Source organism: Carex rostrata, chromosome 18, assembly GCF_964058835.1.
Source record: "Carex rostrata chromosome 18, lpCarRost1.2, whole genome shotgun sequence".
NCBI classification, from domain to species: Eukaryota; Viridiplantae; Streptophyta; class Magnoliopsida; order Poales; family Cyperaceae; genus Carex; species Carex rostrata.
In genome coordinates this window covers 3940951-4012862 of record NC_135935.1, presented here as the reverse complement: position 1 = coordinate 4012862, position 71912 = coordinate 3940951, and the positions used below count along the sequence as shown (strand labels likewise).

The window sequence follows — 71912 nt, the reverse complement described above, 5'->3', positions numbered from 1 at the left end:
AGAGAAGAAAGCAGGCCAAAGCCGTCGAGTTAGTTCCATGACAAAACTCAGTTGCAAGACTTTTCTTTTGTAATTTTGTTATGAATGTAAATTCCATGTTTTAATGGATTGTTTTGTAAAACTGTAAGAACTATCAACTTACATAATATAGTGTCATTTTAATGCTCAAGAAGAATGTCATTTTCTTTCTTAGTTAAGAAAGTATTTGAACATTTATTTTGTAAAACTACAAGGATTGAGAATTTATAGTGTATCAGTACCATGTATTTTGTATGAGCATATATAATTTACATGTTTCTTTTGATGTCTCTTCAAAGTTTATACTGGTACTGTTAACAATTAATAATTTCTTACCAAATTTTCAATTTGAAGAAAAATTGATTGAATTTTTTTTTATTGAATTTTGCATGGAGGAAAGGTATTCTGTTATCAAGTTGCTTGATTTAATATACTGGTACTGTTTTAGTAAAGCATATTATACTGGTATGAAGATATTACTCTACCAGAAACAATCATTAATAGGGGAATATTAATTTATATAAAGTATCCAAAACTTACTGCAAAAAACAAAATATTATCACATTGTCATCTAACCATTACAGATAATCCATGAACAAAAAACAAACTCTGTATAAAACAGAAATACCAAGAGTTCTACCAGAGAACTAACAACAAAATTCAATATTTTAAAACCCGCTACAAAAAATTACTGCAAAAGAACAAAGAAAAGAAAAAAAAAAAGCAAAACAAATACAACATATTGTACACAATGCATAACACCAATTAACATATCACTTTTTCATACATCTTAAAAAAAAATTAAAAGGTTTTTCATATATCTAATATTCTTCTATGATATCTAATAAGCTATATCGAGAATTTTTCAATTTGGAGTTGAATCTCTTCTTCTAGATGCATATCAAAGAATCAAAGATCATTGATTAACCTAGCTAGGAAGCTTCTTCTGCATATACAAACATACAAAAATGAGCCAATTTATAAGTGTAGTTATAGAAAAATATAAAAAATGTAACATACACTCTAGTTAACACAATATGTTGTATGTATCAAAATTGAAGCACATACTAGTTAACTGGACAGTATAGCAGCTCCAGTACCAGGAATTTATTTTCTACTTTTGACTAGAATATAATGTCTTAGCAATAGGGGTGGCAAAAAAACTCGTAGCTCGTGGATCAATCGTGACTCACATCTGGCTGGCTCGCTAACAACCCGTTCGTTAGTGGACCGAGCTATTAACGAGCCACCTCATCACTAGCTCGACTCAAAATTAACAAGTTTGAGCTAAGGCCTAGCTCGCTTGCGAGCTGGCGAGCCAGCTCGGTCCAAGTATGAATTTGTACATTGGTATAAATTTGTGTGAATTTAGTATGCATGAATTTATTTTGTGAACCGTGTTTGTATGAATTTGAAGATTTAGTAATTTAATATGTATGAATTTAGTTACAAACTTAATTTATGACAGTTGACTTTATAATATATTATCTAAAACATTTGGGCTTTTGGCCCACGAGCTTTCACGAGCTAGCTCGATCGCTCGTTGTCAAAACAAGCGAGCCATGAGCCACTATTTCAGCTCGGATCCAAATGTTGGCTCGCTTATGACTCGCTCGTTCCTAAACCGAGCAAGCCATGAACTTGGTCTAGCTCGGACCGAGCCGGCTCGTTGCCAGCCCTACTTAGCAAGGCTCACAGCCTTTGATAACATTAAACTCATTGGTGTGGACTAAATCAAGTGCTTATTGAGATGAGATTGAGTAATTGTGCCATTTTTAGTTTCAATTTGTGCTTAATTGCACAGTAAAGGATCAAACTTTTAGTTAGGCTTAATTGCATATATATAAAACGAAATACAAGAGTTTTTACAGAAAACAAAATACAAGGTTTTCAATCCACTATGTTTTTACATAAATATAGCAAATCGCGAGATAAAGACCACTCACCACAAGAAGTCGAGGAATCACCGACATCAGGCGAGGAACCACCAAGGTCCACCGATAATTGTGTACAGAACCACTGAGATCAGGCGAGGCAGGAGGAGGATGGGGTCGGTGCGAAGTTCGAGGTTCATCCATGGAGGGTCCGAAGAGGAGAGAGCGGTGAGAAGGGAAGGAGAGCAGGACCAAAATTTTGATGGAGAGAACGAAAAGGAAAGGAAATTAGAAGGAAATTAGGGAGGGGAAACGACGGGAAAAAAGAGGGGAGGAGAATTTTGGGAGAAGTTAGATCTGTCCGTCGATCCGAATATTAGATGAGCGGTTCAGATTTGGAGAAGGCATGGAGGCATGAAAAGTGGAGGCATTTGAACCCTCCTCTTATTAATAAACCCCCTCACCCTTTTCCCCTCTCGTTCCCTTTGGGGCTCTCTTCTCTCTTGTGTCGTTGTGCGCCAACCTTACCTCTTTCTCTCTCGTTCTCCTGGAGAAGACAGAGAGAGGCTGCCCGCCTTTTTGTTTCTTTACTAGGATTTTGAAATTCGTGGTGCGACGACCTTGGTCGTATGGTTGTCATAGAGGCCTTGACCATGCGCCCTTCTTATGTTTTATCAGGTTAGATAAGCCTCTCTCTCATTTGGTTTTTCTAGTTCTTTTTGCTCATGAGTTGAGACTGTATCTCTCTTTTCATCTCTTTTTCTGTTGCTCCTCTGTGATTGTGAGTACTCAAAACCCTAGGTTTTGAGTGTGTCTTTTGCTTGTGGTTTTTCCATTAGTGCTTGGTGGTGCTCAATTTGAGAGCTTGCTGATATTTTGGATTTACCGAAGGCGAGGCGAAACCTCAGGACCAGCTCCCTCTCTTGCCATTTTTTATGTCTCCCTTCTAATCGGGTAACTTTTTGAGCACCTTACCTTTTTCTTGTGCGATTGTTGAGAAATTGCGAGTCGATGCGATGAATTGCATGTCTTGAGCGGGTTGTTGATTTTTCCAGCAATGACGACAATTAATAGAGCTTGCCTTGTGTTGTCTTGATTTGTGCCTTGTGGCCTTCTCTATTGTTGTGCTGGTCTGTTGTTGCCTTTTGATTTGTGTGTGGTTGTGCCTTTGTTTGTCTAGTTTTTCCCTTGGTATGTTGTTGCCTTGTTGCGGCTGTGCCTTGCCTTGTTTGCTGTTTTCCTTGTATCTTTCTTGTGTGCTTGCTCGACTTTTGTCTTATGATGCCTTGTTGAGGCTTGTGGGATGCTGGTACCAGTCGGTACTAGCCCAATAATGAATTTGAACTGATAGGGACCATTTTGTGAATAATTTAAAATTTGAGGTTAATTGTGTAGAAGTTAGGCTCTTGGGTGAAATTTTATAAAACAGGGGCTTAATGATAAATGTGCATTAAAAGAGGGCTTTGGACTTTACCTTTTTCTGCTGGGCTGAATTTGAATTAATTAACAAATTTGAGTGAGGTTTGGACCTTTTTTCTTGTTGGGCTTGACATAAATTAAAATAAAAAAATTTAGAATTGGGTCATGACATTGTCATTGAATTTATGAAATTTGCCCTTGGACCGAAATGCATAAATAATTGGAATTAAAATTGGGCTTTTGCAAAATTTAGATTTTAAATTAAGGAATCGAATTAAATTGAATGCTTAGGTAAACCTAAATAGCTCGGGAGATGATTAGAAAAGTCCATAGTATGATACTTTGATAATTAGCTCATAACATAATTTGAACATATATAAAATAACCCGATTGAATAATATATGATCCCGAAACAAATAAAAAATAAAGCACCCAACACATATTTAATATTAAAAGGTTACATTACAAATTTTTAAATTTAAAATATTTAAAACATAAACTATTTACGTTGTTAATTAATAAGGACAATTAATTATCAACGTAAATATTTATTTTGTACTTATTTACAAAACGATGAATTCGCAATAAAAATAGGTTGGCAATTAAATAACAAATTTCGTAACTTGAATATGAATAATCATAACACATAAACTTAGTGTAAAAGTTATATTTCTAAAATTTATAATCAAACTAATAATTAAATAACAAACACAACTGTATTTAATTAAGTACATGATAAAATACGATTTAATTAATAACTAGGAATCTATCATAATTTATCGTAAGTTAGAATTAGGAAAATAAATTATAAATTTAGATTTCAAAACTGAATCCAAACGATTAGATTAAATCATAGATTAATTAAATTAACTCGAATTAATAGGTCGTTAGAAATAAAGTTAATTAGAGAAAACATATTAAATTGTTGTAACTTATGAATAATTATAGTATGATTAATTTCGCCGTTAAAAATTTATAATAAACAATTTATCTTCAAATTAAAATATTAACACTGCAATTTATCTTCAAATTAAATTAGATTAATTTAAGTCAAGTTACTCACGACAAATCCGGACCAAGTCAAAATGACTAAACCGGACGAGTGAGACTGACTGAATCGGTTAATTATTATAAGTCAAAATAATCGAACCTTAGATTAAATATATTAATTTGGGACGAGGGTTAGGATAATTTAGTATAGATTTTAATTAGTTATAATTACATAAATTTTAGGTCATCAGACCTATTCTGATTTTGATCCGTGGGCTGATCCGGCTGATCCGTACACTGGAGTAGACGGGGATCCTGCAGATTTCGCAGGAGCTTAACCTTCGCGTCTACAGCCTTACAGGTGTGGGATATCTAAATTATTATTTTTTGTGGCATACTCTTACCAGTCGATCTATCTGACCTGACATTTGTACTTAATTTAAATAGATGCATTAAAACTGTAAAGCATGTTTATCTTTTCTGCACTATAGGTAGAAATTGCATAAATCCTTAAAAACTCAAATTTACTGTATTATAGGAGTAGAGTAATTAAATAATATAATATATATTATTATTATATTAGATTATTAGTTTGTTTTCTTCTCGTAGAAGACATACTAGTATATAGTTATACGTGTTGCATCGGTGAGAGTTGAAAAAAAACTGAGTAACTTCGTTCTGTCTCATAGTATGGGATACGAGCCGACCCGATAGCCACTGAGCTGGGAGGTCATTTGATCCCTCAGGAGGTCTTATAGCCACTGAGCTGGGAGGTCACTTGGAAACTATATATCTTTTCCGTTTCATTTTATATTTTTCTGTGCACCGGTTCGAGTCTGAATATACGAGCGATTTGGGAGCTTCCCCACCTACATTAGGAGCTACATGCCTAGAGCGGGTTATCCCATCGAAGTTTCGAGTCCCTGATGGCATTGTTTTAGGGCTGCATAGTTTGAGACTATGGCAGCTCTAATATATGCTACACGGTTCAAGTTTGTGGCACGTTTAGTGCACCATTTTGAGTCTGGTACTACTTATTGTTCCCGTGAGTCTGGACGGACGAATGGAGTTCTCTCCTGCTCATAAGGGATGAGATTGATTATTTCTTACGTCGTGTATTGTATGATTTCTCCTATTTTATATGTTTGGTTGAAGAATCGTTTAGGTGGGATGAAACATGGAAGTTAGATATAATCATCTGCTAGCGTGCTATTAACTTGTGCCTATGATCGCAGCCCTTGGATTATATTGTATTGGATCTATTGATCTTATTGGCACGGCATAGGGTGATTTCTTTATCTATACTATTATTATGTTCGTACACACAGTACCTTTGTATAGCTGAATCCCGTTTTGGATATAAATATCATACCTCCTTGTATTTTATTTGAAAAATATTTCACATGTTGGCATAATAGATTAACTGCATTATAGCATTAACTAAAAGTGTTTTCTTTTTATTAGCTATTAAAATAGGATATAATGATAAAACAGGTTCATGTAGAATTACCTTTATAAATTGTATGTAAGTTATAATTAAAAGTGTTTTGATCATATAGGATCTCTGAAAGGATAATTATGGATCACATACTGGATTATTAGTCGCTCACTCACAAGTTGTTTCGTAAGTTTTTAGGTACAGAGACTGGCAATCTGTAGCAGGAGACTCCAGGAGCTATCCCCAATGGCCCCGTCCTTTGACCTGCTTTTATTTAGAATTTTGGTTAGATTTATGAGTATCTTGTATTATATACGGAACTCAATAGCTTTCCTAGATTATGTTTATTTTGATGTGATATGGACTATATTGCTATTATGTGTATATTTATTTATTATTGTATGACTAATGCTTATATGATTTTATGCTTTGGCTTTATTTGTTATTGTTATGTTATCAGTTTTGTATATTTATTGATTAATAAACATGAGGCGAAAATAATTACTCCTTAATTTATAATTTCTCATTTAGAGTGTGGCACCCAGCGTCTTATGAAGCTACCGTTATGTTTACGAAATAAATTGATTATCAATATATTTCTTTTCATTATTAAATATGCTTCACCATGCCAGTTTAATTTGAAATGCGAGCTTAGCTGGGAATGAATGTTAAGATATTTTCGTAGATAACCGCCGGCCATTTTTATTAATATTCTTAAAAAAATAGAAAATTTTAAAAATGCCCCTCTCTCTAATTTTTTTTCATACATGCCCTGACCGCCTGGGCCTGGGGCGGCCCAAAACAGCTAGTGAGGCGCCCCAGGGCCCGGCGGCCCATACCTTAAGTGAGGCGCCACCCCCTGGGGCGCCCCACTAGTCCTGTGATTTAAACGCATTTTCTGCCTCTGTCACTTCCCGATCTCAGACCTTCTCTGGAGGCGATAACTGGGGAAAATATGTATGTTTTTTTAATTATAATAATTAGTAATTATAATTATAATAATTAGTAATTACTGTTCCAAATTTACTGTTGCACTTACTATAGCGTACTGTACATTACTGTTGACATTTACTGTAGCGTACTGTACATTTACTGTTGACCTGTACTGTATCGTACTGTACATTATTGTTGGTATTTACTGCAGCGTACTGTACAATTACTGTAGCAATTGCTGTACACCTACTGTAGAAAAATTGTAATTTTTTTTAATTTTGTTTATTTATTTTTCAATTAGTCATTTATTAATGTACCCATTATTATGTCATGTAATACTTGTAAATTTTTTTTTTAAAATGTAGTTTGTTAAAGAAGAGATGTTAGTTGCACTGTATGTCGGCGGCAAGCTAGAAAGGGATGAAGATGGCGTGCATTACACGAAAGAAGTCGCATTTGGCTTCGAGATTAATGAAAATACCACATTTGAGGAACTGAAGCAGCTAATATACGAAAAGACATCTGTAAACCCCAACAGGTATGAAATAGAGTTGGCTACACGGATTGACAACTCACGTGGGGGGGGGGGGGTAGACCTTACTTTGTTAAGTTTCCAATAACAGATGCCAATTTGTGGAGAGTTGTGTATACTCAATTTGTAGCTTGTGGGGTCCCGGTAATGGACATATATTCGAAGAGGGTTCCCCGCACGAGGGCTGGACCTTCAAGTTCGGCTGGGGCTGGACCTTCAGGTTATGACAACCAGGGGTACCATCAGCACTCCCCTTATGACCACCAGGAGTACCACCAGCAATCCCCTTATGACAACCAGGGGTACCACCAGGAGTATCACAGCCCCGGTAATGACAACCAGGGGTACCACAACTCCCCAGAAAATACTGAAGAGTTACCACTACCACCCAGACAGACACCCATAATCCCTAGATTTCCAACTATGCCAGAGTCAGGACCGGTACCCGTTAATCGAAATGATGTTGATGTTGATGTTGATGTTGATGCTATTGATGCCGTACCAGAAAGAGAAATGGAAACGGGGGATGAATACCAAGGGGTTTGGGAAGATGATGACTTATCAGATGGTGATGCAAATGTAGCAAGGTTGTCCAGGGCAGAAAAATTCCCGATTAGAGGTCGGGGGAATAAGCATCCGGTTGCCACATTCAACGACACCACAGCTTTCGAAGAGGCAGACATTAGTTTCTTTGGTCCTCGTGTTGTATACAACAAAGAACTTGCCGCAGGGCAAGTTTATACCAGCGTAGACGAGCTTGTAAAGAAAATATATGAGACTCATGTTCACGGCAACTGGGAATGTATAATACACAAAAGGGACCGAACAAGGTTAGTTGTGCTTTGTTCAACTCACCCGCACTGCGAGTTCCGCCTTTTTGCAACCCCTGCGGGTTCAGGGGAAGCATGGATGATTAAGAAGTGCGAACCACCTCATACATGCAAGTCTGCGTCCACAAGGACAGACCATTCAAATCTGACAGCATCACTAATTGCCGATGCAATTGAGGAGGACATTAAGTTGGATCCATCGATGAGCATCAAGGCGGTGGCTATGACCGTCAGACACAAATACAAATATGTAATCCCAAAATACAACAGGCTGTGGAGAGGTCGTGAACTTGCGATTTGCAGGATATTTGGTAGTTGGAAGGACTCATATGGCTATCTGGCACCATTGCTCCAGGCCATGGCAAGTACAAATGTCGGCACCGTATATGAGCGATGGCATGGCCCTTTTTTTGATAAAGACGGTGTACTAATAGAGGGAGCTAAACAATTCAAGGGCATAGCATGGGCTTTTGGTCCTTGTATCCAGGCTGTGCCATACATCAGACCTGTTATCAGCATTGATGCATGCTTCATGTCTGGCCGTTACGAGGGGAGACTACTCATAGCATGCGCATATGATGCTGAGAACCAGCTGTTGCCTTTGGCGTTTGCAATTGTTCGTAAAGAGGACGGCGAGAACTGGGGATTCTTTATGCAGTTTTTAAGAAGACGGGTGATTGGGGAAGGGAAGTTTTTCTGTGTGATATCAGACCAGCACAAAGGAATAAAATATGTTTTTGATCGTGAAGATTACGGTTGGTCAACACGTACTGGCCAGTGTGTGCACAGGTTGTGTATGCAACACGTTGCGGAGAACCTTTCCAAGGCAACCGGAGGCGACACGTGGGTTACTGATACATTTAGATGGAATTGCAGAAAGAAAAAGCCGAGAAGGGTGGTAGAGATGACTAGCAGTTTTGCAAGGGTACATGCATTTCAATTGTTTACATATATTATTGTACTTTAAGAAAACAATTTTTTTTTACTACAATTGTTTACTTACATTATTCTATTTCCTTATTTTCTATGTAGTACATGCCAAAGGCAAATCTCTACTTAATGAAGGTGGGGAAAAATAATCCCCGAGATGTCAACGAAGATCCAGCATACGAGAAAATATATCAATCCCGGGATGGAGGTTGGCGTTGGGGAATTATGACCACCAACGGATCCGAGTCGCTGAATGCAGTATTCAAACAGAGCCGGATGTTGCCTGTGGCTGCAGTTGTAGAGGACACATTCTACAAGTTAAATGCCTGGTTTCAGGAACGGCGTGCTAAGGCCGCAGAATTAATAAGGATGAACCAGTCATTTTCAACAAGGGTGGAGGAGAAACTAAGACGACACAGAGACAAAGGTGCAACCATGACCGTGATCCCGATGGGTAACGATGGAACAGAATTCGAAGTGCAAAATCCAAATGAGTACGTTCCTACCACCCGTAAACCAGACGGCACTATGGCGTTTGTCAAGAGGGCTTGCAAGTACGTGGTTAAATTCGGAGATGCCAGGGCGGTAACCTGTACATGCCAAGGACCCCAGCTAAGTCACATACCCTGCAGTCACGTGATGGCGGTATGCCGAGTGAGGAACTACTGTGAGGATCACTATGTTGCTGACATGTACCGTACCGATTACCTTGCTTCCACTTGGGGTGGATCTTTCCATTCTTATCCTGATCAGCATGAGTGGCCTACATATGTCGGAGATAGAATATTACCTTCAGAAGGATGGATAAGAAAGGGAAGGAGGAGACACAAGCGTATTGTAATGACCATGGACGAGATGGGTGGTAGGCGACCGTCGGGAAATCGGGCTCGCCGTTCTGTTTCCGACAGGCGCAGGGCAGGTACGTAGAATTGTACAAAATTTATTTATGCTTTAATTATATTACTAACTGAATTGCATTGTTACATTTAGATGCAATAAACGAACACAACGAAAGAGAAAATGCCAGAGTTGTCGCTGAAGCAACCGGTAGAACACAACCCCTTCCTCCTGTAAGCCAATCATCTAGTAGCCAAGCCTCTACAAGTAATGCCGCACCTGCCACTGGTACCAGAAGAACTAGTCGTTTGTTAGGTTTATTCAGACGTGGTGGCAGATAAACTTGCTATTTTGCTTATGCGAATTGATTTATTTGGTATATGTGTATGTGTATGTGTATGTGTATGTGTATGTGTATGTGTATGTGTGTATGTATATGTATATGTATGTGTATGTGTATGTGTATGTGTATGTGTATGTGTATGTGTATGTGTATGTGTATGTGTCTGTGTATGTGTGAGTTTTTTTGTATGTGTATGTGTATATATGTATGTGTATATGTGTATGTGTATGTGTATGTGCATGTGTGTATGTGTATGTGTGTATATTATACATATAGTTCACCAAAGAAATAAAAATAAAAATTAAAGTTATAAAAATTTACGACATCACTTCGTAAATATATCAAATATTATATTTTTTGGCATACACATACACATATACATAATATTTTATTTTTTGACATACACATATACATAAACCCAACACTTTTTTCAACAAAATTATTCAAATCAAAATACTAAGATTTCTCAAAAAAAAAAAAAAAAAAACCAAATTACTAATGGGGCGCCCCAGGGGGTGGCGCCTCACTTGGGGTATGGGCCGCCGGGCCCTGGGGCGTCTCACTTGGTATTTTGGGCCGCCCCTGGTCCAGGCGGTCAGGGCATATTTAAAAAAAAATGAGGAACAGGGTTATTTTTAAAATTTTCTTTTTTTTCAGGGATATTAATAAAAATGGCCGGATAACCGCCGTTGGCATATAAAAACCAATCTTAGTTTTGTCTGCTATCGGAATTTTCCATTATATTACATGGCAAGCCATCATGTCAGTCCAATTGGTGCCTCCGGGCTTTGAAATGTTCAAAAAAAAGAATATATATCAGTCCAATTGTCTTCTTAAATAATAAGTAATTGCAAATTGACAATTTCAACTTACATTTCCATGTGACAGAAATTCGGAAATAAATCTGCTGTTATTCCCATTCCAACTATTTTTTATGTGCGAATTTAAGAAATTTTTTTATGAACAAATCTTAATAAAAATCAACTATTGAGATCAGAATAACAGATTATTACTGTTATTCTTTTGGAATAACAGCAGATTTATTTCTCAGAAATTCATATCCACGTGTTTATCGTTATAGGTTCATTGCTACTAGCCTACTGTCACGAGTTAACGACTTTGATAATCCAAGTTGGATAGTCTAAATTCCATCAGAAAATTTTCTTTTGGACTATATAAATTTGAAAGCCATTTCGATACTTGAGTTGGAATGTCAATTCATCTAGTGATTAAAATTCCTCGTAAATTTTATACCTTAATCATGTTTCATATTGTTATTTTATTTTTAAAGTTTAATCGATCTCAACCATTTAATATAATTTCAGTATTAAAATATTCTTGGTGATCAAATTTTATATATTTTGAAAAAAATTACTATATTTTAGATAGATACAAAATTACTGTTTTTTTAGAAGATTATGGACCATAAAAAACAATTATTTTGTATATATTTTAATAAATAATAAATTCTTTTAAAAATTGTAAAATTTGGTCTTCAAGCACATATTAATATGAAGATCATGTTGAGCTATTTGAATCGACTATTTGTACTTTGAAAACGGAGATAAAAATATAAAATATGATTAGAGTACAAAATCAATAAGACATTTTAAACCTATCAAATCTCCTAAGTTTGAAAATCTCCTATAAATTCGTTTTTATTTAAAAATAATATCCTTAGCTATTAGATTAAAAAAATCAGTGATATTATAAATTTTCTCAGACAAATCCTCTGCTATATATATATATGTATGGGTCCGGCTAATTTGCTGCCGGCAACATTTTAGCTGGAGGTGTTGCCACCATTTTTTTTTTTTCTGATGTCCAAACAACAAATCCAAATCGTTAGATGTTTAATCTATATTATAATCTACTTGGAGACCAAATTTTACATTTTTTGAAATTTTTTTACTATTTATTAAGCTAGTTTGAAAACCGCTGTTTTCAGTAAATTTCTGCAGCATTGAAATCAGCAGTTTTCAAACTAGCTTAATAAATAGTAAAAAAATTCCAAAAAATGTAAAATTTGGTCTCCAAGTAGATTATAGTATAGATTAAACATCTAACAGTTTGGATTTGTTGTTTAGACATCAGAAAATAAAAAAAAGGCTGGCAGCACCGCCGGCAGCAAATTAGCCACAACATATATATATATAGGAGGGTTTTAATACCTCATGTCTTTTATCTATTATCATACCGAGTTTGGCTAGTACAACATCAGTGTCATTTCAACCTATATAACACCAACTCTAAAACCTATCAAATCAACTTCAAACGGTGAATTCAAACCGATCTACTTCATTAGTTGTGCGTTTACTTGTAAAATTTATAACTTTTTGAATTTATTTAGTATTAAGTCAAGAGGTCAAATGTGTGAGTTTTTAAGTTAATTTTAATACATTAATTTTTCAATATTTTTACCGCTTGATTTGATACTAAAATAACTCGAAAATATAAAAAAAAAAAATGTATGCAAATGCATCACTCATAATGTAAAAGGGTTTGAACGGTTTGGATTAGTTGTTCGAAGTCGATTTGATAGGTTTTAGAGTTGGTGTTATATAGGTTGAAATGACACACTGATGTTATGCTAGCCAAACTCTATCATACCTTATATATTACATCTTCGTTTTCAAAGTCCAAATTGTCGACCTAAACTGCTCAACTTGATATCAATACTAAAATATATTTGGGGATGAAATTTTATAATTTTTGAAAAAAAAACTACAATTTTTTTTAACGATACAGAAAGAGTGATTTTGTATCTATCTTAAAAAATAGTAAAAAAAGTTCCAAAAATTATAAAATTTCATCCCAAGCATATTTTAGTATAAATAATAAGTTGAGTAGTTCCAATTAACATTTTTTATTTTGAAAACGAAGATATAAAATATGAGTTATGAGGTATTGAAACCATCCTCATATATATATATATATATATATATATATATATATAGAGGTAGGCTAATATACAATCGATTGTTCCTGAGGTCCCGTACAACCAAGTCATTTTTCAATTTTTAAAGTTCAAATGATTGATCCAAACCGTTCATCTTGTTCTCCATATTAATATGTGCTTGGAGACCAAATTTCATATTTTTCTGAATTTTTTTACTATTTATTAAGCCACTTTGAAAACCGCTGATCCAACGGTGGCTTAACAAAACAGTAAAATCAGAAGCCACCGTTGGATCAGCAATTTTCAAAGTGGCTTAATAAATAGTAAAAAAATTCAGAAAAATATAAAATTTGGTCTCCAAGCACATATTAATATGGAGAACAAGATGAACGGTTTGGATCGATCATTTGAACTTTAAAAATTGAAAAATGACTTGGTTGTACGGGACCTCAGGAACAATCGATTGTATATTAGCCTACCTCTATATATATATATATATATATATAGGCTGTGGCTAATTTGCTGCCGGCAGCATTTCTGCCGGTGGTGCTGCCACTGTTTTTTCCATTTTTTGATGTTCAAACGACAAATCTAAACCGTTAGATGTTTAATCTATATTATAATCTACTTGGAGACCAAATTTTACATTTTTTGGAATTTTTTTACTATATATTAAGCTGGTTTGAAAACCGCTGATTTCAATGCTGCAGAAATTTACTGAAATCAGCGGTTTTCAAACCAGCTTAATATATAGTAAAAAAATTCCAAAAAATGTAAAATTTGGTCTCCAAGTAGATTATACTATAGATTAAACATCTAACGGTTTGGATTTGTTGTTTGGACATCACACGGCTAAATATAGCCCCGGCAGCACCTCTGCCGAAATGCTGCCAGCAGCAATTTAGACAGACCCTATATATATATAGGATGAGCTACGGTACTCCATGGAGTAAAACGCGTTTGTACTCCACGCCGTATTTTTATTTTGAAAATCCAAACGACCGATCCGAACCGTTAGATGTGATCTCCATATTGAAATGTGCTTGGAGACCAAATTTTACAATTTTTCAAATTTTTTTTACTATTTATTAAGCATTTTTCAAAATTTATGTTTTGCTATGAACAGTAAAATTTTCTGGACCATCAGATCAGCAATTTTAAAAAATACTTAATAAATAGTAAACAAATTCCAAAAAATGTAAAATTTGGTCTCCAAGCACATTTCAATATGGGGATCACATCTAACAGTTCGGATCGATCGTTTGGATTTTCAAAATAAAAATATGACAGCGTGGAGCACCAACTCATTTTACTCCATGGAGTAGCCTAGCCCATCCCTATATATATATTAGTATCGTACCCGTGCATTGCAACGGGGGCATTTTACAATATAACAAAAATATATTCTCATACAAAAATAGACCAAAAAAATAAGAATAATTATTCAATAATGAAGTTAAATTAAAAGTCCAATGAAACAAGGTGCTAATTTAACTTCATTTTTCCTAAATTTCAAAAATCAAATAAATAATTAAATACAACTTTCTATAATATAAACAAAGCCAATAGGTAAACCATACATATTGTCCACATTTTGGATTTTAAAAAATAAACCACATAGTTGCTCCTGCTGTAAGGATTGCATCTCCAAGTGCTTACACAACTTCTCATGTACATACATTGGAAAGTTTCAGCATTGCGTTTTTTTTAAAATAAAAATTCCTTCAAACAATAAAAAATTATCCATTCCCCATCAATATTTAATTTCGACAGTGCCCTAACTGCCCTTAATGTTTCATCTTCGGAAAAATGTATCAAGAGATAAGAAATAAATCACCTCAGCGTTGAATCTTGTATCAGCTGCTGGGATATTCAACTTCTCCTTCTAAATCCTGGCTTTAAATGGCAACACTATGAAACATTTATAAAAAAAGTATATCATTTGTTCATCCTCTTCTTATCTTCAAACCATTGTATTGTAACAGCACATGCCATGTTGTCAGAATAAGATGGAACAAAAATATTACTTTCAACTAAAATGATATAATCTAGAGTTGTCATTTGAAACACATCCTTACCTGATAGTGAGACATTCGAAATTTCAAATCGATTTGCAACAACAGTTAAGAAGAAATGCGCCGTAGTCGGAATTCAAATCAGACATATGATAATGGATATCAAAACTCGTACAAAATATGTCTTTTATTTTTCTCTCAATTTTGTTCTCTTTTTTTCTTCGTAATGATATCAAAACTCAATTTATTTTCATTTTTTTTTATTTCTTTCTGAGCAGGCAAAGAGTAGGAAGGCCCTTTTAAAGAGATTTAGATAGAAGATCGATTATTTAGAAATTGGTTTAATGCAGCACGTTATCCGCGTGATTAAAAAAAATCTCTCTATTTGATTCTGAAATAAATGGGTGCATTAAAGAGCATACAGGGGTGCGTTATTAGCGCCGATTGGTTTCCTTTTTTTATTAATCAAATTTTCAAATGGAAATATATGCGGTTATATTCATGATAAGAAATTAGATTTAAAAATTAAGGAAACATAGAAACAAAATGGGCCAATTTTATTTCGTCATTAAAAATTAATGAAAAGCGTCAGCTGTTACATAAAAGTAGAAATAAAGATGTAACATCTATGATTTAAGGAATAAAGTAAAACTAAAAGTAAAGTTGATTAAATTCCTGATTTAGAGAATAAAACAAAAATGATAATTCCACTTTTTTCATTTCCCTTCTTTTTCTTTAAAATCATATAGTTAATAAATTCTATTTTTCCAAAGACATATTTAGTATTTTCAATATTATAAAAAAAAAACTTCTAAGATTAATAACTCAATTTTTCTGAGATGTTACAAATAAGTATCATGACATGTAATAAAACGTGAGAACTGATCAGAAAGGGATGATCAAAAAGCCATAGCACAATTATGGGTATGTTTTTTACACGTCAGGTCAATCCAATCCAATCCAAATCAAAAGCTCAAACATACTTCAAATAGTGTTAAAACTGAATCCAGGCACCCAAACTTCAAATATTGTTTTAGGATTTCTCCTTTTACTGATATATTCTAGATTTCTCATGGTAGTATCTATAGAAACAAAAAAAATAGAAATAAGGAAGTGAATAAAATCTTGATTTTCATTGCCATGAAGGTGTTTTAATTGGAGAGAGAAATAAAGAAAGAAAGAAATGGAAACAAAGAAACATAAATTTTACGGATGGAGTCATAAAATTAGAGAGAGAAATTGAGAAAGAAATAAATAAGGAAATAGTGTATTGAAATAAATTGGCGATATAATTATTTGTGTGGCAGTACGTGTTGTGAGTATATTTTTAATTAAATTTAGACTTCTATACAATATTCAGATACATTTAATTAAAAGAAAACAGATTATGTGATTGGAGAGCTGAGATTAAATCTGAAATTTTAACTTTCAATCATAGTCGTTGGCGGATCGGACACCCAACGTGCTTAATAATGGAATGGATATATATATATATAGAGTAATGCTATCCTACTTCACGAATTAAAACGCCTGTTTTAATTCACGTTTCTGACCCTCCGATCTGTTTTAAAAATCGTGCTGATCGGATCTAAAATTTGCGAAACAGGACAACTCCAGCTGAGCAAGGCTATGTATATCCTATCTAATTATATGAAATGGAGATCTCCAATTAAATCCCAGTTGAGCTCCCTCCCGCTGTTTCTCCTTCTCTCTCACGCGAAAAAGAAAACAGCGCCTCTAAACCCTAAGTCGCGATCCTCTCTCTCTCAGAGGCGATCAGCGCCTCTCTAAGTCGCGAAGTCGCGAAGTCGCCTCTCTCTCTCAGGTAAATTTTCCATTCTTCCTTTAAGCCGTTCTAGTCGTTTGTTGTGTGATTTCGGATAAAGTCGTGAAGTTTCGATTGAATTTTGCGCTTGCTCGGGTTGTTGATTTTCCCGGCAAGCCGATGGATTTGAGAGTGGCTGTTGCCTTGTGCCTTGCTGTCTTGTTGTTTGGTATTGTATGAACGGGAATTCATGTAATCGTAGCAGATCTGTATGGTTTTGCTTTTTATGTGCATTAATTGGGTTTATGTGGATAATTGGCTATTTTAAAAATTTCTATGGGCATAGGGGTAATTTTTTCCAAATAATCTTAGATCTGAACTAATGCATAAATAAGTCCCGTACTGTATGGAACCCTTGTACCAGACCCAAATAGTGGTACCAGTCACATTATTGATGACTTAAATTTATGCATTGGTCAGATTTATGTACCAGTCACATTATTTTGGTATCTTAAATTATGACTCTGAGAGAAGTAATGCATTATTCTTGAATTGGTCAGATTTATGTTCAGAAGTGGCATTGCGTATTTTTTTGAATAAAAGAATTATACAAATTGCTTTCCTTGAATACTTACAGAATTGGTCTCTTTTCTTGAATTCAAACTAGAGAATATATGTTCATTTTCCACAATAGCTCAGGTTCAAATAAACTACTGTATGTATATACTCCGTTAGGCAAATGTTATAATGCAAATAACAGTTCATATATGTTTTGCATCTATAGTTGGATGCAGAATCATATCAGATGTGAAATTTGTTGAATAATACTTTGGAATGGTCTAAGAGGGGCTTGCTACCTGGTTTAGAAATTTGGCACTTGGTTAGTCCCTGACACTTCTTTGAAATTGGCTTCAAGGCTTGGTAGACAACCTCCTTGTGCTTGCCAACAATGTGACCCATATCTTTGAAAAATAGCATATTGTTAAAAAATACCTTTTTTCTGAAATCAAGTTTCCCCAAACTTTGACAATCTGACCCACACATAATTTTACCAATTTTATCAATTTCAATTAAAAACATCCTACAATTTGCGCTCTTTAATATGCTTTTCAATTAAAAAAATCAGTTAACTACACACTAAGCACTAACATCTTAGAATTTGTGAAAAATCAATTTTACCTGATGTTGCTGAAGAGAAAGGAAGATAACTCGCTGGAGAGAGGAGCCTGTCTAAATACGAGGGAGAGAGGATTTTCAAAATACAGATTTCATCTTATGAGAAGTACCAATCTGAAATATTTAGAAGGTAATTGGTCAATGGCTAAGAACTTGATAACAATAGGTAATTGTAACTTTAGCAGGTAACAAAATGCTTAATTTTGACCTGCTATTGGTACAAGGAAAGGCATTGCTACAAGGATCATGTAACAATGGCAAGAATTAAACTAACAAAAATTAATTGTAGGAAATAGTAGGCATTAAAGTAACAAAAATTACTACACTGTTTGCATAAATCATAGTAATTAGTCAAGAATTATAGCTATTAGTTTTGCTGAATTTTGGTTAATTCTCACTCTAGGGTCAATTCCAATACATTTAAATATTTACTTAAAGAGTTTTTTTTTTTTCTTTTTTTGTTCTTGCTGACTTTTCTATCAGTTTGATACATATATAGTGAAATACAAAAATTGACAGAAAGTGAGAGGGAGAGAGCTTACCAGGGATGAAAATGTCTAAGGCAGCAAAAGGTGTGAGGTGGTTGTAACGCAAGCAAGAGGAGAGGTCAGGAGCAGATCTGAGAGAGAGTTGAGGACGATGAGTAGCTGAGAGAGATAAGATGCAAAAATCGTGAGAGGAGAGGCGGTGCGCACCGAGAGAGGAGAGAATGATCTGATTTCGATTTAGGGTTGGGAAAGAATACGTGAGAGAGAGAGAGAGATCGGGGAGATGGATATTAATTTTGGCGTGAGGAAGAGAGGAAGAGAGGATCGCCTCTCTCTCGCCTGAGGTTTTCGCCAGGAGTTCGCCAGGAGAAAGAGAAGGAGAGGGGTCAGGTCGGGTCGCGTCGCGTCTGGGATTTTAATGGGGATCTCCAGTTCACCATATTAGATAAGGATATGTAAAGGAGCTTAACTGGGCGCGTCTTGTTCCGCAAATTTTAGATCCGATCAGCACGATTTTTGAAGCAGATCGAAGGGTCAGAAACGTGAATTAAAACAGGCGTTTTAATTCGTGAAGTAGGTTAGCATTACTCTATATATATATATATATATATGAGTTAGGCTGGGGTGCTATGGATAGCATAGTGGCATCTATGCTACGGCTCAATATTCGAGTTTTCAAAATCCAAACGGTCGATCCGAACCGTTCATCTTATTCTCCATATTAATATCTGCTTGGAGACCAAATTTTATAATTTTCTGAATTTTTTTACTATTTATCAAGCCACTTTGAAAATCGCTAATCCAACGGTTTTACTGTTTTGTGCAGCCACCGTTGGATCAACAATTTTGTAAAATACTTAATAAATAGTAAAACAATTCAAAAAAATATAAAATTTGGTCTCCAAGCAGATATTAATATGGAGAATAAGATGAACGGTTCGGATCGACCGTTTGGATTTTGAAAACTCGAATATTGAGCCGTAGCATAGAGGCCACTATGCTATCCATAGCACCCCAGCCTAACTCTATATATATATATATATATGGGTCTGTCTAAATTGCTGCTGGCAGCATTTCGGCAGAGGTGCTGCCGGGGCTATATTTAGCCGTGTGATGTCCAAACAACAAATCCAAACCGTTAGATGTTTAATCTATATTATAATCTACTTGGAGACCAAATTTTACATTTTTTGGAATTTTTTTACTATATATTAAGCTGGTTTGAAAACCGCTGATTTCAGTCAATTTCTGCAGCATTGAAATCAGCAGTTTTCAAACCAGCTTAATATATAGTAAAAAAATTCCAAAAAATGTAAAATTTGGTCTCCAAGTAGATTATAATATAGATTAAACATCTAACGGTTTAGATTTGTCGTTTGAACATCAAAAAATAGAAAAAACAGTGGCAGCACTGCCGGCAGAAATGCTGCCGGCAGCAAATTAGCCACAGCCTATATATATATATATATATATATATATATAGAGTTAGGCTGGGGTGCTATGGATAGCATAGAGGCCTCTATGCTACGGCTCAATATTTGAGTTTTCAAAATCCAAACGGTCGATCCGAACCGTTCATCTTATTCTCCATATTAATATCTGCTTGAAGACCAAATTTTACATTTTTCTGAATTTTTTTACCATTTATTAAGTATTTTACAAAATTGTTGATCCAACGGTGGCTGCACAAAACAGTAAAACCGTTGGATTAGCGATTTTCAAAGTGGCTTAATAAATAGTAAAAAAATTCAGAAAATTATAAAATTTGGTCTCCAAGCAGATATTAATATGGAGAATAAGATGAACGGTTCGGATCGACCTTTTGGATTTTGAAAACTCGAATATTGAGCCGTAGCACGGGAGGCCACTATGCTATCCATAGCACACCAGCCTAACTCTATATATATATATATATATATGGAATATGCTAGCATGCTATGCATAGCATAGAGCCCCTCCATGCAACGCCTTGGATTTCGACTTTTCAAAATCCTAACGGTCGATCTGAACCGTTCATCTTGTTCTCCATATTAATATGTGTTTGGGGACCAAATTTTACATTTTTTGGAATTTGTTTACTATTTCTTTAGATTTATTGAAAATCGCTGTTTTTTTATGGTCCAGATTTGCTTAAAACAACGATTTTCAATAAATCTAAAGAAATAGTAAACAAATTCCAAAAAATGTAAAATTTGGTCCCCAAACACCTATTAATATGGAGAACAAGATGAACGATTCCGATCGACCATTAGAATTTTGAAAAGTCGAAATCCAAAGCATTGCATGGAGGGGCTCTATGCTATGCATAGCATGCTAACATATTCCTATATATATATATATATATATATATATATATATAGAGAGAGAGAGAGAGATTGGCTAATATAAAAACGTATGTTCTGGAGTTGTACAATAAATTGGCTTTTCAATTTCAAAGTCCAAACGGCCGATCCAAATCATTAAATGTGTCTCTATATTAAAATGTGCTTGGAGACCAAACTTTATATTTTTGAAATTTTTATTTATTAAGCTAATTTAAAATCGCAGATTAATACATAAAATGAACATTTTATAAGTTAATTTATAAGTTGTTTTATATATTCAATTTTTGAAATTTAAACAACATGGAACAAATATATGTAATGAAAATCGCAGATTAATACATACATCAATAACATGTATAGAAAATAATAATTTGTATCAAGTGGAGATGAAGATATTAATTCTTTGTTGTAGTAAAAAAGGTACATATCACAATTAATTACCATGAATTAACCAATTAGATGAAAAATTCCATGTAGTTAATGTAGGTTTAAAATTAAGCTATATGTGGGCCGCTTGGCTCAAGTAATTAACTATGACAGTGTCAATAATAGTTTCAAATCAACATCACTAGAGACAATTCATGGTGATATTACAAGGTTATTCTAGTAAATTTGAACAAAAATTAAGGAAGCCTTAAATTGAACAATTTAGACTTGTTTTTCGGTGTCCTAGCGGGCCTAAATTACACCAAATCGGGTTCAGTTTGCTGGACTATTAAGTAGGCCCATGAGATTGGTGTAAGCAGCTGGAAACATCTTTTATGGTACTTTTCTTCTGAAACGAAACGAAATAGAGAAAAAAAAATCTTCTTCATGGATGTCTCGTACTCTCGTTGTTTCAGATATCAGGGAAAAGTGTCTTCACTAAAGATAAAAGTGAGAGAGTTGAGAGAGTGTTGTACATCTTGTTATCGAACTTTGTAATCAAATTTTATGATAATGAACTGTTTTGTCGGCACCTTGGCCGTACACCCAGGTATATGTAAACCTAATTAAACCACGTTAAACGATGGAGTCTAATGCGTGTGTGCTTGCTTATTTTTCATTCTTTTTTTTCCGAGTGTAATTGTGCACCTGCTCCTGTTTTGCTTCTGCGCACAAGATGTTCGACGATTTGCATCAGAGAATCCTTGTTCAATTACATGCCATGTTGACATGTTGTGGCTGCTTGAACTATTGGCAACAAGGCCATTTTCCCTTTGACGGTGCCTTAAACAAGGCTTTCAAGATTTGTGCATATCTGCGTAGTATGTAGTCCACCTCAGTTTCGTCTCTGTTCTGTTCTCTGATGGCGCATGTACATTGCAGGAGCAATCACTGGCAGAGCGGCAGGACAGCACCAGCAGCAGTTGGTGCATGGCCCTGTCTAGTTCTTTCCGGTGCATGGCCTTTGGGAGGTTTACCATTGTTTGGCAGTGCATTGGCCCCATTATCAAAATAAAGGCGTTCAATCTGCAAGAATAGCAAACTGAGTTGTCTGATTTCTTAGTCTCCTCTCCACCAAGGTGCTGGTAGAGCTTTTTATTGCTAACAGAAAATGACTTTCTTGAAGATCAGGAGTAGAAGATGAAAACAGTCGATCGTTATAGATAGTCCTTAGAACTAATTATTGCATGATACTGGATATATACAACACCGGCACTGCTACATTTAAGCATGTAGGTTCTGAGATATATGCCAAGGTGGAAAATTCTTATCCGACTTAATAGGTTACGTGTTATTTGCTCCAAACTTTAATCTAACTCATTTTTCTTTTTGCAAAATTGATGATTTATAATCTGAAGTCTGAACCAAATTCCTCTTAGTGCTCATTCTTTGTATCTCTGGTTAGAGTATGGTGGTATTACCAATTCCTCTTATGACACTATATGGGCCTCTAAAATACCCTTGAAAATCTTTTTTTTTTTTTTTTTTTTTATGTTTAGTTAAAAAACATAAAGTCGTGACCAAAGTCAATTTAAAAAAGGTGGTCGTCAAATAAATTGCCCTTTTTGTGATCAACCAGTTAACCTTCTTTTTTTTTCTTTTTTTTTGAAGGTTGGCAATGCCAACAATATATTGATAAGAAAATCAAAGGTTTATTTACAACACTATGCATATAAGTAAGCTAAAAAAGAAAAAGAATAATATGAAAAAGGAAATATAAGCTCTATATATACATAATTCTATTTCTAGCTCTAGCATGAATGTTTTTTCAAATGGTAGATAGAATTGCGAGTTGCATAACATATGCTCCCGCGTGTTCAATACCATCGCCCCTTCGCTCCTCCTTAAATAGTGCACAACCAATGCATGATAGTGATAGTCGTTTCATTAATTAAGATGTCCACCGGTTTTCTCTTGTCTGAAAAGAGTCTCCTATTCCTTTCTTTCCAGACCGCCCATGCACCTGCCGCCCAAACCGTCCGTTGTTGCCTCTTCATTCTGCTAGATAGGTGTGGCAGACCTAACCACATATCGCGCACTTCTCGGATATCTCCCAGCATGATGTTGAATTGGCCACACAACCCCCTCCAAAATCTCCTTGCGTAGCTGCAGTCCCAAAACAAGTGGTCCCTTGTTTCCATATTGTTATCTTGGCATAAGTGGCACCCAAATGGCACTGTGCAACCTCTTACCCTTAAAATTTCTTGTGTTAGTATTTTATTTTCTAGCAACAACCAAATGAATACCTGAACCTTTGTTGGGACTTTCAGTTTCCACAGGGTTTTATGGTATGCAGAGATCACTCCTGAGTTGCTCATCATTTTGTAGGTTGATTGGCATGTGAAAAGTGATGTTGTCGACCATCGCCAGTCCCATCTTTGGGTGATGGCATCCTGTGTCACCGAGGCGGTGAAAAAGGGTAGAAGGCTAGCTAGGTCTTTGAGGAAGTAGGATGATGTGGCAATTGTACCCAGTTGTGCTGGCTCGGTAATGCCGTATAGCCTCTGTAGTGTGGCACCCCACAACCCGTTCGGGCTGTGATATATGTGCCACAACCATTTGGTTAAAAGTGCATTATTCTGTACTTCCAGGTCGATGATTCCCATACCTCCATTTTCCTTGCGTGCGCATACCATTTCCCAATTTGCCAGGCAATTTATGCCCTTACATGTATCCTTTCCTTTCCACAGGAAAACTCTCCTCATTCTTTCCATATGTTTCACTACTCCCTTTGGAATTTTTAGCGCCTGCATGTAATGCAATGGCATTGCCGTAAGAACCGCTTTGACTAAAGTTATTCGCCCACCATAAGATAGGAATCTTGATTTCCACCCTTCTAATCTGCTCTGGATTGACATTAACAATGGTTGATAGTCAATTTTGTTCGGTTTTTTGATTGATAGAGGTAGCCCTAAGTATGTGATTGGTAGTTGCGATGGAGGTGAGGACAGAATGGTTTGTACCACTCCTATCAAGTGATTTGGAATTGCAATCGGTACAAAGCTGCTCTTGGTTATGTTGATTTTTAGTCCCGACAGTCTTGCATAGACCTTTAGGACCTGCTTGATTACCTTCAGGGTTATCGGGTGCGCCTCTGATATGATGACCGTGTCATCTGCAAACTGGATGGTTTCTGTAGCAATTCTTACATGTTGTGGCATATCCCGCTGTGCTGTTTTGAGGAATCTATTTAGTGTATCTGCCACCAGAATAAATAACATCGGCGATAGGGGATCTCCCTGCCTCAAACCTCTTTGATGGGTGAAGTACTAAGTGAGTGAGCCATTTACCTTTATTGCCGAGGCTGACGAGCGTAGCATACCTAGCATTGCTGACGTCCATCTCGGCGGGAAGCCTCTTTCAATTAAGAGATTTACCAAAAAACACCAGTCTACCGTGTCGAAAGCCTTCTCAAAGTCAACTTTGTAAAGTATTGCCGGTAGTTTGTTTTTCGAGCAGAAAGCCAAGAATTCTCTTGCGGTGAGGAAGGATTCCATGAGTGATCTACCTTTGACAAAAGCCGTTTGGTTGGATGCCACCAGGATCGGAAGGTGCCCTTGTAGTCTATTTGCCATAATTTTTGTAATCAGTTTAGCAATGGTGTTGATCACGCTAATTGGTCGATAATCTGACACCCTGATCGGATCTTGCTTTTTCGGGATTAGAGTTACTGTGGCCCTGTTGACTAGCTTGATATCAGCACCATTCTGAAAGAAAGCATTGATGAAAGCCATGACATCGCCTTTGATATCCTGCCAGAACGCTCGATAGAACTCTGCTGGTAGTCCATCAGGGCCACTTGCCTTGCCATTTGGCAGTTCATTTAGTGCCACTCGCGTTTCCTCCTCTGTAATTTCATTATCCAATGCCGACAGTTCTGCTGGGAAGGATGGTCCCACCAAATGTGTAAGATTAAAAGGCCTTGTATGGTAGGTTCGCTGCCCAATTGAACTCTTGAAGTGCTGAAGCAAGTACTCCGGTAGCTGTTGCTGACTGATTGGTGAGTCGTCTGAGTCTCTGATGTCGATTAAGGAGTTTGAATTCTTTCTCCCATTTGCCACAGCATGAAAATATTTGGTATTGTTATCCCCCAGTTTCAACCAAGTGCAGCTTGAGCGTTGTTTCCATCTGGCCTCTTTGTCTGCCGCGAGTGCAAAAATGTGTTCTCGCAGAGCAATTCTTAGCCCAAATTCGGTTGAGTTAAGTTGCCGGTGTTCTTCGACCCTGTCTAATTGTTGTAACACCCACTTGGATCGCTTTAGATATGTTTCATTCATTCTGAATCTCGCTTGCTCCCACCTCCTTAGTGTTCTTTGAACTTCCCATATCTTTCGCTGAATCCTCCTGGTCGGATTTGCTATTGTGATGGAGTTCCATGCCTTTTTAACCTCTTCATGCATATCCTCATATTTGAGCCAGAAATTCTCAAACTTGAAGGGTCTCTTTGGTGGATTTTGGCGTGGTCTGATTTTTAAAAGTAACGGTGCATGGTCTGATGCAGTGGCAGGAAGGTCCCGTAGCTCGTGCGAGGCTCCAAATTCGCCCCAGTGATGTGCTAGCATAGCCCTGTCGAGTTTTGAAAAAGTTGGGTTTGGTCTTTTGTTCGACCACGTGTAAGTTCTGCCTCGTAGTGGCGACTCAATAAGACCTGCATCATTAATGAAATTATTAAATTCAAGCATGGTACCCAAATTCCCAACTCCTCCTGTTGTTTCATCCGTATTCCTGAATAGGTTGAAATCTCCAACTATCAGCCATGGGAGATTATTTTGACTTCTTATATTTCTCAGTTCTTGTAGGAATAATAATTTATTCCTATCCGCTTGTGGCCCATATACACCCGTTATCATAAAAGTTAAACCTTCTCTTCTAAGCACCACTGTACAAGAATAAATAAAAATGAAGGTCTCGATAGGGGAAAATATTGCACTCCACGCAAGTACAATTCCACCTCTCGATCCTTCCGCATTCAAAAACTCAAAATTAGTAAACTTAGGCGGACAAAATTGTCGCACCTTAAAAATGTCACAGTCTCTTAATTTTGTTTCTTGAAAACATAATAAATCTACATTAGCGTCTTTGACTATGTCTTTTATCACAGCACACTTAGTAATATCTCCTAGGCCCCTCACATTCCACAATAAAATGCTTAATGGAAATATTAGTTCATTCATATTAAAACCAGATTACACAAAAGGCGCCCTTTAGGCGCAATGGAGGGGGCTAGCACAAAATATTCTGTTGGCATACTCACAACAGAAAGGCCCCAATTGAAATATAAAGTTGCTAGAATTAAAGAAACACAGAAATAAAAAATAAAGCAGTAAAGTGAAGGGTCCATTGTTTGTTCTATCATTAAGAAACCTTAATATTTTTTGCCCTGGTCAGGGCTCTCCTCTTCATCTGTCATCCCCTCTTTCGAGTCAAAGTCGAAGGCTGCGAGTACAGACTCATCACCATGCGCATCTCCCCCTTCTTCCATCTCCATTCCCATGCTCGTACTTGCAATTGCATCTCCATTTCCCATGCCACAGTAGCTGTTCACTTGAGCTACTTTGTCCTGTTGCAGAGGCGCGGCTGACAGGGCCTCGTCTTGCAGCGCCTCTAGTAGTTCTGCCTCAAGAATGGTTCTCCTTTTTGTCGCTGCTTCATCCATCCCCTTCTTCCTAGTCCAGGTCCGTTTTGTTCCGTATTTTTTTGGGGTTCCTCTATTGTAGATTCTTGCACTACGGCGCAGAGTGGTGCTGTTCTCAGTTGCCGCTGTCTGTTGCGGTTCATTTTCTGCCATGACAGACCCAAAAGCCACCCCTTCTGCTTCAATTCCAGGTTCTTGTGGTGGAATTGGTAGTTCACCTGCAAGGTTAGTGAAGTTTATTTGTTCTTGGGCAGCTAGTTGAGCCGCCATCTGTGCTTGGAGGTTTTCTTGGTCCATTTCCTCTTGAAGTGCTCGCAATTCATCATCAAATTCACCCGCTGGTGAAGGTGTATGGTAGGGACTGAGAACTGGGGGATCTGGGTCCTGAGGGGAGAAGTTCTCCTCTTCGTACTCTTCGTATGCAGTATTGTCGAAGTTATCCTACTGATCAGCGAGGTAGTCATCTTCTTCCTCTTCTTCTATTTGATCAGTTAAATCAATTGGTTCAGGCTCAATCGGTTCTTCTTCCTCTTCAGGTTCAATCTCTATTGGCTCTTCGTCTGAGTCGAGCTGGATTATGCCATTGTTGCCTTGATTTAAGTTATTTGGGAGAGGGTGGGGGTCACATAGCGTCGGTTCTATGAGTGGTGCGGCTGTGGGGTTGGGAGAGATGGGGACTGTTTTTGATAGATTTGGTTCCTGGGCTGTATTTTGGGGGTCTGTTAGTGAGTGGTTCAGCTTGGTGGGAGGGGGGTTGAGATTAAGAGTTGAGACAATGGTTTGGGCTGTGAAGTTTGGGATCGGCCCAAGTAGTTGTTGCTCGATTTGGGCTGTTGAATTTAAATTATTATGGATGGTGTCAGAAAGGTTGAGGCTGGGGTTTGGGTTTGAAATTTGAAAATTTCTCCCTCTTGAAACAGTCCCATCCACAGTAGCTGGCCCATGAATTATAGGTTGTACTGTTGCGTGTTGACCACAGGAACTGTATAATAGTACAAAGTGACCATCTCCAGTTTTATCTTGGTCGGTTCTCTCCAGTTCATCCACCATTGTACCTTTACCTTTCCTGGCTCTCTCAGCCGCTTGGTGTTCTTGCTCCGATTGGTTTTCACCAGCGGCCGTTGCATTGGCCTCTTGTGTTATGTGAGAATTGATAGCCGCAGCCCACTGTGGACTAGACTTGAGTGTTTGCTCTAATTTGACTTTGTCAGGCCCTTCGTCAAGGCCTTTCCAAATTGCAAAAAGCATGTTGAAATCAGCAGCTACTATGCCACTAGCTTGCCCATCCCCGGCAAAGGCAGTCGTTGCGCGGATGTTTTCTTGTTGCACTTGTACAAAGAATTCCTCCTTCGGTGTTGTATCGAGGGGTGGTATGAGAGGTAACGGTTCCTCTATCCAGCTATGGATGACAATTTTAAATATATGCCCAACTCCTCTGATCCACATCAAGATTCCTTTTGGAATTTTGCTTAAGTCGGCCACCGCCATGACAACTTTCATCTTCTCGAGAGATGTCGCTCGATTCATGGGCGTATGATCAAGCACGATACCAAACGAGCTTACCGCAGGGATAAGATGGTCTATGGTCCAAGCTTGCGGCGTGACCCGCCTTAGCTCGATCCATATTTTGTATTTGAGTCGCATTGAGCATCCGTTGACCGCTGGGCTCCAAGGAAACAATACATAGCCTAATTCTTGAAGGGGGCGTGTGAAGGACAGGAGGAAGCGGTGCCTGTCAGCTCCTATAGGTAGGAGGAGTAGGTATTGCTGCCCCGACAGGTGCGTTAGTTGGTACGGATACTCGGAATTGCACGTCGTCATGAGAATTGATTGGATGACGTGAGTTGTGTGGTTTGGGCGTAACCTCGCATCGATCACTATTGCACGGTTAAATTCGAGGGCATCTTGTTGCATCTGTGGTGTCTCAGGTATAAAGATGGTAGCCAGTTCGGGTCGGTTGGGAGGGAGATCTGCTTCGCCCATATTCCCTCGAGGCTGTAGCGGGTCAAATCGTGTGGCATTTGATGCCTGGGGACAGAATTTTGCCTCATGCCCTTTGGTCCAGCATTTAGCACAGACACGCTCGTCGGAGCAGCAAATGCTTTGATCATGACCGAATTTTAAACAATTGTAGCACCTCCCACGCCATTCACGGTGGCTGGGGTCTGGCGGTAGTGGCAGGGGGTTGGGCGTGGTTGCTGATGGCCTTGTAGCAGAGGCGTTTTGGAAGGATGTGAACCTCCAAGGATTGTGATCCATGAAGTGGGGCCATGGTGGGGTACTGTAGCGTTGGTTAGGTTGGTAGTGGGGAGGGGTGATAATTTGAGGGAGAAAGGGGGTCTGTGGAGATGAGGGAAGGTTTTGAGGCCTTTGAATATTCGGTGGAGGGTTGGTGTTGGGTTGCATTGAATTGAAATTAATGGTGCTCTTTGGTTGGTTGTTGTTAGCCATTAATTTCCTGGATGTTGTAGGTGGGTAGTAAATGCTGGTAGGATTTGTGTTTTTGTTATGGTTTGCGTTTTGGTATTTTGTAGAGTAAGAGTAATGATGGGAACTTGCATTGCCATTAATGCCATTAATGGCAGCTGTACCATGTTTTGCTGTGAAGTACAAACCAAAGGGGAGAAGAGTGCTTAAAGTACCTGTGTTTTGTGTGCTAATACCAGTGCATTTATTGTGATGGCGCCGTTGATGGTGTGTTTGAGGCTTGATAGGCCGGTGATGCCATGATGAAAACCTCTGCTGCCGTCCTTTGTGTGCTGTGTGTCTTGGGACTCCTCCTTTTCCTCTGGTGATGGTACCCTTTGCTTTTTTTCCCCGTTGTCTGTTGGGTGCTCCTAAGGTACTGTTGCTGCCGGCGGCTTATGACTCTGTGCCATCCGTTTTTTTCTTGGACAGATCGCCTTGGGGCGAAAGAGCAAAAGCGCTCGGCCATCATCGTTTTGAAATTAGCATCGTTAACCTTCTTTTTATCACTTGTCCATATATATCTTCTATGTGGCCTTGAATTGTCACATTTAATGGCTTTGTTTTTTATTGTGAAACTATTGATGATCTATGGTTGTTTGATGCTTGGATACCTTTACAAGATAAACTCCTCCTTGAACTTATTAGAGCAGCTACTAGTTTGTCTTTAAAGGAATAGGGTTTGTTTTAATGATGTTACTCCCAAACCAGTCCAACATATAGATCAGCTATTGTTGCATTGATATCCTACTGGTGTAAAGCAATATTAGATGATTCATTTTATAAATTAATCTTGTTTTTACCTTTTGATGTCTCTAATTTGAATCAGACAAGCAATTTAATACTAATCTCAGACTCAGATATATTCTGGAGAGGGGAAGCTCCCTGTTATAGAAGGATCCTAGGTATGGACTAGAATGTTCTGAGTACATGTTCAGCAATGAAGCTTAAGCTATTGTGGCTTAAGGATTTAAGCTTTACTAAGGAGTAGTTGTTCGGCCCGCTTAAGGCCTTAAGGAAGACTAAGGAAGCTAAATCCACCCTGCCGAACAGGTACAAGATCCAACTGAAATCCAGGCTATAGATGAAGCAGGGGGGAAAGCTCCATCTGATTCTGACTCTGGCTCTAGTTCTGTCAGCAATTTAGCGTGTTTTTAAATGCTATGGCTGAATTCCTAGTATTATGAACTAATTTTGTGTGATGTAACTTTCTGATAATTCCTATTATCCTAGCAAACTTTTATGCTATTATATGGTTTTAGGGTTAAACTGTGATATACACTTTAGCTTACTCTATTTTAGTTTTACTTGTGTATGTTGTAGGCTTGTTGGTACAGTCTTTGTACCAACCTTTTTTTTAAAAAAAAAACCTCAAATAGTTTCATAATGAAACTGGTGGGTATACCTTACTTTTGTAAAAAAAAAAAAATAATAATAATAATAATCTGAACCAAATCCGACTAATTAGCTCACATGCAAATTTGACGAGAACTTGAATTGGTCATGATTTGAGCTGATTCAAGCTCGGTCTGATCTAAGCACAAGCACCGGTGAACTCAAACTTGACCTTTTCTAGTTAGTATGACTTTTGGACACTCCATTCGAATTAAGATCGAGTTTCACCTGAATAAATTTTAACCGCTTGTTCAAAATGACTATTTTGAAAGTAAAAAAACCCGAAATAACCTAGGTAATTTCGTTGCCTGATTGACTTGATACCTTACTTTGTCCGATTCAAAGCCCCGTATTCCGTAATCTAAAACAGCCTAAGCTCGAAATGACTCAAAAATTGAACCATGAAAAAAGACTAAAAAATTGAGACAACGTCAAGGGCACTTTCCTTGTTCAATATTCCTTTTTTTTTTTTCTTTATTGATATTTTCATTTTAATACTAGCGATATTGATACACATCATCTTATATATATTAACTTTAGCTACGGATACATACATATTTGTACTATAATGATGCATGTATCATTGTATACATCCTTGTTCGTTATCTGAATTATGTGATCTTCGAATCATGGGTTTTCCTAGCAGCAAAGACCTAGACTGGTATAAGAGTTCTTGTGAGTGCATGTATGCTTTACACAACTTGGTACCGTACACACATGGCATTGCAAGTCTGCCACTATTCAGTCTCAATTAAGGTGATAAACAAATTTTATAAGTTATCTGCTACGGCTTTTCTGGGTATGATCGAGGGCAGGATGCAATGATCATGATTACTATTGTTGAATGTTCTGAAACACTTCAAAAACAATATAATATACAAAACAAATAAAAGAATGACGGGCTGTATAACAAGCTTATAATGATCAGCACAAACTTTCGTGTCATTACATTACACCCAATTTCAAACAACAAGCAGTAAAATAATGATTCCCAATAAAAATAAAAATAAAAAAATGAAGAGGAACCGATCAATCACACAAAATACAAACAACATATGAGAAACATAACAAGCTTAATTAGGGACAAGGCAATTCTTGCGGATCTCACCATTGGCAGTAGTCTTTAACCCTAGCCTTCCAAGCGTAACCATGGAGTCAGCAAATGCTTGGAAGAATGCATTTTGGTCTGCTGCGAATTTGTCCACTATGGCAAGTGAACTTGAATCAAAGTACAAGGCGCTATCTGAGAAGAGGACACCTTTCTTTTGTTGCAACATCAAGTAGTAGTTATTGTCAAAGGATGTCACGGATTGATCAAAGAAGACGAAAGAATTGGGGTTCATATTTGAAGGGCATATGCCTTGAAGTTGGCTAGCAAAACCAGGGTCCAAGTATGCATCATTAGTTGGATATATACGTTTGTTGACAAAGAAGCAGCTTGTAGCACCGAGTGTGTGACCACCTAAATATATATCAATCAATAATTTTAAAAATGTATAAATTTTGCTATCATTCTGTCTTGTCGAGGGAGAATTTGTTAGGGAGGAAATACCAAAGCTAGTTAGAAGGCAAGCCCATTAAGAAATTATGCTTTCAACAACTTCATTAATTACCATGTAGCTAGGTTCTTTTACAGTTGGCAATAATTTAATTGAAACGAAATATTTATTGATTATAATTATTTTTTATTCTTTTATTAAATGAATTTAATCTAAGACAAATGACATGCTCTGTACGTTGCCATGGTTTCTTTCATTTGGTAGTAGTTTGTTTGTTGATTATGGGTTGATTGAAACAAAATCTAACCTGAAAGCGTAACCAAATCAGTTATGCTAAAACCTTGAGCAGAGAACCTCTTCATAAGTGCAGGCACATCCTCAGTGTCAAGAGGGAGATCAACATCACTAGCTTTTGACACCAAAGCATCATACCTTCCCAGCTCCACTTTCCATGTCGGGCCACCACTCTGTCATGCAAATTTCAAATTGATCTTACATTACATTTTCATAGAAAGAATAGCAGGTTTTTCTGTTATTCATTCAAATTAATCAAAATTACCAAGGCAACAGCATCTCTAGCAGCAAGGGCTATGATGTCTGCACAGGAGACCTTGTTTGCGCATTGTGCATCTGCTTCTACTGCAGCCTTTGCTTGGAGGATTGTGTTGTATCCATCTACTCTCAGAAATAGATTTTCCCCATTGTGCCTCTCATCATCATTATTTGGATTTGTAATCATGATTGAAGCATCGCAGCCCTAGAGTTATAACACAAAATATAATTATTAAAAAGCACCCAATTTTATTATAGAGAGAAACATCAGACAGTTATCGTTTGAACTATAACTTCAATAAAATTAGATCAAGTATTTAATTAGCTACACTGAGGAAACAATACTAGGAAGTAACGTACTGTAACGAAACAATCATGAAAGAAGAGGCGTAGTGTGGCTGCTGCAGCAATTGGGGACGAGGCCATCATCCCACTGACAGCACCTTGAACAAGGCTTTCGAGATTAGGGCATACATTGGCATAGTAGTCGATACTCAATTTTCCTCCAGTTGTGTTTTGTGAAGGTGCAGGCGCAAGTTCAGGAGCAAGCACCAGCGAAGGTGTAGGAGCAGCAGCTGGTGATTCGGTTAAATTTGTAGGCGGTGCCGCGCTGTCTGGGGGTGGAGGAGCTCTATTGTAATTTGGTGGTGCATTGTTGTAAGGTGGTGGCGCATTAGCTCCGCCCTTGGAATAAGGGCACTCTGCTGATGCTGCTACAAGAAGAGAAACCAAGATTAACAAATTAAGTCCCTTCATGGTTTCTTAGTTTCCTCTGCACTCTGGTAATATTGGTGTAGCTTTGTTTGGGGTGCTTAGGTTCAATGGATCTGGTGTGTCAAGTGATGAAATGGGGTGTTTATATAATGCTGATAAGTGGAGAATTGGCGTGTGGTTTCCACAGAGCTGCTCATTGATTTTAGATATGTATTCCTTGGTCAATAATTATGGAGACATCCCTGCACGTCTCTATTCCTCATTTTAATAATTTGTTCAAACAACGGTTTTGGTTCTTGATTGAACCAGAAATTATGTTGCCTTTCACTTTGGTCATTCACATCAACGAAAGTACTTGAAACTATTAATTTTGCAGGTGATAAAGAGGCTTCTGTGATTGAATAACCGGTAAATTATGAGTTGCTTTGCAATTTTAGAACCTTTTCTTTTGTTGTTCTAATCGTTTGGGTAAATATATACTATTTTCGATGAAATTAAAAATCTCTCAGAACAGAAGTTTTCTAATAAGAGAAATTTTGATGTGAAGAGTGATATTGTTTTTTATTATTATTATATTATTAAAGGGTTCATGTACATTCCAACATATCTTTTAGATGTTATTTTTTAGATGTTATTTTCGAGAAGTTAACATGCGTATTGCACTAAGTCCGTGGTTTTGAACAGTGCTATATTTTTATTAGATTTTTTTTATTTATAATACATGGTTCACAATTGGTTACCAGAAAAAGATTTCGGACATTTGAAGTATAATGCTTTCTCATGTAGTCATCAGAACTAATTATTTCATGGGGCGGGTATGCTGCTCCATGTTGCTACTTGCTACCTGGGTTGCTCAAGCAATGTGCCCATATGCGCATGCTAGATAAAAGGTTAAATCTATGTTATATATATACCGGTAGTTCAAAATTTCCCTGGGCCTATTTTGTATAGTCCTGTGGTGGTTAATTACATGTACGTTCTGGAACTCCAACACTATTGTCTGTTGGTCCATATATATGTAATACAATTAAACTAGTCCATATGTACGTATTAAGCGAGCACTTGCCTAATTTTCTTTTTTCGATGCACATTATTAGTCCATATGTAATACATACTTTTATATTGCATAAATTTAAAATAACAGTCTAAAGTTTTTCCTTTTGGGCAATTGTGGATACTCGATTATAAACAACTGTTACTCTGTTACACAGATTGACAAGATATACTGTAATTGTCAAACCCTTTATAAATAAATTTGCGCAAACACTTATCAAGCGTCTAAGATCGTTTTTAGTAATCATCATGCGGTATTGAACAACTTTTTTTTTTTTTAATTGGAAGGTAGAAGAAGAGTCTACGTACGTGCATTTCATCATGAAACCAAAATAAAAGATATACAGCCCTAGGCCGAAGGGATACAAATATGTACAGGAAAAATAAGTGTACCATAGCCTTTCTATCCTATTATATGTGTAGTTATATATTACGAGAATGAACACTAGTTAATTAATCTGAAACGGGCTTACATATATACGTCTATTGTTAGTAAAATAACTGACACGTCTTGTCAAGACGCATTGGAGATTAAAAAATTAGGAGCCAAGTATAATTGTAGTTCAGCTATCGCTTTAGGGTAAAGCACGTATTCTAATTAATTTTGACTATGTTTTAGCATGTTATTATTTTAATTTATTTCTGAAAATCTAGGCAAATTATTGGTTTCCAGCTAATTTAGTTAAAGATTTGCCTTCTGCTTATTCCTATTATTTTATTTTATTTTATATAATTGGTTAATATCTATGCTAGACAACTACCGCTGAACCGATCTTTACATATATATGATAACCACGATCGACGCCATTGCAAGCTTAATTAAGAGATACCAAGGTGGTATTGAGTATCTGACACATTTAGTGACAATATCGGTGAAACTTAACATATTTCGTTTCAAAACTTGGATTTGGATTACTATTATCTGATTTATTTATTTATTTATTTATTAGCTTTTGTTAGGTAGCATGATGTGATTGTATAGGACAAATTTTGGGCTGCACAGTTTGGATGTTGGATCAGATACATATATATAGTTGGAATTTCATTGAAACCGGCCCGGATCGATTTCCGGCTGGTCGAAATATATCATTACCCCCAGACCAGGCCTGTTATGTAGGTGCTCATTTCGTTTGTCATAAAGTAAAGCCCAACCCAACAACAAGGGTTGATTAGTTTTGACTTTTGAAAGATATTATTTGAAAGATATTATTTGGACTCTGAAAAGGCGCGTTTCCATCAGTGTCGCGCTCTGTAATTTTTGGAGATAGTTACCTGATTGTACCGTAGCAGAAAAAGGCTGACACGTAGTGAATGCAATGAAATATACTTTTTGTTCCGATCTATATGCATAAGATAATTGAATGTGTGTACCTCTACAAAAATATTGAGTAGAACTAGGGTGTTCTTAAGCTCACCAGTCACCTAGCTTCTTTGTGAGCTTAACTCAAAAATCTATCAAATTGACTTATAATAACACATTCAAACTGTTGAAACCGTTCTACTTCATTAGTAATGCATTTGCATGTCAAATTTATAATTTTTCGAATTAGTTTAGTATAAAGTCAAGCGGTCAAAAGATGATGAAAAATGAACTCATTAAAATTAATTTATATATCATCTTTTTTTGACCGCTTGACTTTATACTAAATTAGTTCAAAATTTTAAAATTTTGACATGTAAACACATCATTAATGAAGCAGATCGGTTTCAACGGTTTTGATGGATCGTTTGAAATCAATTTTGAGTTAAGCTCACAAAGGGGCTTGGTGAGCTTAAGAACACCGTAGTTCTACTCAAAAATATTAATTAGCTACTTCTAATCAGGAATAGATCGGAGAACATTTTGAAATGTACTTTTTGTTCCGATCTATATGCATAAGATAATTGAATGTGTGAATTGTATCTCTACAAAAATATTAATTAGCTACTTCTAATCAGGGATAGATCGGAGAACATTTTGTCAGTTGAATACAAAAGTTATTTCTGATTTAAACCTATATCCTTCCCCATATGTGAAAATAATAATATTTGAAGTAATTACAGAAAAAATGTTGATTTGAATCCATTGGAATTCAATGTAATTTCACATATATAATTGCTTGCATCTCTGTTCGTTGGAATTTGAAAAAAAAAAAAAAAAAAAAGACACAAAATAATCATCACTTCACCTAATTACCCTGTCATATTTCCTCTTGAAATCTCAAATATATTAATTTTCAAGATAGAACAACTTCACAATTGGAACACGTAATTAATTAGAAACTTTCATCCAAAAATTACAAACATCTTAAAACAAACATGGCTTAAGTTCCAACAGACTGTTGACTGGTTCAATTCCGTGATTGTCCAAACACAATTAATCAGTTATGGAAACGACAGTCCCGGCGTATCTCTCCGTGCATTGCAGTCTTAACCTGGATCCTCCCTAGCTTCGTCATGGCACGAGTAAATGCATTGAAAAATGCACGTTCATTTGTAGCGAAACGGTTTATGATCCTGCGAGTGATGGGTTTAGTAAATAAGACCTTGTCGGATGCTAGTACACCCTTGCCCTGCTGCAAATTTTTAAAGTATTCATTATCAAACTTTTGAGGGGTTGTGTTGTCGAGGAAAGCAAATGAACTTGAATTGAAATTTATTGGGCAGGATCCTTTTAGCATGTTTTCAAATTTCGAGTCCATGCCGAGATCTGTTGTAGGGTAGAGTCGGTTGCTGAAGAACTTGCAACTTGCGGCACCGATAGTATGACCCCCTTTGAATAATTAAGGAGTCAATTTTGTTAGTTCACAGTGGTTCACTACTAGTAGTGTGAGTATGAAAGTAATAATTTCCTAAATTAGAGGAAAAAAATGAAAATTTGAGATACCTGACAAGGCGACGAAATCAGTCATAGACAGGTTATATCTTGAGAACATCGTTGTCAGTATATTGAAGGAAAAGTCAGGATGAGGAAGGAAGACAAGTTTTTTTCTTGATATTTTTCCATCATACCTCCCAAGCTCCACTGGCCATGAAGGCCCACCACTCTGTGAACAACAATTTTTAACTTGGTATCAATTTTTTTTCTTCTTTTAATTAATGAATTACCACTAAATAATTAACACGTTGAGAAATTCATGCATGCAAGAAATTTTACCAAGAAGACAGCATCTCTAGCTGCAAGAGCCAATATGTCAGCACAGGACACCTTGTTGGTGCACCGGGGATCACTATCCACTGCCGCCTTGGCCTGCATCACAGTGTCAAACCCCGAAGGCTTGAGTGAAAAATCATCTGGGTGGATCCACTCATCGTCTCCGTTTGCATTGATGATCATTAACGATGCATCACATCCCTGGTCAAGCAAATTATACTGATTTATTTCCAATAAAGGTTCATAATTCTAGTATGCTAGTTGAGAAATCTATTTGTTTGTAAGCAACAGAAGTGAGTGCCCTTTTCACCCTAACAAAACAATCATGGAAGAAGAGACGGAGGGTTGCCGGTGCTGCAATCGGTGTTTGTGCCATCTTTTTCTGAACAGCACCACGCACCAATTTTTCAAGATTTGGGCAGGTTTTAGCATAGTAATTTTGTTTCAAAGCACTAGTATTTTGTGAGAGAATAATAAGAGCGAGGAGTGTTGAAAGTATGACTTGCGCTCCCTTCATTTGGAGTTCTTATTCTTGTAACTTTGGTTTTAAGTTTTTTTAGCTTGCGCAGGGTTTGAAAAGTGATGAAATATTGGTTTATATAGAGTAGCTTTGTAGAGATATTAACATTTTGTTTGGTGAAAGATATATAGAAGATCATATTTGTGTGGTTTTGCCTACTAGCGTAGCCTAATCATTATTGTCTTGTTGCTTATCAATTCATAGATATTGTTTAAAATGAAATATGCATCTCCGAAGGATTTAGTGGTGCAATTAATATGCAATTGGTCGCTTCTTTAATGACATATCTCTTTAGTACGGATCGGATTTGCTTCATTTATAATATAGAAACCAATATTACATAGGAATTTTTTACCTATGCGTAAAGTAAAAAACGTAGTTGTTAATGTGCATGAAACTTCATAATCGATTCTTTATAAAATGTCTCTTCGAGCTATCCTTTTGAAATTATAAAACCAAAATCAACAACTTCTATCTATTTATGAGGTTTACATTGGTTGTAGTACATATTCATTATTTGATAGTTTTTTTTTTTTTTTTTCTCTGAAGAAGCTGATTTATTCTGCATATTGCACGTGTTTCCAAAAACTTTGTTGTAGTACAAAGTTTTAGTAATTAACTTTTTGTTGTAAAATTAAGTTTATATCTTACATGAGAATTTGGGAACTTATTAGGTAGATTTTTTACAAAGCGATGCTGAATTAATGTTGAACATATGAACAAACTAAAACGACGTCCAATTAACGTTCTAATTAGTCAATATAGGATGCTTGCGTACCGAAATTTTTAAAAATACCATTTTATTAAAATTGATAAACCAAAACACCAATCTGGATCGGAATTTATATAATTCGCATGGCCGCTGCCAAGGGAAGCGGGGAGCTGGAACCGGGCCGCTGCGAGAGGAAGCGGGCGCTTATTTGGGCCGCTTCTGGGCCCAGCGGGCTGGGCCGCTTTGGGGGCCAGCGGCCACACTGATTTTGATTTTTTTTTCTTTTTTGGAAAACATAATTTTTTTTTGTATTAAAATATTAGAAATGTTGAATATATTTCTTTGAAAATAAATGAAATACAATATAATTTAATTTATTAGAAAGACTGCAACAAATAACCCGGATTAATATTTTTCTGGCCGGATTTTTCGCGGCTGTAAGAAAAATTAATATATTTCTTTATGTGTTATTGGAAAATAATAAAAATACTTAGATTCTGAGTTATTGATCCCGGTTCAAAATTCACTTCTAGGTAATACAAAAAATATTATGATCCTTCTAGTACATTTAATTTTTTAAAAGTTGTATCTATTTTTAAAAAAAATAAAAACTTTAATTTATTTAATGATTGTTTTTCAAAAATAATTCTCAAAATAGATATAACTTTTTATAAATTAAATGTATTAGAAAGATCACAATATTTTCTGGATTACCTAGAAGTGACTTTTGAACCGGGATCAATAACTCAAAATCTAAGTATTTTTATTATTTTTCAATAACACATAAAGAAATATATTAATTTTTCTTACAGCCGCGAAAAATCCGGCCTGAAAAATATTGATTCGGGTTATTTGTTGCAGTCTTTCTAATAAATCAAATTATATTGTATTTCATCTATTTTCAAAGAAATATATTCAACATTTCTAATATTTTAATACAAAAAATAAAAATAATAAAAAAATTCTGTTTTCTAAAAAACAAAAAAAAACAAAAAAAAAACAAAATTAGTGTGGCCGCTAGCCCCCAAAGCGGACCAAATAAGCGCCCGCTTCCCCTCGCAGCGGCCCGGTTCTAGCTGGCCGCTTCCCCTCGCAGCGGCCATGCGAAATTTAACAATTACAGTCCAATTTGGTGTTTTGGTTTATTAATTTTAATAAAATGGTATTTTTAAAAATTTCGGGCTTGCGTACTTGGACAAGTGTACTGCAATTAAAGTTGGTATAAAGCTGAGAAATTTCAATGTCTAACACATGCATGATGCATCCATGTGCGACAATACAAAAAAAAATATTGCAAACAAAGCTTTATTGTATCACTTGTGATATTAATTAGTGTTGTGTATGTCTTTTATCTCATATATATTTTCATCATATTTAATTTAGCAAGATGCCAAAAATAATAGGATATATTTAGCAGGCTATATTAAGAAGGAAGGATTTAATATTTAGTATATGGTATTTTATGAGGTGTCATTTATAGATTTTTTTTTTTCTAAATTTATGTTGTTATAAATATATTTCATTTGTATATGTAATGGTAAAGTGAAAAAAAATAAAATTATATTCGTCATAAAATTATATTATGTCTCTTGTTTTTTTATGATCTCCAAAAACCCTTACAATTAGTCTTCGAATTACTCCTATGTGGCTATGTATACTTTTCGTGGGGAGTTTTGTTACATGCATCATCCCCTTAAAAGAAATTCACTTTTTTTTTCTCTCTTTGCACTTGTACGTGCAATATTCAGCCCTAAGTTCATGTCGCGATAATAACTTTATATCCCAAATAAAAATAAAAAAAAAATTAGGAATCCAGAAAGAACAAAATGAACAAAAGTTAATTTATTCCTAATTATATAAGTGTGTGTGTGTGTCGCACAATTATGGGTGTGTATCGGCGTATTGATGTAGTTAATTTTATATTGATATTTTTATTTAAGCTAATTATTTTCGATATATATAGTATGTACATGTTTATCTATATAGCATTCGTAAAAAAATTCTTATTCAGTGGTTATAGGCATTTCTAAGGTCAACTTTGAGTGTCACATCCCCTTCATCTAATACATGACCTATATGTCCCATAATTATTTGGCTTGTACTATTCCTCGGGTCAATTTTTTGGTCCAATGGTCTAGATTCTTTCTGGTGCAATCTTATATATGTACGATCGACTCAATCGTAATTTTATCGAAATATATGGACAAATGAAAACAAATGTATTATTATCTCTATAACGTCATAATTAATGTAATACACCGTAACTTTTAGAATATTATGAATTTATACATTTCAATATTATAGTGGAGCGAGCTCATTCTATATATACATATGACATCACAAATGTAAAGCGACCTATTTTGGAATTCGTATCCTCTGCATTAACTCAAAAGGGAATCTTTTGAGTTAATGAATATTTATCATTCGATCTGCTTTAAAATTTGTGCAGACTAAATCCGCACTAATATTAAAGGGCCCCTATATCATTAGCAGGAACCGAATTGGTTCCGTTTAAAATCAAACGGTTGAGATTCATTAACTCAAAAGATTCATTTTTGAGTTAATGCAGAGATATGTTTTCCCTATTTTGGGCTCATGTTCGCCAAACTAAATGCATGACATCATCAAGATATCCTCACTGTAATATTGCAACGCGGATAAAGTTGCATGCAAGAGCAACTCTTGATTATTTAAATTTCCTCCAATGCATCATATTTAATTATCATGACTGCAAGATTAATTAATGCACTATCAACTTGGTGCTATTGTACTTAAGCTTGGTCAATTCTATGCGTAAAGAAAACATAAAGTCGTGATACCCTTATTTAATGGAATAAGATAGCTAGATCCAGAGATAACTATATGATCCTGTAAAGAAAATGTAATTAATTAACATCATTTTATTAATATTTTTTCGTACAAAATAACAAATGCAAGTACATAAATTTTGAAATACCAACTAACTAGCATAAAATGATAAATAAATGAAATAAAGTGTTGTGCAAAAAAACCACTATTACATGAAAATCTAAATGAGAAGTATACCACATTAATTTGGGAACTGGCATTTCTGACGTATCTCGCCGTCTAAGGCTGACTTAACCCCAATCCTGCCAAGCTTAGTCATGGCATCGATAAAAGCTTGGAAGAAAGCTCCTTGGTTTGATGCGAACAAATTTACCGTGCCTTGTGATCTTGGGTCGGTGTAGAGAATCTGATCAGATTCCAATAGGCCCATGCCATTTTGCAAATTCTGGTAGTAGGCATTATCAAATGCGGCAAAGGTCGTGGCATCAAGGAAGACAAAGTTATTAGGATTTAATATAGCCGGGCAAGTAAATCTCAGTTGATTTGCAAACTGTGGGTTCAATGTCGGGTCAGTTGTTGGATAAAGCCGATTGTTGATGAAGGCGCAGCTCGCAACACCAAAAGTATGTCCCCCTAGTGAGGTAGAGGATGGATGTTAGCATAATTGGAAGGAAAAAAATAAGTACAACATATGATAAAAATAAATTTGCTTGCCTGAAAGAGCGATCATATCAGTTTGATCCAGGCCAAAAATAGAAAACATTTGATTTAATTTGTCCAAGTTGTAGTCTGGATGAGGAAGCACGACACTGTTTCTTGTTGACACTTTTCCATCGTACCTCCCGAGCTCCACTGGCCAATATGGCCCACCGCTCTGACATAAGGTAAATAGACCAATTAAGCCATAATTGGACTAAAAACTTTGAAAATAAATTTAGGTCCGTTGCCAGTATATGAGACATACCAAGAAGACTGAATCTCTGGCAGCAAGGGCCAAGATGTCAGCACAAGAAACCATGTTGGTACATTGTGGATCAGCATCAACTGCCGCCTTGGCCTGCAAGACAGTGTCGAACCCATCTAGTTTAAGCGTGAAGTCATCTGGGTGGCCCCATTCGTCATCCCCACTAGGATTAATGATCATGACTGAGGCATCACATCCCTGTTATTGAGTAAAATTACCAGAGTAAGCACAGACGTTGCTGTAAAGTAAATCTCTACGTAGGTGCAAAAACATATCTAGGGTTCATTCATCGATGAAGAAGATGGTTGATTAATTCCAGAAATTTTTACTATCCTTATAATATATAATCATGATGAGTACCTAGGCCGTTAATTGGTCAATACTCAATATATGAAGAAGAAAAGAAGGATACTACTCAAGTCATCTTCATAGTTTTATTTGTAAATTGAAAGGAATGATATGGGAATGTTGACAGTATTGAACGCTTACATTAACAAAGCAATCATGGAAGAAGAGGCGTAGTGTGGCTGGAGCAGTTACTGGTGATTGAGCCATTTTTTGTTGAACTGCACCACGAACTAGGTTTTCGAGATTAGGGCAAATGGTGGCATAATAATTGGTTGCTAGTGCAGATGCCTTGTGCGGATAAAAAACTAAAATCACTGAGAGTATAAGTTGGATTATCCTCATCCCTCTCTCTCTCTCTCTCTCTCTCTCTCTCTCTCTCTTTCTCTCTGTATGCTGAATGAGGTTTTGTGTTAATCTAATTGAGATGGAGGAAAATATGGGCATATGTTGAGTATATATAGGAACATTTCATGTGAAGTACCGTCAACGGAAGAAAAATAGCATTCCATTGTATCAACTATCAAGTAATGTACTACTCTGTTAATTTATCCACTTTATTGTAATCTTTTGGGTAGTAGTTCATTGCGGGTCTTTGGGTCCAATATTATATATATATGTTAAGAGTGGACATGAGAAGGTTCTTTCTAGATTAATTTACTGTCGATCACTCCAAGTTATATAACTGATTCTTGTAAATTGTAATGTACTGGTAAATACCCATGTAAGTCTAAATGTTGTAGTTGTTGATGTTGAATTGTATCTCTACTTTATTTATAAAAATGTCTGACTTGTTTTCTGTGCACAAAGTTTCTTTTAGACAAACATGAATTCAAGTTTTCCATTTAAATATTCATAAAGAACCCTTTAATCGGATTTCAAAGATGTGATCCTCCAGACAAAGCTTTATATTCAATTAAAGTCATTTCTATTTGTATTAATTATAACTCTAGACCATATATATAGATTAAAGTAGAAGTAAGATGTTTTTAAGTTGATTAAGTTCCTTGTGAAATCAATTCTAAAATTTATCCAATTGACGAGTCTAAACCGTTGAAATCCATCTACCTTACGAGTGATGTGTCTATATGGAAAAAATTTTAAATTTCGAATTAATTTAGTAAAATATCAAGCAGTCAAAATTAGAAGATATATAAATTAATTTTAAAATGCATTCATGTTTTGAATGTTTTTTTACCACTCGACTTTATACAAAATTAATTCGAAAATTTAAATTTTTTTATGTAAACGCATCACTCATAAGGTAGATGAGTTTCAACGGTTTGAATTTGTCGTTTGAGCTCAATTCAATAAACTTTAGAATTAAATTCATGAAGGGACTTGGTGAAGATAAGAACACCCTAGTTCTACTCTATAGATTAATCCTTACAAGTAATGTATGTACATCTAAAAAATAGGGAAGGCATGTAATATCTATAGGTAAATTGTGAAATAGGTCCCTTTCCAATCTATTTTATCATGTTTTCCCTTCTTCGGTCCTTCTCTTTCTCCAATTATAGTGATCAGTTTTATTATACCAGTTATCCCGTGTTCAGACCCCTCTACATCATCCTTTGAAAGTTGATATACTCAGGTGCGGATCCAAAGAGGTTCAGAAGATTTCGATTACAAGGGCTACACCTTTCCAATTTTTTTTTTTTTAACTTTAGATAGTATTAGGTTGTTTGCTTTTAATTTTTGCGAGGAGCTTTTACTTCAATTTATGTAAGAATTGAGATTTGAGACCATGTAATATGGTACTCTTTTTATATTAATATTTGCCTACGTGCTTTCGAATTGAAAAAATATAAGCTATTATAATACTTTAATGTCTGTGTTAATTGAATTGCCCAATATAAACATTCAAATAAAAATGGTCCAATATAAACCAAAAACCGGCGCATTCCATTGAATTGTAAAATGTTGGTCTCACCTGTCACATTCTTCTCTTTCTTTTTGTCTCATTTCTTTCTATAGACATACAACAGTTTCTTCCTTTTTCCTTCCATTTTTCTCTTTTTCCCTTGATTTTTCCTCAACCATAGAACGGACCTCAGCTGGAAGGTGTTTTCTTCTTTTCTACTAAATCAAGAGTAGGCACTAGCATATAATGCTAGTGGTCCTCCACAAAAATTTATAATTCAAACCTGACTTTGGGCGGGCAGTTATTTCAATAACTCATTAGTAGTTTCAATATTTTTGATGTGGGGCGTGTTAATATTCTATTGGAATTTAGTATTTATTCATTCAACTTAAACAACTTTAAATATTGTCGTTTATATTTAATTCCATATTATTTATATTAGTGAATTTTTGAGTTTTGTCTTTTATCTTATTAAAAATTTCTTACAAATTAAAATTTATAATTTTTTTTCCTAGTTTCCTAAAGCAAAACATATTTTTTTTCGAAAAATCCGAGCCAATCAATCAGTATAAGGGAACAATCATAGGGCACTACCTCAGAGAATAAACCAATTTGTTCAGAGTAATAATTTGTGATAAATTAATTTTTTTTCAACTGTTTTTTTTCAAGTACAAAACATATTTCTGCAAAACCATGTCTATTATATCTCGTATGTTAAAAAGAAAAATATAAAAAATTATTTTAAACTCTTGATTTTACATGTAAATTTCAACATAAATAATCACGTTATGTTTTTAAAACTAAAGATAATTAATTGTGTATAACTTTTTTATGCCAGTTTTTTATAGACTACTATTTTTATATAAAAATATATATGCACACATTAAAATTCAAAAAAGTATGTGCATTTTATGTTTATTTTTGACCGAAATTCTGGATCCACCGATATATATACTGCACGAAAGAAATTAAACTATATACGTGGGTTCATCCTTTAATATCGCATAAAATGTTTGAGTAAAAGACTAATATTAATTACTTGTTACTGTTTTCGATGCATGCTTATAGTTATATCTTCAATCATCTACGACGACTTTTTCTTTCTTACTTTTATTTTTATTTAATCGAGAAGGAAATTCGAATAAAAGTTCTCATGTTTGAAACTACATAGCGAGTGTTAAATGCCAATTAATTAGATAATAGTTAAGGCAATTTGCAAAGTCAACGTAGATCATATTTATAATATTGCTAATGAATTATATATCAATCGTAACAGGTCATGTCTCATGTGAGTTAAAAACGAGTGTTTCAATCATAAATATATAGAATGTCAAGAGAGTATAAACTTTTATCTCCATCCTCCGCCAAATATTCTAACACATCTTATTTGAATTACATCTTATCTGAATTACATGAATATTGCCTTTTTAACTAAGTGGTACTTTCGTTTTAAAGATCCCACTATCACTGGTAAATGGATAAGTATTTTAATTACTAAATATGGTGTCACTGGTTTGCATATTCCTAGTTGTTCTTCTTTTTGGCCGGGAGTGTTATCTCACTTACAAATTTATGAGTTAGGCATCAATCGAATTGTTAGTAATGATAGGGCAACCTTTTTTTGGTTAGATAGATGGTTAGGTGACTATGCCTTGTATTGTACTTACCCTAATATCTTTAGAATTGCTTCCAACCAAAAGCTTTTAGTTTCTAATGCTTACTCTTACTCTAATCTTGATATTCGTTTTACTAGACAACTAACAGGCATTTTTTTAACATAATGGATCCATTTCTCTAACTCTTTAGTTTATACTTTATAGCAATTTATTTACTGATCCAACCTCTTTCAATAAGATTTCTTGGCGATGGACTAATTCTGGTTTATTCACTGTTCACTCTCTTTATTTGTGGTTGTCATTTACTGGTATTTCAAATAAATCGTATTCTACTTTATGACATTCAGAAATTCCACTAAAAATAAAAAAAATTATTTGGTTGCTTAGACAAGATAAAGTACTCACTAAATGTAACTTAGCTAAAAGGGGATGGCAGGGTAATGTTAATTGTCATTTATGTAGTGAACCCAAGACCGTTGACCATTTTTTTGTGACCTGCCCTTATATTTCTTTGCTTTGGTCATGGATAGGTAATTACAATAACTTTCATTACAATTGTCGTACTATTTTTAACTTGTGACTTTTTGAAAACTAGATTCCTTTAAAGGATTCATTCCTTGTTGAATTAGTTTGTGCTGTCACTTTATGGTTGGTGTGGCTTACCAAAAATAGGATTTGTTTCCAACACGTATTTTATACCAATCTCTAATGTTAGTTTTGTAGGTTCCGCTATTATAGTTTTAACTTCTTATTGGTGTAAGGCGAGACTTGATGATTCATACTTTAAATTAACTCTCATTTTACCTATGGATACAACTTATTTGAATCAGGCAGGTCCTCTGATGATACTCTCGGATACAAGCACTCAGGAAAGGGGAAGCTCCATAGGGGATTCAAACGAGGACGTTTTTCTCGATTTAGAGGGATCGGACCTATCTGACTATTTGCGTGATAGGGCCGAGTATGGCCATGATGGTCTCCTCAATGATTCTCCTAATGATGTTTTCTAGTTCTATGAGGGTTGTGGTTTGAAGTAATACGTCTTAATTGTTTTAGTTGAATTAGTTGTTATTGGTTGTATTTTACCTTAGCTGTTTCTATTTCCAGTTTAGCTGTTATTGGTTTTGTATATTTTGGACTATGCTTTTGTAAAAACTTGAATGTTTCGTAATGAAACAAGTGATATCTTCACTTTTTCAAAAAAAAAAAAAATATATATATATAATGCCATGCAGAAACAAAAAAGAATGACAGTTTCTGATTATACTGTGTGCTTAGGAAGTTGATTTTGTGACGTATATATAGCATTATATTCAAATCAATCATGAAGGAACGCTATTGCAAAATCATGCACATGCATGGGCTTAATTAAATATACTTTAGCAGCTTAATTAATCGAGACTTCTATATATAAAAACTATACTTTCATATCAGTTCTCGAGGATGCATGTCCACTTGTGACAAATTAATTTTTTATCTGTTTTTTTTTCTATTTTTTCAAGTACAAAACATACTTCTGCAAAATCATGTCTATAATATCTCGTATTTTAAAAAAGAAAAATATAAAACTAGTTTTAAACTCTTGATTTTACAAATAAATTTCAACATAAATAATCATGTTATGTTTTTAAAACTAAAGATAATTAATTGTGTATAACTTTTTTATGCCAGTTTTCTATAGACTGCTATTTTTATATAAAAATATCACACATGCATTGAAATTCAAAAAAAGTATGTGTATTTTATGTCTATTCTTGACTGAAATTCTGAATCTGCCCATGTATATACTGCACGAAAGAAAACTATATATGTGGGGTTGATCCTTTAATAGAGGAGGGTTCAAATGCCTCCATGTTTTTGTGCCTCCATCTTTCTCCATCATTTTCAAAGTTCAAACAGTCGATCCGAACCGCTCAACCTAACCTCCATACTAAAATATGTTTGGAGACCAAATTTTATATTTTTAGGAATTTTTTTACTATTTTTTTAGATAGGTACAAAAATACTGTTTTTAGATGGTTCAGATTTACTGATTTTGTACCTATCTAAAAAAATAGTAAAAAAATTCCTAAAAATATAAAATTTGGTCTCCAAACATATTTTAGTATGGAGGTTAGGTTGAGCGGTTCGGATCGACTGTTTGAACTTTGAAAATGATGGAGAGAGATAGAGGAATGATAGAGGCACAAAAACACAGAGGCATTTGAACTCTCCTCCCTTTAATATCGCATAAAATGATTGAGTAAAAGACTAATATTAATTACTTGTTGTTTTCGATGCATGGTTATAGTTATATCTTCAATCATGTACGACGACTTTTTCTTTCGTACTTTTATTTTTATTTAATCGAGAAGGAAATTCAAATAAAAGTTCTTCTCATGTTTGAAACTACGTAGCGAGTGTTAAATGCCAATTAATTAGAGAATAGTTGAGGAAATTTGAAAAGTCAACGTAGATCATATTTATCAATCGTAACAGGTCATGTCTCATGTGAGTTAAAAACGAGTGTTTCAATCATAAATATATAGAAGTCAAGAGAGTATAAACTTTTTATCTCCATCCTCCACCAAATATTATTCTAACATACCTTATTTGTATGAAATATAATGCCGTGCAAAAACAAAAAAGAATGTCAGTTTCTGATTATACTGTGTGCTTAGGAAGTTGATTTTGTGACGTATATATAGCATTATATTCAAATCAATCATGAAGGAACGCTATTGCAAAATCATGCACATGCATGGGCTTAATTAAATATACTTTAGCAGCTTAATTAATCGAGACTTCTGTAAAAACTATACTTTCATATCAGTTCCCGAGGCCACTTGGGTTATATATGGCCTTGACGTGGTTCAATTTAAAAGGCAAGGATAGTTGACTTTGTCAACGCATGTTATTTTTAACAATTACGTACGACTTGAATTCGCGTTTCGCGGGTCGCGGCCAATAATTTTAGGGTAGCTGATTGGTACTTCCATTGATTGTCTTACGTATATATTGTAAATCTAATGGTGTGATACTTATCTTACATAGTGCAAAGGTGTGGACAGATGCTCCTCGGTGCTGTACGGATCTTCTGCCTCGTGAAATGAGTCGTTGTTATATGTTAATACGTTATTTTTTACAACTCGTTTCAGGTAGGACTACGGAGTCATGGACATAATGCATAGTTGTTAAAAAAAAAAAATTTGAGAGAACACGAATAGTTCGAGTAATTAAAACTAGAGGAACGTTCTAGTTCCGCGTCTCCATCCTCCAATTTGCTTCTCAAACTAAAAAAAAAATAATAATAATAATTCACTCATTTTTTTTTTCGGTTCAATCTTACTCATTTTTTCAAAAATCTGTAAAAAAAAAATTTGCAAATTTAAAACTACAAAAGTTGCGTACTCAATTTTCTAATTCAAATGAAATTCACAATTAAATATTTTCAGCTTACATTTACTTTCTTATATTTTCTTATCTTCTTGATATGTCCATTTTTATATAATACACTTAATGAAATAAAAAAATTACACAACTGTTCTCAGTTTTTTTTTTTTGTTTTTTCAGGACTGCCCCAACCGCCGGGTTACTCGACAGTCCTTTATGAAAGTCTTTGCCGCTAAGAGCATCTACATCTCTGAAACTCTTGGAGTTTCTAAATAACTGTTAACTAATTTTTAGAAATTTTGTCTTTAAAAGTTTCTAAATCCCCACATTCCTAAAACTAAAATTTAGAGTTTATTAATTGCCACATCAGCAAATAAATTACATGAGAAAAGAATTTCAGCAAATTATTTGACCACGTCAGAGTTTATAAACAATTTCTTATTTAGAAACTTTGTTGCAAAGTTGCTAAATAAGAAACTCATCTGCATTCCTGAAACTGGTTTAAAAACTACCAGATCAGATTAGAAACTCCAAGAGTTTCAGAGATGTAGATGCTCTAACAATACAGATAGATAAAGAGTTTAAGAGCAGCTATTTGTTCACTGCTTTGCCTGTATAGAAAAGAAAAACATGTTGCAAGAAATCCAAATTATCAATCATCTAATTTTCTATACCTACCATAATATCATGCATGTCAACTGGTAGTATCCAGCACACTCTCTTCGGTGAATTTGTTACTATTTGAAATTTTCCAATTAAGTTGTCTAAACTTTGAATTATTTGACAGTAGATCGGTAGGGGTGTTATTGGGTCCGGTTTAATCGATTTTGAACCTAACCAAATTAGTTTGGATCAAACGGTTTAATTTTTTCAGTTTAACGGTTCGGTTTGGTTTGTTTTTTAAAAACGAATTATAACTTTGGTTCGGTTCGGTTTGTTTTTTAAAACCGAATTATACTTCGGTTCGGTTTGGTTTGGAATTTTCAAAACCGAAATAACTGAATTCACCGAACTTTTATATATTATGAATTTGATCCGGACCATTCCGGTTTATTTCTTAATACCCCAATTTATTCCTTAATTAATTGTTTTAAATACTTCAGTTTATTTCTTAATATCCCAATTTATTTCTTAATATCCCGATTTATTTCTTAATATAATTCGGTTTATTATAAATCAATTGTTTTAAATAAAAAAATATATATATTTCAGTTTGAACAGAACAAACTGAAATAAAACTTTGGTTAGATTTGGTTGCAATGCTAAATCGGTTTGGTTCGGTTATATTTTTAAAACTAAATTATAATTTTTGTTTTCTTAGTTCAGTTCGATTTCAACCGAACCGAACTGATGAAGACCCCAATAGATTGGTTATGAAATTTATTTTCCTGTATTCATTTGTTCTATACACACTTTTTTCATTGGTTTAAAATATTTTTGTTCGAAAACAATAAGATATACGATGGTAGGATGCTAGAAGCTAATTTCTTTTAAATTTGCAGTCAATATATATCATCAATCATGCACATATTACCATCAGCAATCATGCACATATTACCATCTGATTTTAAATGAGGACACTGAGCTCATTTTTTTGTTTTCATGTGGATCAATTAGTAAGGCAATTCTAATTTTTTCTTTAAATTTGTTAATAAAGAATGGACAGATACTACAAGATGGGACCTAAATTTTCAATTGGTTCATCTTCACAAGAATCGCAATTCACAACAAATCGGGTCTAGCTTAGGCCCTAATCGTTCTTATAAAGTTAATTCATCTTCACAAGAACCTCATTATGATTCCACTTCAAGGCAACTCATATCTCAATATCCATCAAATGAGAATGATCATCTAGGCAAAGGGTCATGTCAACCAAACAATCACGATTTTTCTAAAGAGACATAAGTGGTTATTTGAGAAGGTTTAACAACTCTTGGTGTGGTCAATACCCCTATTGGTTGGAATATAGCATTGCTGAAGACTGATGTTGTTTCTTATGTTATCTTGCAAGGCACAGGTTTTGCCAGTGAAGACTAATGATGTTTCTTCGAGCTACAAGTGTTATTTTGCAGTTTTTGGTGTCTTGTGGATTTTCTGTTTTATTAGGGTCCTTTATGCTTAATCCTCTATGGTTGTCAATTCAGGTTTTGTTATTCGGTGTTACTTTGTTCATGTGGTTACTATGTATCAGCTAGGTATTTGGCTTGTAATACCCAAGTAGATAATGTTTCATTCTGTTTCGCATAGGTGGTGCCATAGGATGGTACCAGTACTTAAATCTGGAATGGCTTCTAGTTCAATAGAAATTGGTGAGTATATCCACTTCTTTAAAAGAAAATATTATGTTGACTTTTTTTTTTTTTGCCAACTATATATATTTGTCTACTCCTAACAAAATTACTAGTTTAGCCACGAGACAGCAATTATATTGAAAATAACATAGAAGGCATGGAACGAATAAAGTTGACTACAATATTTCTAAAATTCTAGTCTAGTGGATCTTACTAGACAGACTTGTTCGCTGGATTCATTTGATTATCTACAATTATATTTTTAAAATTCTTGAAACTTCTAATCTAATGTAGCAGTTTTTAATGCAATTTTAAAAATGTAGAAGAGTTTCTTATTTAGCAACTTTGAAAAATAGTTTTTTTAATAAAAAATTGTTTATAAATTCAGCGTGACGAAATAATTAGCGGATTCCGCATCTCTGTCGCCCTCTCTCTCCTAATGAATCGTTATCGGGTATAAGAATATAAGATACATACCATTACTGATTAAATAGGGCCGAAAATGAAACTGGGTGTGGAGGCAGTCGGCTAGAAGTCCACCTGGCCCAGTAATAAGAAAATAGCTGGGGGAGCTATCTTTCTTATTTTATTATAAATATTTTTTTTAGCCCTTTTCTTCAGGTACCCGGCGATCTGACAATTACATGCCACATCTCTGCAGTTTGTTTACGGTTTACATTGAGATTCGATTTTCGTAGATATAAAAACAGAGGGATGTTTGGCATTGTGGAACATTTTTACTACCTGAAAAAATAAATCTTGATTTTTTTTTTTTTTTTTTTTTTTTGGGGGGGGGGGGGGGGGGGGGGGGGGGGGGGGGGGGATCCTGGTGGTCCATTGGTTTGTTTTTGTATTTTGGGATTATAAAGGTATATTCGTTAATTTTTCTTAGAGATTTTGTTTTGGTACTTTTTTAGAAAAGGAGAGAGATCCTGACCTGTCAATTTAGTTAGTATTAGCCAGTGAAACGATAATGATGACAATCTTCTCTTTTTCGTTAAAGAAGAAATTTCAAATATTATGGTCCACTGGAAGCTGAGTGGAGCAAAGTTGTAAAGATTAGATGCTATATATCTCCATCACAAAACTATATGTCCTTAATTGTTATAAGATGCTTGTCGACTACAGCAATGGACCCAACCCATATATAGTAGAACGATTAGAGATGATGGAATGGCCCACAATTTGCGTCAAGGAAAATTCTAGAAAAAAAAAAAAAAATCTTAGAAAGAAACATTTGCTTCCTGATAAGCACAATAACAAATTAGGGATTAAGAGGTAATTTCATAAGGTTCATAGTCATGATTCAGGATTACGTATAAAATTTGTCAAACATTTGGGGTTTTTTTTTTTTTTGGTTGAAAGTTCATAGACGATTGCATTGATCCAACAATTTACAAAGTTGCTATTATACATATTTTCTTTGTTTAAATTAAGAATCGTGAAAATCTTACATTGAGCTACTTGTAAAATTATCTAATTTGCTATGTCAGGAAATAACATATACATGAAATCAAAGAATGCAAATAGATCTATTCAAACCTAATTAGTAAATAGGTGGGGACTTTTTATTTTCTTCTCTATAAATGTAGACGCAGTTGTAATTATTTTAAATAACACAGCCGTGATTGTTATGTAATGATGGCTAGTAATATTCAGAAATTGAACAGTAATCATTAATCTTCTTGTCGAATTCTCTAAGAGATGGTTTGGTAAATCAAGGCAGTGTTATTTAAAATACTAAATTTAAATTGTATTACAATAGTACTATTTTGAAATAAATATTAGAATAGTGTTATTGGAATAGGATAAAATAATATTATTTTTACACTATTTAATTTCGCTTTATAAAATGTTTGTAGGAAGAGCAGTATAATGTGGAAGAATAGTAGTATTGTAGAGAATTTCATTTTACCCAATAAATATAAATATAAACTAAAATTGAAATAAGAAATAAATAAAATCATGTTCAACCGGCGTAAAATACTAAAAAGAATCAATGGTATTAAAATAATTTGTATATAGATATTTTTTCATTTCAAGTTGAGACGCTTTTCTATAAGTTTCTCTTCAGTCTAATACATATTTTATTTTCATAAACCAAATATATATTACTTCTTATTGAGATAATTTCTAAATGAGATAAAATAAAACAAGATATATCATATCCTTTTCTATACATATTTTCTTTTTTTTACTTAAGAAACTAAATAATTTTTTTAGTTATTTTTAAATGGGAATAAAGTGATATATTATAAGTAGATCGATTACAAAAAAAAAAATATTGCCCAAATATGACGTTAAATTAAAACCAATAAATTTAATTAATAGAAATAAATTAAGAGTGCTATTCCATCCTTATGGCGCTCTTATGACGATATAACAAAATATTTGACAATGTTTTTCAGCAGAATAACAGCATTATTCCACTGTTATGGACTTCTGGTTGTTATCAGACGAACCCTTATATAATAGTTAATTAGGCTAATTTATTTTAGGACGCTGATAACAATCCCCGCAGGTCTATCCCCGCAAAAAACCCCGCACTAACTGCCAAAAAAGTCATGGGGGGGACCGCTCAATCATTAATACTCCGCAGAAAATGTTAGTATTTAACTTGAATCATCAAAGTATTTATCCTGGATTTGCAAAGTATTAATCCCTATGCAATGATCTCTATTTATGACTGAATAAATCAATCCATTAATTGTCCCCGCACAAAATTTCTTTTTTTTTTGAATTGTCCCCGCACAACTGGGGACCATTAAATAAACAATCTCCTCATAAATACTTGTCAGTTATCCCCGCACAAAATTTCCTTTTTTTTTGGATGGTCCCCGCATAACTAGGGACCATTAAATAAACAATCCCCTCACCCAATGATAAATACTTCTCACACATAATGATAAATATTTTATGTTACATAGATAAATACTTCTCAGACATAATTGTAATTTTCAGTAAAAACATCAATGATAAATACTCTCACGCATAATAATAAATACTCTATGTTACATGGATAAATACTCTATGTTACAAAGATAAATATTTTATGTTACATAGATAAATATTTCTCAAACATAATTATACTTATAGTAAAACATCAGTGATAAATACTCTTAGACATAATAATAAATACTCTCATTATAAAGAATAAATACTTTATGTTACATAGATAAATACTTCTCAAACATAATTGCAACTTACAGTAAACATCAATGATAAATACTCTCAGACATAATGATAAATACTTTATGTTATATGGATAAATACTTTATGTTACATGGATAAATACTTCTCAGAAATAACAAATAAACATTTATTAACGAGGATTGTTATTAGATAACAGTATAATTAATGCGGAAATTGTTTTTAAAGGAATAATTAATGCGGGAATTGTTATTAGAGGAAAGCATAATTAATGCAGGGATTGGTATTAAATGACTCTAATTTAATGCGGGGATAAATGGAAATTTTTAGCCAAATAAGTGAGGGGATATGATAATTAAGGAAGAGAGAGAGACTGCGGGGATAAATGGGGGGACAGGGGTGGGGGGATTGTTATAATTATTTTTTATTTTATAAGTAACAACTATTCTCAATCAAATATCAACTAATAAGTTCAAATAAATATCCATTTTATTCACTAAAACGGAACTAACTTATAATTGAACATAAAATGGTAACTTCCCGTAATAAATTGCTAAATTCCAAACAAATTGAGTTTAAAAATAATAATTTACCAACAGGCAGCAGTTTATTTATATATTTATTTGATATGATGCCTCATCTTGTTGCTAAGCTGGTAGTGGCACATCGTAGTTCTGTTGTTTTTGTTTTGTCTCAACCAGAGCTCAGAGACGCATTGGAATTCAAATTAAACATAATCTGAGATTCTCATGTGTAGTAGATGCCAGTGTTACCAATTAAAAATAATATAATACATATATTCGTTACCCAGCGCCTTTGCAACATAAAATAATAGCTATCTTACTTCCATGTATTTGTTTTCTCGTGCAACAGCACAATTAAAATAATAACTTTGTTGTTTTTTCTGCTGTTTGTGTGCTAAAATTTACTCAGACAATTACATAAGGTTAATATAGCTTCGTGTGAAGAGACTGATCATGCTTTTTGGCATGATGTGTCAAAGAGTAAAATGCTTTGTCATGTGACAAGCGGAGCCCCCACACACTAATCTTTAATGGAAGTTTCTATCAAAAATCTATTTTGATAATTGACTTGTAGATTCTCAAGAATACACGTTTCTCGATGTGTCATAAAGACAAGAACATAAGCATTTTATATTGAAAGCTAATCAAAAGGATTTTGTAGCTTCAATTAAATCATAATTCATATTCTATTTTGGCTATCCAGATTGCATTTTTTTTTATAAAGAAGTGGTAAAGCCATCGATTTCTATTAAACTGAAAACCAAAAAAAATCATTAGAGACCAGAGAGTCGACTGATACCAGTATCAAATTCAATCAACATACAAAGACATGTATTAAGCAAATACCTACACACAAACATAATATGATCAAACTCCAAAAGCTAACCTGATTACCAACCATTCAGAACAACCAAAATAAGCACAAATTACAAACAGAACCCTGCAAAATGACCAAAGTAATTAACAAAAAGATACTTATGCACTAAAGACCTTGTAGACTATTAAATTTCCAAAGGCACCAGCTGATGAGGCAGAAGGAACTCTTCACCATCCAAACCTATCTCTGCTCCATGCAAATTGGTTATACCCTCTATGGAAAAGACCATTGTAGTACCTATCATGTTCTTCCCATAATAAGGCAAACTTAAGTTGAGAAGTTAAATCTATTTTTTGTTGTCATTCCCAAAAATAAACAAGGGACATAATTTTTTAATCTAAAGATTTAATCTCATGAATTTTACCATCTTTAAATTCAATTATATTTCTATCAAGCATAACGACCACGCCCAGATTGCATGTTAAACTTACTGTTTAGATATCCACTCAAAACTAATTAAATGAATGTCAAACTAGTACAAGTAGTTGGAAGTTAGAATAGCAAGCGTATGAAATACATGGTATGTCATTTGTCAATAAATATGCTTTAACTTTAAAAAAAAAAAAAAAATCACATATGTTGATTATAACCACAGAAAAAAAAAGAAAAAAAAAAAAAGCAAAGCTAGGGTGTGATGTGCTCACCAAGAGGATTTGGTGAGCACAACTCCAAAAGTATATCGGATCAACTTCAAACGCTGAATCTAAACTGTTGAAATCCTTGTACTTCATGAATGATACATGTACATGAAATTTTTAGAAAGTTTTGAGTTTATTTTTACAAGGTCAAGCGGTCAAAGAAAGAAACTTTTTATAACTTAATTTATAAGTTGTTTTATATATTCAATTTTTATCATTTCTTTGACCGCTTGACCGTGTAGCAAATAAACTCGAAACTTTCAAAATTTTATATGTATATACATCACTCATGAAGTACATAAATTTCAACGGTTTGAATTCGACGTTTGAAGTCGATCCGATATACTTTTGGAGTTGTGCTCACCAAACCCTCTTGGTAAGCACATCACACCCTAGCTTTACTCGAAAAAAAATATGGAAGTATTGGGACACACACTGTCGGCCAAGGAATCAAAATGGAAGTTGCCATTTTCATAATGTAACTTTCGGCAAGTGCCAATAGTTAATTAAATGGTTGATTAGCATCTAAAATAATAAATTGACCGCACTAAAGGTCTTTACCGTTGCACTAAAAGTCTTCCTAAATAATTTGATTTTGATTATGACAGATATTATGACACATTAATTGGTACAGATAACTAACTATCAAAGCAGAACAGTAAAATCCAGATCATTCATATATGCTGTCAATTTCATTACAAATAGATCGTTTTTGCCTCAAAACAAAAAGAAAATAAAAATGTACTGTTGACATTATAAAAAAATCGGCATTTGGAGCAGTCCTTTTTCAAGTGCTTAAGGCAAAAATTCTAAGTAGCCCTGTATATAAAATATCGTGCCTACCGGTCACAATCTCTCTCCTCTTTCTTTTTTTCCTTCGATATTCTTCGAATTTACTGTTGAAATTTGTCAGATTTACTGTGACGGAAACTCAGCTAACAAATATATAATGGATAAGAAATATAAATGAAAAAGTACGGATAATTGAGTAGAACTAAGGTGTTCCTAAGTTCATCAAGTCTCTATGTGATTATAAAAAAAAAGTCTTTTTGTGAACTCAACTCTAAAATCTATTGGAATATTGACTTCAAATTACGAATCTGAATTGTTAAAATATGTCTACTTTACGAGTGGTGCGTCTACATACAAAAAAAATTAATTTTCAAATTAATTTTTTATAGAGTCAAGTGGTCAAAAAAACATCCAAAAAATTGAATGCATTAAAATTAATTTATAAACCTTCTAATTTTGATCATTTGACTGTATATTAAATTAATTCAAAAGTAGGGGTGTCAATAACACCCGTTTATCCATTTACTCTACCCGTATCGTATTCGATAAAACGGGTATGGGTAAGATTTTTTTTCGTTAACTTATTGGATATTGGTATGAGTATGGGTATGGGTAAGAAAAAATTTCGCTAGATAAACGGGTACGAGTACGAGTAAAGGTTATTTCGTACCCGTTGGGTAACGGATAATTATATAAAATAAATTATATTATAAGAAGAATATTATGCTAAACATTTTACTTTTTATTTGAATGTTTCATTATTTAGTTAAGGAATTGAATTTGTTAAAAAAGATATTTGTAATTTTGATTTTTTTTTTTGCTTAATAAAAAACTATTACTTAATTCTATAACTTAGAATTAATTGCATATTTATGACATGGTAAGTTTTGATGGTTTATTTACAAAAAATAATAAAATTCTTATATTTGTATTATTCGTTATTCGTCCACTACCATTTTGTTACCCGCTAATTTTAACGAGTATGGATAGGATAGGATAAGACAAATTCTTAACGGGTATGGGTAGGGTATAAATAAGGTCAATTCTTAGTAGATATGGGTATGAAAATAGTTCCACCCATTGACGTTCATAGTCAAAAGTTTAAACTTTTTGTATGTGCATCACTCATTCACTCATAAGCAGTTCAAATTCGTCATTTAAAATTAATATAATAGATTTTAGAGTTGAATTCACATAAAAAATTGATGAAAATAGCAACACCTTACACCCTAGTTCTACTCCAAATAATTAATTTGTTTCATGATTAAACACGACAGCTGACACGGAAAGATTGGTGCTTCGAGTAGTGTATTTATACTCGGGCGGGTACGGGTACCCCGGGTATACCCGGGACGGGTACGGGTACGTCTCGGGTACGGGTATACTCGGGTACAAGGGTATACGGGTACAGGTATGGCGGGTATAATTTTCAAAAACCATACCCTACCCGTCCTATACCCTTACCCGTGTACCCTTGACGGGTAAGGCGGGTACGGGTATTTTTTTTTTTTTTTCTGGTTTTTTTTTTTTTTTTTGTTGGTTTTTTTCTGATTTTTTTGGGGGGAAAAAATATAAATTTTGAATTTTGAAATGGCATGAACAGTGGTCGGGTATACGGGTACGGATACTCGGGTAGTCGGGTACGGGTTTAGTCGGGTACAGGTATAGTCGGGTAGGGTATGGTCGGATATTGATCAAAAAAACCGGGTCCGGTCCGATTTTTGCCCTTACCCGCGTACCCGAGTACCCGACCCATATCCGGGCTCGGGCACGGGTACCCCGGGCGGCGGGCACGGGCGGGTAGGGTAGGGTATACCCGTTAAGGGTATTGTTAATACTCTAGCTTCGAGGGTGCGTGGCTGACGATGGAGAAATTTTGATAATTTTGTAATTTTAACCATGTTCTTCGAATGGAGACAAAACTAGTTAAAAAAAATTATATATTGATTGACAACTTAGTTATGAATTAAATACTATGCAATTGGAATATAATATAGGAAGCTGATAACAGTACCCGCATTGTATCTACATGGGGACCACCGAAAATTAAATGTGAAAAAATAATTTTTTGTGGGGATTGCAAAAACTCCACAATTCGAATTTTTTTTTTCTAAAATATTAATATCTATGCACGGAAGTATTTATACCTATTTACATAATTATTTATAGCTATGAGGTGAATAATTATTTATTGTGCGGGTATTGTAGCATGAAGATAATAGTACCCGCAGCACTGTACCCGTCGGGGGGCCATCGAAAATTAAATGCAGAAAGATAACTTCCTGCATGGACTGCAAAATCTCCACAATTTTAATTTTGTTTTCCATATTATTAATATCTAAGTACTGAAAGTATTTATATCTATGCATTGAAGTATTTATTCCTATGAAGTCAACTATTTTTGTTAGAGAAAGTTCAAGGGCGGAACTAGAAAATAGAGATTGGGGAGGCTGAAAATTGAAATATATTGTAATTTCATTTTATAACGGGAGCTAAAAGGTATTAATGCATATAAAATTTACAATATCTAATGGACCAAACAATCCAAACTATAAAATTTCAATTTATGGGGATGGCTTAGCAACCTTTACCCATCATTGTATTCCGCCACTGTAAAGGTTAACGCGAGAATGAGTGCAGAAATTATAATAGGGAAACTATATAATTAGTGGGAACCATAGAGAAATGATGATGTTGGAATTTTAGAATAATAATTAGTTGAGACTATGTAATTAGTGGGGACCATAATACATTGTTTCTCTAAATGCGGATACTGTAGGTCAGATACTGTAGCACGGGTACTAAAATAATTATTCTATAATTTAATACTTCATCAAAGACTACTAAATAACTTCCAATTTCAAGGTGTTTGATAACGATAAAACTAGCATCTAATTTCATCATTTTTGTGCAAAATATACGTCTAATATAAACATATATCTATCATATGATGTCAAAATCAACAGTTTTGGATAATTATTAAAAATTTCAAATTAACTCATAAATAAAAAATATATATTTCTTGTAATTATTAAATGAGAAAATTATGTATATGTCTATCAAAATTTCTCATGTTAGTTATTTCCCTATCAATATGTTAAAGTTCGCTAACCTGATAAATATCTCTATCCTATAGTACTCAATTGAAATTATTAATGTGATATTAATTAAAAGAAAAGTACCTATTGTGCAGCAAATAGGACTTTTTCTTTCTTCCTTTTAAGAATTTTATGAAGGGTATAATATTCATTGTTCTTGTTAATGACTTAATTCACATGAATGATACCTGTACTGTACATTTATAAAAACAGTCAGTATGCGCGTATAGGAGTTGGGTACAGTGCTTCGAGATTCGGCCCAATTTACCCCACTCAACGGAACATCCGGAGGACAAATCGGATGCATTATTTCTTGCTTTCTTAAATGTATTTTCATTTTTTCTAAATTATGGGTTAAGAGTCAAGTCATTTTCAAACTTCTGCGTATATCTGAAGCGAATTTTAAAAAAATTCATAATGACTATGTCACTCTCATAAATATAATCTAAATTTTCTGATTATTTCTCCTAAATCTGCTCCCCCATTTTTCAATACATAATGTATTCCGGCACTTGTATTTATTAAAACAAGATAGGCACTCAAGAAATATATTCCAAAACATACAAGATAGGAGTTCAGGATGACTATGGCACTTAAGAAAGAAATATATTCCAGAACATATATAGTTAACTTTGTGTTTTCACATTACAAAAACTTGCACATACTTCTAGTGTGCAGAGAGGAATATATTTCTTGAGTGCCAATCTTGTATTTTTTTTTTTTTAATATGTTCAGTATTTATTTTGTTTTAATAAATTTGTTGTATATATGAATTACGTTTTTAACATTAAACTTTACTTTAAGAAAAATATTATTCTTATAGACGTTTGATTATTATTTTTCAAAATTTTAAATAGTTCTCTTAATATTTATATATTTATAATTCTCAAATCATTTATAGTGATGATATAGAATTGCAAATTATGATTCCCAAATATGTCTAGGTGATGATATCGAATTGCAATGATGGTCAATATATTTTTTTTAAATCCTGATAGTGGCTAACAGGTTCGATGGTCAATAAAACTAAAACTTGTATACAATCTCCAAACATGTCTTGTAACTCTATAAATATTACAAAAAAAATACTAAATATTAAAAGAAAGTATCTAATGTTAACAATTTTTTTAATAAAAATAATTATTTGATGTTAAAAGTATACAATCACATGATCAACATTTTGAGTTAAACTCAAAACATTTTCCTATTTCTTTCTCAAAAAGAAGAGGCTTAGGGTATTTAACTGTTATCATATATTCATATATACATAAAACACGAGCAGCACCACAATAATCTCTTTACAGAAAGCCAAATCACCTTAAATTACTTCTGTATATATCGTAAGCAAAGTATATGATACACAAGCCCTGCTATCGAAAAGATAACATATCACATGAACAACAAAGAATGGGAACAAATATGAATACTCTCCAAAGAAAAAAAATTGTCAACTAAAAATCTGCATGTCGCAAACGAAAATAATACCCAAATGCTAATTCACAGAGGTGCATACTCGTCGGATCTCTCCATTGCTACCAGTCTTCACACCGATCCGACCAAGCTTTGTCATTGCAGACACAAACGATTCGAAAAAGGCTGTCTGATTAGATGCAAACCAGTTCACCGTCGCTCTGGACCTCTTGTCGCTGAACAAAATCTGGTCTGAGGCCAGAATACCTTTCAACCCTTGCAAATTCTGATAGTACGCATTGTCGAACTTGAACGGGGTTTGGTTGTCAAGCATAGTGACTGCTGATGGGCTAAAATTGATCGGGCATGTCTTGCGCAACTGCCGTAAGAACCAGAGGTTCATTGGTGGATTCCAATTTGCCTTTGACCGTGGTGCCTGCTTGAATGTGTAGATACGTCGGATGAACTTGTCACAGTGGGTTACTCCAATAGTGTGCGCGCCTAAACATCAAGGAAATATATATTAGATAATTTGTTTACAAAATAATGCTGATGGCTCAAGAAGAATGGGAATCTAAATACTAAATTACTATTTTGGTACATAAATTGAAAGCCTTTCTTAGGTCTAGCTCTTGTGTTTAATAAATTGGGGAATACTATTATAGAGGTATGGGTCAACATGCTACATAAGCGAGTATTACAGGCCATGACATAATAAGACAATTTACAGTACAGTTGAGGCTAATTTTCCAATTAATTGGAGGATCGACCGACAAACACACAACTGGTTTTAATTCAAACCAGTCAACCTTTTTTGCTTAGCATCCGCCTCAGACAGGTAGATAATTGACGCATTAATGATCTATTTTCTATAAGCTACAGACATTTGGGACCCAAAAATACCCGAACAGTTCAAACATGGCAATCATGTTAGCGATTAATGGAGAGATTCAAAATATATAAGCTACAGACACCAAAGTTTTATAGCATGCGAATTATTACATTGACTAATGATTAAATCAAAGAAAATTACATGCATTCAGGAATTAATTAAAGGGTGGCAATGGTGTACCAGAAAGAGCGATCATGTCGGTCTGACTGAGCCCATTTGCAAAGAACAAGGAGTTGAGCTGATCCAAATTGAAAGCTGGGCCAGGCAGGCTGTACTTCACTATGGCCCGTGTTGACACCTTCCCATCGAGCCGGCCGAGCTCAACCGGGTAAGACGGTCCTCCAGTCTGCCGATTTGAAACATAAATATTGTGAGAACTGAAGTGCACCAATACCAAAATATCTAAACCATCAAAACATCATATGATGTATAAGAATATCTCCATGATGATTAAGTAAAATATTTCATGTGGTTTAAGTTTCCAGAGTATGTTCAGTTCACTAATGGAGTTTGCAAAATGATGATAGTTGTAAAAATGGTATTGAGAGCAACAAAGACAGAGACAGTACTGTACTTAATTAACAACCATGTAATATTTTTTTTACCTTAATTTGAGCTTATAATATTCAAACTAATAGCGTAAAAGAATTTGGAAAACGCTTCAATCCAAAAGAATTATCTAGAGCTCTAGCTTTGTAGAAAACTAGAATAATCCAAAGATTGCAATCTAACAGCAGAGCTAGAGCAGCACAATTAATGCATACCTATCAGTCTATAACCGGTCCAGCTAAGGCTCGATATTATTTGTTGCAACTCTTTTCTTAATTAATTTTTATTTCGTTTTGTTGAAAAGAAAGGTCCGTGAGGCCAGCTACATTCTTGCTGTATCCTTTGACAATTGTGGGCGGTACAAAAGGCGGCTCATTTCCTCTCCTTTCAAATATTAAACAGAGGTGTAATTATGGGTTTTATGGGCAAGTTATATAGTTCAAATTTATAGTCTTCGTGTATCGTCACATTGTTGAATCTTTCATTAAAAGTTCAACATTTGTTAGTCAAAATTTTTTTTTTTTTTTTTTTGGCGTCAAAAGTATTTAGTGCCAAATTGTCTCCAACGTACCAGCTTTTATTTTATACGGAAGTAACTAATTAACAAGACATATATTATCTTCTTCTAACTTTAGCATGTTCTCTTCTGCATGAATTTCCTTTTTAATTATTATAATTCTCACAGATTATATCTTGTTTTGTGTTAATTTAATATACTATAGTCGTAATAATTCCTTCTGCCCAATAAAATTTCTCTCTAATGAACTCCATTTATTCTACAATTCAAAAAAAAAATCTCATTTGACCTTGTTAAATTCGTCAAAATGATAACTTTTTCTCACACAAAATTAATAAATATGTAGACCGTAGACGTACTAATTTTACTGGAGGTATAGATGATCGATGACATTAATTAAGTATTCAATTGGGCACTGGAAATCTCCGTTTATGACAAAATGGAGAAACAAATGATTAAAAAGGTCAGCCGAAAAGAGACTAGACTGTTGACGCGTATACAACGAATGGGGTCGAACCCCGTTATTAGCTGTCAAATTAGATATCAAAAATAGTACAAGTTCCAACAACTAGGTCCAAACTCGCACACTTCCACATGCGAATGTCACGAGTTACCAATTAAAATAATTTTTTGAATCAAAAATATTTTCTAGTTTATAATCGCATGAACCGTTAATACTTAATAGATATATATGGCACATGCATCCATGCAAATCTTAATCATAATCTAAATTTTTAATAAACATAGCTCCAACTCTCCAAGTAATAAATTCACAAAAAGCAAAGTGCCAAAGTGGATTAGGTAAAAAGGACACCTTGGACCAGTGAAACCAGTAATAGATTAAGAGCTATATGTCAGTGCATGCAGTTCAATATGTATTTTAAAGAATTAAGGTGTACTCACAAGTGAAACCACATCTCTAGCAGCCATGGCCAGAATATCAGCACAGGAGACCTTGTTGGTACACTGTGAGTTGCTGTCAATGGCCGCCTTGATCTTGTTTATCAGGTCCAGTGCATCTGCCGAGAGCGTCACGTCGGCACCTGCATTGTGTTCATCATCTCCGTTCGCCGCTGATAACAGTACCGACGCATCACAGCCCTTCACACCATTAAAAAAATTATAAATTTTAATTAATTTGATGCATGTTTTTTCACACAATCAAACTTTTAGTGTATGATAAATTGGTGTCAACTCTTTTGGATCCTCCCTCATGAAAATTATTTGGGACCCAAAAAATGAACAAAAGAAACATACTGGTAGCTATAAATACACAAATAATGTTACAATTGAAACAATACCCTGACAAAACAGTCATGGAAGAACATGCGCAGAGTACCGGCTGCCGCTGCGAAGCTGGATTTCAGTTTTTGTGACACAGTTGAGCTTACAATCGACTCGACATTCGGGCATGTATTGGCATAGTAATTCTGTCTCAACTGTGCAGTTGCTAGGTTCGGTGCTAAAACTAGGAATAAAACAGCTGAGAAGACAAAGATTAATTGGGCCTTCTCCATTTGTGCTTTCTCTTTCTCTCACTCTGTATCTTGCTCTCTTTGTGAGGGCAAGTGAATGTTTATATAATGGGAAAAGAAAGGGAATATAATTTGTAGAGAGGGCTACGGAGGGTAAAAGAAAGAATAAGAGTGGTCCTACAAGACTCCAATGTAACCCAACCTGGAAAAATGAGGCCATTGGAAGCGGCTTGGAGGGTTCTAATAGAAAATTAATGTGCTTTTGGGTGTATGTACACAGGACAGTGTGCCGAGTGTCGCACCTCACAGGGGGGAGAGGTATCCAAATTTTAAAAGGTGTATTTACCTGTGCTGCCTTGGACTTTCCCATAAATCTTTCAAATAAATATTTTAAAAATAATCACTTAAAAACAAAATTGATAGAATTTAAAGATAAGGAAAATTAGTTCGTACAGAAACGAATATATGCATGCCGATTTAAAATTTCAGTCGGACTCTAAAGAGATCGTAAATTCAAATTCGGTTGCAGATTTGTATGAATATTTAAATATCATTTCTCTTGTAAAAAAAATCAGTCGGACTTTCAAAATCCCGTACTAAATAAAATTCAATGTTGATCAATATTTCCAGTTTAATTTAAATATCGAACTCAAATGACTCGAGTTTAATTAACACAACTTCGATCAACTCGTTGTAATAGCTCTATTTTTTTTTTGTAATTTCATCTGCTTTTATTTTTTAATAATATTTTTTTAATTTATATGTCAAAATAAAATTGTTATATGCGATATGTATTATTTTATCTACCTACACATAGAAAATTAATATTTGTTTATTTATTTTTATATAAATCAATAAGTTGAAAAATCAAAATTCACAATTTATTCATATTAATATATTTTTACAAACTCTACTACCAATCAAAACAAAGTCAAAATGTGTAATCTTTTACCTGCACACAAAAATAACGTAGATAAAAAATAACAATTTTATCATGACATTTGAATTTTGAATTTAAATATTAAATTATTAATGTTTAGAAAATAGAAACATAATATAACCATCAAAAATTGGATCCTGATCCTATATATATATAATAAGAAAAGAGCTTTTGTTTGGGCATGGATGTAAAATTCAGTGTGGAAAAGATGTGATAAAAAATTGAGGATAATTGCACGGATTAATTAATTTGGCTCGCAGTCGCTCTCCGGCTCTCCCTCTTCCCTGGTTAAACAGCTAACGAGCATTAACAGCAAAAAGGGAAAGAAAAAAAATGCCTAATTAAACAAAATTCTCCAACTTCCCTGAACCTCACTTGATTAGATATTTGATGGGAAAAGCTTTCTACCATATATAGCGCAATAATAGCACTAAATCTAAGGGACTATGAGTCTATGACACTAGTTCAAATGTTAGCCTAGAACGATAAATGAAAAAAAAAAAAATTAATTCCGTCACCACTCCAGTCCTTTCGGTCTTTCCTCTCTATTACTCCGAAAAAGTTGTTAAATTTTTCACAGAAGGGAAAAAATATACTCCGAAAAAGATGTTGATTTTTGTTTTTGCTAATTTCGGGTTTAAAAAACAAACTTTTCTCTTAATATGGAGAAGTTTTCAATGACATGAATAAATAATTTTGCAGACTTGTCCTTTCTTGACGCAAGTATATTATATATTTTGACGCAAGTATATTATATATTTTGATAACACAAGTAATATGTGAAGATTCAATATATTCAAACTTTATCAATATTCGTTATTTTGGAATATATAAACGAAAATGAATAAAGTTTTACTAACAGGAGCAAGCCAGCAAGGAAAACCAGAAATGAAAAGAAAACACCATGTGGCCGACTGGATTTTATTAACATCCAAGGTACACGTACTGTTGCTTTTGTATCAAAATTTTGATTTCATGTGACCGAACAAAACTCCAAATAAAACATCTCTGCGTGCTGCTTGTATCGGCGCGAGAACGTGTCACGTGTCATGCAGAGAATGAAGACTTGGCCAACCCATCATTAGTATTAATTTTGATAATCCCCTCCCGTTTACCTATAACCGGAGAAAATCCTAGTTTATGAATAAATGTCAGGTAATTAGGGGTGCAAACGGATCGTATAGTGGTAAAATCATATCCGTATCTGTTTTTATTTTCGGATACGGATACGGATACGGATACGGATTGGATATTAGACGGATACGGATATCTGCATTTTATAATAGTGAATAACATAATTTTTTTCATAATATATATTAAACTATATAATATACGGCCATTTTTATTAATACCCCAAAAGAAAAAGTTAATTTTAAAAATAACTCTGCATTCTATTTTTTTTTTCAAAAATAACCTAACCGCCTGGCCCACGGGCGGCCCAGTAAATAAACAAACCGCCTGGCCCACGGGCGGTCTCCTAGGGGACCAAACCGCCCCCCTCGCGGTCTCCTCCTTTTTTTTTCTTAGATTTGAGTATTTTGATTTAAATAATTTTGTGAAAAAAAAAATTTCTTGTTTAGAGTGTATGCCAAAAAAAAATAAGACATTTGATAAATTTATGAAGTGATGTCGTAACTCTTTATAACCTTGATTTTATTTGTCAGTTAGATATCACAAGTCTAAATATAACACTAATGAAGGACTTGGTCTTTATTCAAAAATTTCCAAGCTCTGACAGCTTGTTGATCTTTTTATCTTTTTCCGGTTTTTATAATATATGTATAATATATACATATATACATATACACATATACACATATACACATATACACATACACATATTCATATACACACACATACATACATACATACATATAGAGTTAGGCTGGGGTGCTATGGATAGCATAGAGGCCTCTATGCTACGGCTCAATATTCGAGTTTTCAAAATCCAAACGGTCGATCCGAACCGTTCATCTTATTCTCCATATTAATATCTGCTTGGAGACCAAATTTTATAATTTTATGAATTTTTTTACTATTTATTAAGCCACTTTGAAAATCGCTAATCCAACGGTTTTACTGTTTTGTGCAGCCACCGTTGGATCAACAATTTTGTAAAATACTTAATAAATAGTAAAAAAATTCAGAAAAATGTAAAATTTGGTCTCCAAGCAGATATTAATATGGAGAATAAGATGAACGGTTCGGATCGACCGTTTGGATTTTGAAAACTCGAATATTGAGCCGTAACATAGAGGCCTCTATGCTATCCATAGCACCCCAGCCTAACTCCATACATATATACATATATACATATACATATACATATACTACATATATACATATACACACATACATTAATAAAAATGGCGAACAAGATGAACAGTTCAGATCGACTATTTGAATTTTGAAATTTCAAATTTGGACCGTGTGTATTTCGGCCCATATGCTACCGAAAGCACATTAGCCTATCTCTATATAATATATGTATATGTATAAATATATACATATATACATATATTATAAAAAAGTGAGTTTATAAAAAAAAAATTGTATATATGTATATGTATATGTGTATATGTGTATATGTGTATGTGTATATGTGTATGTGTATATGTATATGTATATGTGTATATGTATATGTATATATGTATATGTATATGTCTATGTATATATGTATATGTATATGTATATGTATGTATGTATATATGTATGTATGTATGTATGTATATATGTATATATGTATATATGTATATGTGTATATGTATATGTATATGTGTATATGTGTTACGTTACAGAATTTTAACAATTAAATTTCAAATGATTTAAAAGCAAGAATCAAAAATCGTGCTAACAAAATGGAAGTTTAAACCTTAATTAAGGTTCCTCTAAATAAGTAAGTTAAGTGTGAATCAAAATTGTTGATCTTTTTATCTTTTTCCGGTTTTTATAATATATGTATAATATATACATATATACATATACATATACATATACATATACATATACACATATACACATATACACATACACATATTCATATACACACACATACATACATACATATATACATATATACATATACATATACTACATATATACATATACATATACACACATACATTAATAAAAATGGCGAACAAGATGAACAGTTCAGATCGACTTTTTGAATTTTGAAATTTCAAATTTGGACCGTGTGTATTTCGGCCCATATGCTACCGAAAGCACATTAGCCTATCTCTATATAATATATGTATATGTATAAATATATACATATATACATATATTATAAAAAAGTGAGTTTATAAAAAAAAATTGTATATATGTATATGTATATGTGTATATGTGTATATGTGTATGTGTATATGTATATGTATATGTGTATATGTATATGCATATATGTATATGTATATGTATATGTCTATGTATATATGTATATGTATATGTATATGTATGTATGTATATATGTATGTATGTATGTATGTATGTATGTATGTATGTATGTATGTATGTATGTATGTATGTATGTATGTATGTATGTATGTATGTATGTATGTATGTATGTATGTATGTATGTATGTATGTATGTATATGTGTATATGTATATGTATATGTATATGTGTATATGTGTTACGTTACAGAATTTTAACAATTAAATTTCAAATGATTTAAAAGCAAGAATCAAAAATCGTGCTAACAAAATGGAAGTTTAAACCTTAATTAAGGTTCCTCTAAATAAGTAAGTTAAGTGTGAATCAAAATTGCGTCGAAATTTTGAAGTTCCGAACCTTTATAGGTCCAGTGCGTCCGCACTGGTGGTGAGTGTGGGTGACTGACCCACACTGGATTCTGTTTTCCTTAAAATTTCTTTCGAAATTTCTGTGAGTGCGGATGGATTGACCCGCACTGGATCCCAGTGCATCCGCACTCATGAATTTCTGTGTTGATCTGAAATTTCTGAAAATCAACTAAGTGCTGGGTGCGGATGAGATGACCCGCACTAGAGTCTCAGTGCGTCCACACTAGGCTCGGACTTTTCCAAATTTTGCTGAAAAATAACAGTAAGTATTGAGTGCGTCCGCACTGATGGTGAGTGCGGATGGAGGACTCGCACCGACACCAGTTCTTTCATCTGGAAAGCACTGGAAAGATCAGCTAAGTGTTGAGTACGTCCGCACTCAGATCAAGTGCGGGTGAGCGATCCGCACTGGATGATTCTGAGGGTTTATTTGCATAATTCCTGTGGTCTCTCTCTCCCACTTCATTTCTTTCCCATTTTCAAGTGAAATTCTGCCAAGAGAGAAGAAAAAGAAAGAGAGAGTTTCTGTTCCCTCTCAAACCCCCGATTGTTGCGAGAAATCGAAGTTGGAACCGAGCAAGCGGCCGTAGATCTCTCCTAGCTCTCCTATTCGGTAATCCTTTCTCTTCCCGTTTCTCTCTAAAATTTCAGATTTCTGGATTCTCTTCCCGTTTCTCTCTAAAATCTCAGATTTCTGGATTTCTTGAGTTTTCATTTTAAACCCGAGATTTGTGTTCGAATTGCTTGTAGACTAGCTCCCTGAGCTTCTTTGACCGTTTATTTGCCGATTCTTTCCCGATTTCATCTCAATTTCGGATATCGATTTCTAGGGTTTCGTGCCAAAATCAAAAGTGGGCATAATCATGAATTGATTAGTCTAATCCAACCGATTAGACTTGTAATCGGTAGGATTACCTCGTGATCTTGAATTTCTAGAATGTTTAACGGTTAATTTGAGGTTTTGACCAAATTAGGGTTTAACCAATCGGTAAATCGAATTGTTACGGGAACCAAAATAGAGAACCGGTACCTAGATTGTTATCGAATTGAACTGTATATGATTTAGAGGACCTAG

At 34.4% G+C, this 71912-nt stretch overlaps 6 protein-coding genes and 2 long non-coding RNA genes across 8 annotated transcripts in view; 2 read left to right on the top strand and 6 right to left on the bottom strand.

The window, feature by feature from the left end:
• Positions 1–41, top strand: part of LOC144569796 (protein FAR1-RELATED SEQUENCE 5-like) — a 2261-nt gene extending 2220 nt beyond the window's left edge. The window contains exon 3 of the mRNA XM_078320271.1: positions 1–41. This exon is cut by the window's left edge and continues 948 nt beyond it. Coding sequence (XP_078176397.1) covers positions 1–41 — 41 coding nt within the window.
• Positions 42–766: 725 nt separating this feature from the next.
• LOC144569844 (uncharacterized) lies at positions 767–2173 on the bottom strand. Its single transcript, XR_013516162.1, has 2 exons — positions 1961–2173; positions 767–964 (listed from the first exon to the last, which is right to left on the bottom strand). It is a non-coding gene; the product is annotated as an uncharacterized LOC144569844 (long non-coding RNA).
• A 3088-nt stretch (positions 2174–5261) lies between these two features.
• LOC144569795 (uncharacterized) lies at positions 5262–11284 on the top strand. Its single transcript, XM_078320270.1, has 5 exons — positions 5262–5328; positions 7788–8959; positions 9067–9883; positions 9955–10089; positions 11226–11284. Exons 1-5 carry the CDS (start codon positions 5262–5264, stop codon positions 11282–11284), a joined length of 2250 nt encoding a protein of 749 aa, XP_078176396.1.
• A 3277-nt stretch (positions 11285–14561) lies between these two features.
• LOC144569595 (uncharacterized) lies at positions 14562–18903 on the bottom strand. The gene is made up of 4 exons (XR_013516102.1): positions 18542–18903; positions 18003–18113; positions 17681–17785; positions 14562–14954 (listed from the first exon to the last, which is right to left on the bottom strand). It is a non-coding gene; the product is annotated as an uncharacterized LOC144569595 (long non-coding RNA).
• A 12785-nt stretch (positions 18904–31688) lies between these two features.
• Positions 31689–33540, bottom strand: LOC144569794 (peroxidase 55-like). The gene is made up of 4 exons (XM_078320269.1): positions 33145–33540; positions 32792–32989; positions 32540–32699; positions 31689–32195 (listed from the first exon to the last, which is right to left on the bottom strand). Exons 1-4 carry the CDS (start codon positions 33538–33540, stop codon positions 31807–31809), a joined length of 1143 nt encoding a protein of 380 aa, XP_078176395.1. The 3' UTR covers positions 31689–31806.
• Positions 33541–36789: 3249 nt separating this feature from the next.
• Positions 36790–38281, bottom strand: LOC144569447 (peroxidase 45-like). Its single transcript, XM_078319800.1, has 4 exons — positions 37995–38281; positions 37688–37885; positions 37418–37577; positions 36790–37303 (listed from the first exon to the last, which is right to left on the bottom strand). The coding sequence occupies exons 1-4, from the start codon at positions 38199–38201 to the stop codon at positions 36912–36914; spliced, it is 957 nt and encodes a 318-aa protein (XP_078175926.1). The 5' UTR covers positions 38202–38281; the 3' UTR covers positions 36790–36911.
• Positions 38282–41779: 3498 nt separating this feature from the next.
• LOC144569402 (peroxidase 16-like) lies at positions 41780–43449 on the bottom strand. The gene is made up of 4 exons (XM_078319740.1): positions 43178–43449; positions 42689–42886; positions 42439–42598; positions 41780–42357 (listed from the first exon to the last, which is right to left on the bottom strand). Exons 1-4 carry the CDS (start codon positions 43376–43378, stop codon positions 41966–41968), a joined length of 951 nt encoding a protein of 316 aa, XP_078175866.1. The 5' UTR covers positions 43379–43449; the 3' UTR covers positions 41780–41965.
• A 19103-nt stretch (positions 43450–62552) lies between these two features.
• On the bottom strand, positions 62553–66316 carry LOC144569685 (peroxidase 45-like). The gene is made up of 4 exons (XM_078320137.1): positions 65925–66316; positions 65527–65724; positions 63738–63903; positions 62553–63166 (listed from the first exon to the last, which is right to left on the bottom strand). Exons 1-4 carry the CDS (start codon positions 66138–66140, stop codon positions 62748–62750), a joined length of 999 nt encoding a protein of 332 aa, XP_078176263.1. The 5' UTR covers positions 66141–66316; the 3' UTR covers positions 62553–62747.
• Positions 66317–71912: the final 5596 nt, after the last annotated feature.

Excerpts from the sequence above, each read along its gene's own strand:
- LOC144569794 (XM_078320269.1), bottom strand. The coding sequence starts at position 33,540 with ATGAAGGGACTTAATTTGTTAATCTTGGTTTCTCTTCTTGTAGCAGCA. Across the intron at positions 32,700-32,791 it reads CTAGAGATGCTGTTGCCTTG|AGTGGTGGCCCGACATGGAA; the intron begins GTAATTTTGATT and ends TTTGCATGACAG. Across the intron at positions 32,196-32,539 it reads TGATTTGGTTACGCTTTCAG|GTGGTCACACACTCGGTGCT; the intron begins GTTAGATTTTGT and ends ATATATATTTAG.
- LOC144569402 (XM_078319740.1), bottom strand. The coding sequence starts at position 43,378 with ATGAGGATAATCCAACTTATACTCTCAGTGATTTTAGTTTTTTATCCG. Across the intron at positions 42,887-43,177 it reads TCCATGATTGCTTTGTTAAT|GGATGTGATGCCTCAGTCAT; the intron begins GTAAGCGTTCAA and ends ACTCAATAACAG. Across the intron at positions 42,358-42,438 it reads TGATATGATCGCTCTTTCAG|GGGGACATACTTTTGGTGTT; the intron begins GCAAGCAAATTT and ends CTACCTCACTAG.
- LOC144569795 (XM_078320270.1), top strand. The coding sequence starts at position 5,262 with ATGGCAGCTCTAATATATGCTACACGGTTCAAGTTTGTGGCACGTTTA. Across the intron at positions 5,329-7,787 it reads AGTGCACCATTTTGAGTCTG|CAAGGTTGTCCAGGGCAGAA; the intron begins GTACTACTTATT and ends ATGCAAATGTAG. Across the intron at positions 9,884-9,954 it reads TTCCGACAGGCGCAGGGCAG|ATGCAATAAACGAACACAAC; the intron begins GTACGTAGAATT and ends TGTTACATTTAG.
- LOC144569685 (XM_078320137.1), bottom strand. The coding sequence starts at position 66,140 with ATGGAGAAGGCCCAATTAATCTTTGTCTTCTCAGCTGTTTTATTCCTA. Across the intron at positions 65,725-65,924 it reads TCCATGACTGTTTTGTCAGG|GGCTGTGATGCGTCGGTACT; the intron begins GTATTGTTTCAA and ends AATGGTGTGAAG. Across the intron at positions 63,904-65,526 it reads CTAGAGATGTGGTTTCACTT|ACTGGAGGACCGTCTTACCC; the intron begins GTGAGTACACCT and ends TCAAATCGGCAG.
- LOC144569447 (XM_078319800.1), bottom strand. The coding sequence starts at position 38,201 with ATGAAGGGAGCGCAAGTCATACTTTCAACACTCCTCGCTCTTATTATT. Across the intron at positions 37,886-37,994 it reads TCCATGATTGTTTTGTTAGG|GGATGTGATGCATCGTTAAT; the intron begins GTGAAAAGGGCA and ends TTGCTTGACCAG. Across the intron at positions 37,578-37,687 it reads CTAGAGATGCTGTCTTCTTG|AGTGGTGGGCCTTCATGGCC; the intron begins GTAAAATTTCTT and ends TGTTGTTCACAG.